This window comes from Miniopterus schreibersii (assembly GCF_964146895.1).
Source record: "Miniopterus schreibersii genome assembly, chromosome: 8".
Taxonomy (NCBI): Eukaryota; Metazoa; Chordata; class Mammalia; order Chiroptera; family Miniopteridae; genus Miniopterus; species Miniopterus schreibersii.
Window position 1 is genome coordinate 58699717 of NC_138109.1, and position 72089 is coordinate 58771805.

The following is a 72089-nucleotide window of genomic DNA, read 5'->3' on the forward strand; positions in this document are numbered from 1 at the left end:
AGAGTAAACAAAAAAATTGAAGCTTTTCCAAAGAGACCATTTCAGGTTATCTATTTCAAGTTCTCGCTCTTGCTCTCTCTCTAAACATTTATTGAATAGCTCACCCAGTTTATAGCCTCTTCCTCCTACAGTTTATTTTCTACACTCTCCCCAAAGTGATCGTAATAAAACACAAGTTTATTTCTCTCTCCCCACCATTTAATACCCTTTGTTAGCTCTCTATCACCTTCATTTTAGAATAACACACAATAAGGTTGATGATGAGGTCCTGTTTACTCCCTAGCTCAATTCTTACCAATCTTTCTCTATGTTTGCTGAAATAATACTAAACAACTTATAGCTCCCTGAACACATTTGTCTGTTTCAGTCCTCATAGAATGCCTAAGACAATGTCTCTTCCTTCCCCTATTTACCTGGTGAATTTCTATTAATTTTTCAAAACCCAGCTTGGAGTTCAATTTCTCCAGAAAAAGTTCCTCAACTCAGAGTTAACACCCTCCTCTGTGCACTTATTCCCATTTTACTCATTCATTTACTTGACAAATTCAATAACATCTGACACATATTTACTGACCTACTTAATACATGTCAAATGCTGTGCTAGGGAATCTTATCACTGTTGTCATCCTGGCTAATACTCCCAGGTGCCAGGCACTGTTCTAAACAATATACATTTATTTTATTTTTATTTTTTAAGCCTCAATCTAAGAGTGATATTTTTTCCATTGATTTTCAGAGAGAGTTGAAGGAAGGGGAGAAGGAGAGAGAGAGAGAGATGGGGGGATCTAACTTGCAACCCAGGTACGTGCCTGTGGCCAGGAATTGAACCCAAGACCCTCTGGTGCACAGGTCGACACTCTAAGCACTGAACCACACTGGCCAGGGCAATAATATACATTTATTAATTCACTGACCTGAGCAACAACTCTATAGAGTAGATACTCTTACTATCGCCCTTATATAAATGAAGCAACTAAATCCAGAGAGATTAAGTAGCTTGCCCATGGTCATCCTGGCAGTGGAGCTTTAAAGTGCATGTTCAATACAGACCTTATTCATATCATAATAGATAATAATTCTGATAAGGAAGATTGACATTAATAAAACACCCAGCTCTCTATCTACATCTTTGCTTAGATCATCTTACCTAGTCCCAAGGTTTTAAGTTTCATGTTTAAATTCATAACTGCCAAATTTGTATCTCCAGCCTAAACTCCATTACAGACCAATATATTCATCTGTTTATTTGACATTGTCACTTGTATATGTAATAGGCATCTTGGATTTAATTGTCAATGCTCTCCAGCCAGACCACTAGGAAAACAACTATAGTTGAACAAGTTGGTCTTGCTACTTGTCTCAGTAGGAATGCACACGATGGAGAACCATGGGGCACCTCAGTAAGAGGGTGTTAGAAATTTGGGTTTGTGTTAGATGATTTAGGGAAGGTTCAAGGAAGAGGGATTTTGCTCTGGATTAGAAGCTGTAGGGAGACAGGGGTAATCCTGTAATTTGTTCTGTTTTTTTTTTTTTTTTTTTTTTAATGTTTCTTAAGTGATTTTTTTAGAGAGAGAGGAAGGGAAAGGGAGAGAGAGAAACATCATTATGAGAGAGAAACATCCATCGGTTTGCCTTCCCCGCCAGGGACCCAACCTGAGACCTTTTGATGCACAAATGAGCCATACTGGCCAGGACTATAATTTTGTATTTTAATAAGTATTATCTAGAAGGACCGAGGCTAAAACTGTAGTTGATGAAACAGCAGCAGTCACGCCTATTAGCCAGGATTAGGGAAACGTTTGCTCATTTTGGGGGGCTTGGACAATATTTGTTTTGTCTATGTTCATGTATGATTACAGTGACCTGATTTCTGCCTTGATCTGTCATGGTCACAGAGTGGCCTTGCCTGAAGTTTATGTTCTGTGAAATCCCCCCCCTCCCCCCCCCAATGTACCAAGCTCGTGGCTGACTCTGCCCTTCCCCTGTCCCTGGTGATCTCTCCCTGCAGGCTCCCGTCCAGGAGCCTCCTCCCTCCTCACTGTCACAGCCCTCCTCTGGAGCACTAATCAGTATCTGAAAGAGTGTTGCTCACTCATTCGTTTATTTTCACCGTCTCACTGGAATTTAGTCTCGGACAGTATTTTTTTCTGTCCTGTTCACGCTGTAACCTCAGCGTCTAGAAACCCGCCTCAGAGCCAAAGGCTCGGTCAAGGCACTGACTGAATGCCACTGGGCTCATTTCTGCGAATATAACCATAAACAACCAGCAGTTGCCTTTGAGAGGTAGGACATTCAACAGAAAGAAGTAAAAGCAGGGGGTCAAATGAGTCTTCCATAGAGTGCCCAATGTCTCGTTTGACCACAGCGTGTCGGGATGTATTAAAACTGCAGCACCTGAGGCTTTTCTGTTCCTGAATTATCTTCTTTCCTGAAAATTGTGTAGGGTGATTAATTTTATGGCTCACTTGGTTTTTTATTAAAGGATGATTCCCGGGTTTTGTTTCTGTAACCGCTTTCGGCCAGCCAAGGCCTCCGCAATGTAACCCAACCCCTTTGCGCAAGCGCCCGGCTGCGAAATTCGCGGCGCCCAGGGCTTCATATTGCGCATGAGCAACCGGAGGCGCCGAGGCAGGAAGTACTGCGCAGGCGCGTTTGGCAGACTCGCTAGGTGGTGCGCTCTGGGAGGCGGCGACCCAGGCATCTGGGGAGCCACGGAAGTCGCGTTCCCTTAAACTGTGAGTTTCCGACCGTTTGTTCCATGACGCGGGATTGTGAGGGATTACAAGCGAGTTCTGGATCGTCACTTCGGTCTTGTCGCAGCGCAGTACCCCCGACCCGTCCTGGGGTCCGGCTGGCCTGCGGCGGGAAGTCGTGCGCCTGCGCACTAAGCATCCCGTTCCGTCTCGGGGCCGCGGGAGGACGGTCCTTCCCGGCTGAGCTCGCGGTCCGCTCTCCGGGAGGGATCCCATTCATTCCCCTTCCCTTCCTCCTTCCGGCGCTCGTGCCCCGTGTGGTGTCAGCTCGCCACCAGCTTGCATGGGGCCTTGGACGAACTTCCTGGCGCTACCTTTCAGTAGTCAAACGATTTCCCCCTCCTGTCCTCTTCCTCCTCCCGTCCTCTTCCTCCGGTGAAACCGCTCTACCCAGTAAGGCCTTCCCCCCACCCCGACCCCACCCCCACCCCCACCCCCACCCGCCCGAGGCCTGGTGCGGGGCGAGGGTGGTCCCGGGCCCGCGGCCTCAGCTTGCCCGCCACCCTACTAGAAACTTGCCTTTGGCTGGCCCCCTGCCGATTTTACTGAAAGGCGAAAGTGAAGCAAACGGAATCCTTAGAAATAGCCCACAGTTTTCTTCCTTTGGGGATTTTAACATATGGTTCATTTTTAAATGTTTGCCCCTTTGGGGCAGTGGTATTTTTTTAGTGCTTGGTTCAGCGAGTGATGTAAACTTGTCTTCTCCGGGATTCTAATTTTCACAGCTGCTTTGCTCCCCCTGTGGACATGATCCCTTAGCTGGCATTTTGCATCCCAGTTTTGTGATGGAGGCGCCTTTGGGGATTCAGGTGGATGAACCTATGGCTTTTTCTCCCCTGTGTGACCGGTTACAGGCGGATGGCTCGTTAAAAAAATATGAGCAGAATTTTAAACTACCAGGTATGTGTGTAATTTCAAAGATGTACAGGCAACAGTTTGTGTAATTTCAATTCTTTAAACACACAACTTCCTGAATCGTAAGGTGAGTTGTATGTATAAATAAAAACATTTTTACAGATCGGTAAAGCTTCCTAAGATCTAGATTTAGGACTGCAGTGCATATTAGAAGAAGGATTGTAGTCCAACGGTGTCATTTTGCACATGAGGTTGCATCTAAATATTAGTGATTGTCTAAGAACACAAAGCTTGTTCATACCCAAACTAGAAATTCTCTTCTCCTAGACCTATGTTCTTATTGTCTACACTCCATATTACATTAAGCTTGGATTTCAGAATTGACATAGAGGGATTTTCAGTTAAGTATTCAAAAGCAGTATTCAGTGACAACAAGAAATGAAATGTTTGTAGCAGTAATAAAGCACTATATCTCAGTGTATGTCATGAAACGTTATTTGACCCTAACCCAGACCTTGAAGTGAGGAGGAGTAACAATTCGTGATCTTATACAAATGTAGACCTCCATTCCAGCTCTAGTACAGTGCCTGGGCACAGTAGATACTCTATTAATTAATATTTGTTAAATAGAGGAGTTCCAGTTAACTATTTTTTCCCCTAAATAGTAGCTAAATTTTCTTTTCCATCTTTGTCTTAAGCATATTTAGTGCTTGTCCAAAAGATAGTTTTGACTATTCATCCATGACATATACACTACAAAGTAGACTTTAACCCCATCCTAGAAAAGTATGACATTACATGCTTTAAAAAAAAAAAAAAAGAGAGATTTTGAAATAGGGCTATTAAAAATATTTTTGTTTATTGATTTTGAGAGAAGAGAGAAAGAGAGAAACATCGATTTGTTGTTTCACTTATTTATGCATTCACTGGCTGCTGCTTGTATGTGCCCTGACCAGAGGTCGAACCCACAATCTGGGCGTTTGGGACGACGCTCTAACCAACTAAGCTACTCTGCCAGGGCTGACATCACATGCTTTTGATTTCTGACCCAAACTAAACTACCCTGTCAAAATCAGTACCTTTCCTAATGTCCCTATTTTTGGTGATAAACGCCACTATTACCCTATTTATTCTTAAAACTTTAGAGTTGTCTTCAACTTATGCTTTATATTTGCTTCCCATATCCAGTCTCCCAACTTTATCTTACTTTTTTTTAATGTGTGACATTACCTCTTCTTCCCATGCCCACTTCCAACACATTAATTCATTCCCTTATATTTTGCTTTTGGATTATGACAGTTTCTTACCTAAACTGCTTGCTTTTACTTTTTTCTATCCTCCAGTGTATCTTATACACTGCTAATAAAATAATCTTAAAATGCCACTTTTATCTAGTTCTATGGATGCTGTCCCTCTTTTTTTTCTTTTTCTTTTTTTTGTAATTACCTGTTTTTCATGGTCCAACTTTCCTTGATGTCATTGGACACATAATACAGTAATACAATCATTGTATTATTTTTCTTGTATTGTTTAGCACTCTGTGTATTTTGTCTCCTCAATTATACTATGAGCTCCTTGAAGGCAGTATCTCATACAGCTCCTAATATGTTGTACATCAGGCGGAATGTATAAATAAATGAATCTGACTTGATTCTAGCATTATGTTCAGGTGAAAGCTACTATTTTAATATTCTTCTGAAAATCTGGGAAATAAAGAGGGGAACAAATTTTATTCTAAATTTCTAAAGTTTTGTGGCTTTTCTGTAACAGAACATTGAACATTATAAACAGTACCTTTGATAATTTATAGGACATGTTGAAATGTTTTTCATATGGTTCTTTTTTATATGACCCTGAATAAAAGCTAAGGTTATTTCAAAAACATAACTTCAGTAAGGAGAGTAAAGCTGATGGGGTCCAGGCATATAACTGTCTCATGATCTAATGTGATTTACTTTCCCTTGATGGAATTACTTTTGAATGATGGGACATTCTTTGTATGTTTATATTCCCAGAACCTAACAGTGTCCAGAACATAGTAGATGCTTGGAAATATTGAATAAATGGTTTAATGCAAGGATATAAAGTAAAATACTTAGTGTAATGGGTCAATAGCATGGTCCTTTATTTGGGGATATTTATCAGCTTATTTTTCAATTATAGTTGACGTACAATATTATCTTCGGTTCATCGTATAACAGTGATTAGATGTTTATGTAACTTACGAAGTGAATATCCCGGTGAGTCTAGTACCCATCTAATACCTTAATTCTGTATGCTGTACTTTACATTCCCGTGACTATTTTCATAACTAGCAATTTGTACTTCTTAATCCCTTCGCCTTTTCACCCAACCTCCAATGCCCCTTCCATCTGGCAACCATCAATTTGTTCTCTGGAGATACATTAAAAAAACAAAAAACTAAATTGGGATCATAGCAAACTTATTTTTAATCTCCATTTTTTACTTAGCAATGTATCTTGAACATTTTGTGTGTAACTAAATATTCTACAGCTTGATTTAAGATGATTGCGTAATGTTTCACTGCATGGTATAATTTATTTAATTGCGTTTTCTTATTGAACCACTGGATTTTTTTTCTAATTAGAAAAATGCTGCAATGAATAAAGTACCTGGCATAGTATTGGGCCAATGTTTATTCTTTCTTTCTTTCAGCAAGCCTTAAAAAAAAAATTTATTTTCCAAATTTAGCAAGTGATAAAGATCTATTCAGTGAAAGAATGAACTATAACATATATATATAGGGTGGGGCAAAAGGAGGTATACAGTTGTGAGTACACAAAACACAGAATTTATTCTTGTATTATTATTTACTAATTATTGTATTATTTTCTATACGAACAACTGTAAACCTACTTTTGCCCCACCGTGTGTGCTTGTGTGTGTGTGTGTGTGTGTGTGTGTGTATGTATGTAATGTCTCCTTCATACTTTTGAACTGTACTGGAAGGCTTGCTTATATGGATGCTCTTAGCCTACAATTCTAAAATGGGTTATAGGTACCATCTTGGTTTGCCTGGGACAGATTTAGTTTATGCTGCTTGTTACAGTATTATTATCAGTTCCCGTCTTACTCTCAAGAGTGTCTCAGTTTGGTCTAAATTATATGATCTCCCTAGTTATAGAAAGTGTAAACCAGGCAGTACAGGAAGCCCCAGAATAAGCATGATAAAGATTCTTGGAGTGTCAATTTTTTCCATTTTAAGTAATTGAAAGCATTTCATTTATATGATGAATAATTATTAAATATCTGTTATGTGCAGGTACTTTTCTGGATACTAGGGATAAATTATGCATAAAACACAAAAATCAGTGCACTCAATCCAGTAGAAAGAGGTAGAAAATAAACAAAAGAAATAGAATGTTCAAAAGTGATTAGTGTTATGAAGAAAATATGGAAGGGAAGGGGAAATAGGAAGTATTGGGGAAAGAGATTGTGATTTTAATCAGTATGATAAGGCTTCAGTGGGGACATTTGAACTAAGACTTGAAGTTGGTGAAGGAGAGAGCTTTACAGTTATCTGGGGAAGAGCATTTCTGGCAGAGGAAGCAGCAAGCTGGAAGGCCCTCAGGTGGGAGTGTGCCTAGCATTTAGGAATAGTAAGGAGGTTATTGTGGCGAAGTGGGAGGGTGATTGGAAGTATGAGGAGGTAGTTCTTTGGGTTTTGTGTGGAGCAAGTATAGGCCAACAAGGGTGAAAGCAGGGAACATAGTTAAGGAGGCTATTGCTATATTAAAGCCAACTTGACTATATTGTGAGGCAGAAAAACCAGAAGCCTAGACCTTCATTATAAAATATGGATGTTTAAATAATTTTTTTAGCTTGTGCACTTTTCAGGATCTTCCCCCAATCCTCAAAGTATATATATAATAAGGTCCCTGCCTTTATTAGTATTTTCTAGCATGACATGAATGTTTTCTTCTGCTGTCTGCTCTCATCTCCTTCAGAATTTGAGGATTTTGCATTCACTTTGGTTGTTGGAAAGTTTTACCGTTATTGAAAAATGTCAAAGTTGTTCTGTAGTGACAGGAAACCTTAATATAAACATATTTAGCATTTTGTAAAGGTAGGTAAGTACATAGTGAGCAGTGGTATGGAAGTACATTAAGCTTACATAGTCATTTACATGGCTTGTGCATTACAGTGTTTTCTTATTACATCTGTTTTCTTTCTGGTGATTTCTAACTGCTGACCAACATTGCTACTACTAATTGCCAGCTCATGCTTATACAAGGGAAAATTCCAAAATGTGGAACTCATGGGAAACTGTAGACTATTATAGCTAGAAAGTAAAGTTCATCTAATCCAAACCCTTTGTTTCACAGGTTAAGTACTGAGCACTATGTGGTTTAATGACAGGAGTTAAATCCAGATCTTTAGATTCCAGACTTTCTTCTATATCAGCACTGCCCAATGGAACTTTCTGTGATAATGGAAATGTTTCTGTGTTGTCACATGCGGCTAGTGTGACTGAGGAAATTAATCTTTTAAATTAAATTAAACTAATTTAATAGCCACATGAAACTAATTAGTGGACAGTGGCAACTCTGTCATCCTACTACAAAGCTTTTGGTACTATTAATCATGTACACAATAACAAAACATGCACATAAGCACTTCAATACATTTAATAAAATGAATATTTCATCGTATCTAAACATTGAGTGTAAGATATACCATTTTATGCACTACTCAAATGCTGCCAGTTACACTATGATGCAATACTTTCTTATCACCTAGAATTTTTTCTTTTATACTTAGTGAAAGAGGTTTTTTAGATCTAATTAGACAAATAATTGTATATCTCTGGTATGTACTTAAAAAGGAAAATAAAGTTTTCAGATCTGTCTCTTGAGTCACTTTTTGTATACAGAGTTATTGATCCTCTATTTTCCCCCTCACCGTATTGTTCTCTATACATTACTGATACAGAATTTTTTTTGATGAATCCATTTTTTTAAAGCCATTGTTAAAATGGACCCTTAAGAGCCCAGTTATGTGGAGCTTGCCTACATTTGCTTTCACCACCACCTCTCCTGCTCCTCCCTACCACCCACCATTTGGCACTCAAGGGTTAAAGATGAGTGCTTCTCTATGGTTTCTTGGATTTTCTTGGAGTCACTGACACTTATTTTGTTAGTTTTGATGCTAGCTGACAATTTAAGTTGCATCCCAGTTTCAGAGTTAAAATGTCTTAGAATCAGAGAAATGTCCTATCTAATGTCCTATCAAATTGAAAGACACCCATATGGTGCCTTTCCTGTGACACCAGTTTAAAGCTGTTTTGGAACTGACACTCATTAGGAAAGATTCTAATGGACTGTGGCAACTATGACTGTTAAAAAACCCACTCCCCCTCCCCCCACCTTGGTTTGGTTTCTAGAGTCAAGTAGTGTAGTAGCTGACAGTGAGGTAGCTGCTACTGTCTTTGGTTTCACTCTTGCAACTTCTAAACTTTAGTTTGTTTGTTTTTTACAACTACCTTTGAATGGCCTTAATGATGGTAATAATTCATTCACTGAACAAAAGTGCCAGGCACTGTGCTAAGAGCTGAGTCTGCTGTAGTTCCCTACAGACAGGGAGCTTGTATTGATGGAACTTATATTCTAGTGGGAGGAGGGAGACAGTGAACAAATAATAAACAGGATAATTTTATAGTAGATAGGTATTTCGAAGACAATAAATAGGATGGTGTGAATAATGGGAGGGGTGCTAATTTAAATAGGATGATAGCGGAGACTGTGGCAGTTGAGCCAGTCAGGGAGTTGTAAGAGAAGAGGATTTCAAGCAGAGGGAATAGAATAAGAGCAGAAGCCCTAAAGACATAATAACAATTGCAACAATAAGAATTACCACTGTCATCATTTAGTATTTCCTGTGTGCCAGGCAGTGTGTTAAAAGCTTCTCTTACATTATGTATGTTATTTTACTTAATCCTCACAGTATCTCAGTGACATGGGTACTGTTACTGTCCCCTTTTTTATAGATGGGGAAACTAAGGCTCACAGAGATAAGCTGTGTGCTCAAGGAGGGTCATACCAGCTGGTAAATAGTGGGGCCAGGATTTTAACTTAGGCCTCCCATCTCCAAACTGGTATTCTTAATTACCGCCTCTTATATTGAACTGATGAAGCTTCTCCAGTCCACCCGTGAAGTAGATGGGAAGGTGATTTCCTTAAATGGGCTGATAGAGTGGGAAGAATACTGAACTAACCTCTTACTTATTCTCCAGCTCTTGATGTTCTTCCTCCCCCTCAAATTACCCACGTGTCAGCTTCCTCCTTAAAAACTGTGTGGCTTTCATTTGCATTCTCTGCCTTTCCCTTCACATTGAGTTTCATTATGTCCCCCATCCTGCTCTCCCGCACAATAATCTATGCCTTTTTCCTTCTCCATGTCTTTGCATACATAGTTCCTTCTTCCACTCTTTCTGCTTGATGAGTGCTTCAAAATACAGCTTAAACTTCCTGCCACCTTCAGAAGTATTCATTCCCCTCCTCCCTTCTACTTAGTAATATATACTCCTCTGTTGTTACAATTATCGTCTTTTATTAAGATTGAGCTTTTAACATCTGTCTCTTCTACTAGATTAAGCTCTTAGAGAACGGGCTGCACCAAATTTGTTCGTTTTTTAAAATAAGGCTGTTGCTGAGCATTTTTAAAAATACCGTGTTGAATGAGTCTAGAGACTTACCGGCAATACCTCTGTGAAATTGGGCATATGATTTAACTTCTCTGAATAGGGTTTCTTTATCTGAAAAATCAGGGTAATAATTCCTGTTCTGCCAATATCACAGTGCTTTTGTGAAGATCTGAAAAGATAATACATGTGAAATTGCTTTGACAGTGTCTTAAACTGTTACACACTATGTGGAGTATTATAACTTAAAAAGCAGCTGATGCTTGGCTAGGAATATTGGAATAAAATCTGATGACTCAAGTATGTAGTTCTCTTTTGTATCCAGTAGTTTATCTCATTTTGTATTATTATTTTAACCATGTATATTTTTGTAAAGAGCTTGTTTTTTTGTGTTTTTTTTTAAGTAGCAATTTATCTGCTGTCAAGAGTAGAGGATACCTTTGGTAATGGGACGATTTAAAAAATACATTTTTTAACATTCCCAAGAGCCTTAGTAGACTTTCTCTCTGAGAAAATACTGTGAATATACACAATACACAAAACTTTCCCCAGCCTGTAAGATTTTATATCTTTAGGGGGAGGAAATAATTTTCAAGAAGATTGCACTGTGTCCTTGTCATGCCATCTAGTGATCATAGCACAAAGTATTTTTTAAATTTAGCTTCTTCATTGTGTTGTACTGTAGGCAAAGCCAATGTGTCTGTTAGTATATAGTAATTCCAGAGTAGTAGAAATTCTGTGTGTGATTTTGGGACTTAACAGTTTCATCTGTTCAAGAGGTGTATGTGAGTTCAACCACTTGATAGGGTTTCAATTATTCTTACCATGATTTAAGGCTTGTTATACTTACGTATTTGCAACTTAATTAATGGTTTAGAATTTGAGTTTTTTAACTTAAGATAGTGTAAAATATACTCTTAGTAATTGTAACTATAAATTGTTTTTTCCTTGATAGGTGTTAAAAGAGATATTGAGAAGCTTTATGAAGCTGTACCACAGCTCCGTAATGTGTTTAAGATAAAGGACAAAATTGGAGAAGGTAATTTGGGGATATATTTACTATCTTTTTAAGGTTTTTTATTTCTCCTTCTATTTTCCTTGTTTAATCTTGATGTTCATTATTATTATTGAAAAATATACTCTTTTTAAAAATATTAAGACTATGTTTATATTACTATATTAGTAGTAGTAATATAATGGTAACAGCCTTTCTTTTTTCCCTGGAAAGAATGACAGAGTAAATATTTACAGTAAAATGAATATTCCTAGTTTAATCTTTATAAAACATTTATGCTATTAAAAGTATTGATATTTTAATAATATTAATGATAATTAATTACTAAGAATGCAAATTTAAGATGCAAATGGAGAGATTTGATAAAAGGAAGCCAAATCTTTATCCTCGTTCTCTACTGTAGTTAGGTAGAATTGTACATTGAGACATACGTGAAACCTAAGATGGCAAAGTGGAGAAAATACAGTGGCGCGGTATTCATAGGATGGTCAGTATTAACATAAATACCATTGAAAGACTGACCATTGCCCTGGCCAGTGTGGCCTGGTTGGTTGGAGCGTCAGCCTGCGCACCGAAGTGTTGAGAGCTCGATTTCCAGTCGGGGCACGAACCCAGGCTGTGGGTTTGACCCCCATTCGGGGCGTGTACAGGAGCCAGCCGACTGGTGTTTCTCACACATCAGTGTTCCCCTCTCTCTTTCTCTCTCCCTCTCCCTCCCTCTCTCTAGAATCAGTGAAAAACATCCTCAGGTGAAGATTAAATTAAAAAAAAGAAAGAAAGATGCCAATCATTTTGATTTAATGAAGGGCGAGTTGGCAGACAGGTGTGAAGGAAATGAGAAAATAAGAGATAGTGGAGTATGTAGAGAAATGCTTGATATTAAAAAAAACTTCTTATACTTCGTTGCTTTTCACAAGGAAAAATGTCGGAAGAGAAAAGCCGGTCAGTAGGGGCAGAGAAATTAGAAGATGAGATGAGTTGGGATGTAAGATCTTCACATCTTGTCCTTGTCTGTTTTGAACACTGGCTTAGTGTACAAAACTCTTTTCTGGAAAACCATGCTGTCCTTACAGATTAGACTGATAGCTTTCTACTAAATAAGTTTGGGAAATATAGTGTGTGTAGTTCCCTTTTGGTTATTCATGAAGAACACATTAAAGGCTCTGGAAAATTTTTTAGTAAAAAAAAAAATCTATTTGTTTTAACTCAGTGTTTCTCAAGTTTAACTGACCGATTTTTTCCCTCTCTAGTTTAATGCTAAATTTAAAAGCCGAGGTGTTTTTATATTTTTTTCTCCCCAAGACTTATCATTTCTACTTCTAACAGACCAGTGTCCAAGTCTTAATAAACTAATTTCAAATGACAATATTATAGAAAAATACTTACCAGAATGGGTCATGGCATTATGCTAAACCAGTCAAACAGATTTACTATAGAGCTTTGGTTAAATTAATATAGTATCCTCTAAAAAACTGAGGACAGTTAAAAATTTATTAAAAATTGAAAATAAGTTGTATTCACAGATGTATTTGCTCTTTGTGTTCATTGGGACTAAAATATTAATGATTATTATAATTTTATGGGTTCTCAACAGTTTTGTGATCTATTTTAGCATTGTTTTATTAACATTTTTAAAAACCAGATATTGAAAAATCTAATAAATTGTTTTACAGGCACTTTCAGCTCTGTTTATTTGGCCACAGCACAGTTACAAGTAGGAACGGAAGAGAAAATTGCTCTAAAACACTTAATTCCAACAAGTCATCCTATAAGAATTGCAGCTGAACTTCAATGCTTAACAGTGGCTGGGTAGGCAGTTTAAAGACATTTTAATTGAACTGGCTGTATAAATTTTTAAGATTTTTAAGTAGCTATCGAATGGGGATGGTGAGATTTTCCATTAATTAAACATATTCCTCAGTCAAGTGTTTGCAGTTTGCTAGTACTTTTCCTCTAACCTTGAAATGGTTAGTTAAATTTATACTAATTTTTGCAGTGGATTTCCCTTGAGGCTAAGCTTGACTTCAAGTTCTTTTACCACTTTTTTTCTCGTCTTCTTGCCAAATCATAAACCTTGGCATCCCTGGTCTAGATATTTTTTTAAATGTGCGGAACTTACATTTTGTATTTCCCCTCCTATAGACAGCCTCATCTCATATTTTATTTTGAGCAACAGAATCAACTGGCATGTCTCTCATTGGTCTGTCTTTGCTAAGTCATTCTTATCAACATATGGAAATGATCTAGTATCTCTTATCCTCCCTGTACTGCCATCTTACTTCTAGCTGCTCCATCATTTCTTTGCTTCCCTTCACAGTCATACTTCTCAAAAATTATCTACATGTGCTGTTTTCACTTCTACACCTTCTTTCACTACACATAAAGTGTGGCAGCTCTTCTCTATGCTAAACTGAAACTCCTTTAGGTGGAATCACCCATGACTTCATTTTGCCAGTCCCTGATGCTTTTCACATGAACTCTAGGCAGTGTTTAACATAATTGATTTGAACCTATCTTCTGATTTCTATACTGCCACGTACTTCTTTTTTTCTTCCTGCTTTGTTTGGCCTTTCATTTTTAATATCCATTGCCAGCTCTTCCTCTTCTACCTGCCGCTAAATGTTGGAGTTACTCAGTGCTTGATTCTGGGCTTTATTTCTCTAGACTGTTCCTAGACTCTAGGATCATGTTCACATGACTAAATACATAGTAATGATTCTGATAAGTATATATCTAGCCTCAGACCTCTTAACTGCAGATTTATATATATTCACCTGCCTATTTGTCATTTTCTACTTGGGTACCTAATAAACATCTCAGGTGTAATATGCCAAAAACTAAATTTTAATCCATCTTTGCCTACCAAAAACAAAAATCATATTGCCACAACTGGTTTTCATCTGCCCATCTCAGTGAATGGCACCACTTTCTCTATCCAGTTGCTTAAGCTGGAAACCTAGTACTCATCCTCGGTTTCTCCATTTTTGTTCTAAACCACATTCATCACCAAGTCTTGGCTATTTTACTTCCAAAATATATCTGAAAACTCATCCACGTCTTTCTATTTTCTCAACCAGCTCTTCAGTCCAAGCCTAGGTTACTGTAGTAGCCTGTTTTTCCTTCCCCCCCATAATCCCATGATTTCAAAACAGCCAGAGTGATTTTTAAAATATAAAAATAGGTATGTATATAATATAAATTGGATACTGTTACTTCAACCACTTAAAATCCTTCAGTGGTTTCCCAGGGTACATTGAAGAAGATCTATCCTTGTTTCATGCCTTGTTTCTTCCCACTTCCCTCACCATGCTCCAGTTTTTTTAGTTCCTCAAATTTGTCTCAAGAGCTTTCTTACCTCAGGACCACTACCCATACTGTTTCTTCATTCAGGAAGAACCCCCACAGTGCTGACTCCTCATCTCAGCAAGAGTGACACCACTCCACCTGGCCAGCGTGGCTCAGGGGTTGAGTGTCGACCCATGAACAAGGAGTTCAAGGTTCGATTCCCAGTCAGGGCACATGTCTGGGTTGCGGCTCCATCCCCAGCAGGGGGCATGCAGGAGGCAGCTGGTCAGTGACTCTCATCATTGATGTTTCTCTCCCGCTCTGAAATCAGTAAAACATATTTTAAAAAAAGAGTGGGCCTGGCTGGGCGTGGCTCAGTGGTTGAGCAGCGACCTAGGATCCAGGCGATCAGGGTTCTGTTCCCGGTCAGGGCACATGCCCGAGTTTCCGGCTGCAGCCGATCAGTGACTCTCTCAACATTGATGTTTCTATCTCTCTCTCTTCCTCTCTCTGAAATCAATAAAGCTATATTTAAAAATAAAATAAAATAATAAAATAAATAAAATAAAATAAAATAAAAAAATAAAATAATAAAATAAAGAGTGGGACCACTTCAAAGAGGTCTACCCTGAGTTAAATTAGATTCTTCTATTTTTTATTGTCACAGCACTTTTGATCTCTAAAAACTCTTATAAAATCTGTCGTTATTTGTTAACCTTGTTTATTATCTGATAGTAAACTCCATGGCAGAAGTGGTGTTAATTTTAATTCATCATTTCATCCCTGATGTCTAACATAGTGTCTAGCAAGTACGAGTGCCCACTAAATATTTATAGAATGAATGAACAAACTTATTTTTTTGCTTTACCCTTCTATTATAGAAGACAAGTGGATGAGATGGCCTCTCTAAGGCATGTTACATACATTCTTGTCCCTTGAATGAGATCATTTCTTTTCCCACACTTTAAATATCTCTCTCTACCACTTTTTCTTTCCCTGTATGTCAAAACTGCACACTAAAAAAGTATGTGATCTTGCTTCCCATCTAGATTCCACATGGTTTTTCTTCTTTTCTTTGCCAGATATTTCAGGCAAATTGTCTTGATATTCTAATTCCACCTATTTTCCCTCCTTAAATCCTGTTTTACCTCTTCCTTTCCACTTAAATTGCTCTCTGAAAAATTACCAGTTAATTCCTTGTTGCCAAACTAAAAGCCTTCACTCTGTTCTTATTCTCTCAGACCTCCATGCTGATCACTCCTTCTTTCAAAACTCCTCACTTTGGTGACATTTCTCTCTGGGCTTTCTGCCCCTTCCTCCTTATTTTGCCCTCCAACCTGAGACTTTCCCGAAGTTTAGTTTTTTCTGCTCTCTAATCATTTTCACTGCAGTACAAATCACTTCTTTGCAAATACTATCACTGACTTTTCACTTCAGATGTAGTCCTGTATCTAGGTATCTTTATCAACATGATGAGGTCTTGGTTTTGAAGCTTCTTTTCCTGATTTCTCTACGTATTTTATTGGTATCCATGTTGTTTAACTTACTTAGGCTCAAAGCCATGGAAATCAACTTTACCCTATTTTCCTTATCTTTTATGAGATGCAGTGTAGCATAGTGGTTAAGAGCATAGATCAGCAGCAGACTGGCTCCATGACATAGTTTAATGAGGACGTTCCTTAACCTCTCTGTGCCTTAACTTCCTTACCTGTAGAAAGGGGGAGGAAATATCACCGTTTTCAGAGGGTTGTGAACATTAAGTGAATTTGTTAATAGATGTGAAGTGTTTAGATCAGAGCTTGGCATATAGTGAATAAATATTGGCTATTTTTAAATTTATTTTTTTTAATTAACTTATTTTTAATTTTACTATTACCATCTTATCTGCTACTAATCTTGTTAATTCATTCTTACTCATCTTTTCTCATTCTGTCACTTCTCCAATTAAAGCTATAATTATCTCGTATTTGAATTATTATTCAAATAATAACTGTAACTTTATAACTGGTGCTATTTTTGTGTTTTTAAAAAACTTTATATTGTACAAGTCAGTTAAATGTGTATAGTGTCCTATATAATGATAGTTTTAAATTAGTCTTCTAGCATTATTTATGCATTGCTAAAATTGCATTTAAAAAAAATAGGCATAAAGTTGCAGTTTATTTGACCTTTCCTCTAAAGTTCACTGTGCATTTTTCCACTAGGGGGCAAGACAATGTCATGGGAGTTAAATACTGCTTTAGGAAAAATGATCATGTGGTTATTGCTATGCCATATCTGGAGCATGAGTCCTTTTTGGTAGGTTTTGATATTTCTTAAATTTTTATTAACTAAATATTTAATTTTTAAAAATTTATGACCTTATGTATAACTTTATTTTAGGATATCTTGAATTCTCTTTCCTTTCAAGAAGTACGGGAATATATGTTTAATCTTTTCAAAGCTTTGAAACGCATTCATCAGTTTGGTATTGTTCACCGTGATGTTAAGCCCAGCAATTTTTTATATAATAGGTGCCTGAAAAAGTAAGTATGGAAAGTTACCAGAAAATATTTACACTTGAATGAATTTGTGCTATGAGATCTATCTCCTAGACATAGAACAACCATGCACAGATTTTGCCTGTTTCAGATTTTCATTGTGATCAGGGAAGGGAAATACAGTGAAGAAGAAAAAATTACATTAATAAAGCAGTGTACATCATTAGATGTTCCATGGCTCTCAGCTCAAAAAAACTTAGAAAGGGTCTAGTCCTTTTTGACCTTACACATTTCTCTTTTATCTCTGGGCTTTATTTTTCTTTTCTAGTAAATGAAGGGATTGGACCACATGATAGCCAATTTCCTGCTTCAGCACTAAGTTTTGTGTTTGTTTATATTTTTATGCTGATTATATGTATATATAGAGGCATTGAAAACTTAAATATTGCTGTTCATTCAATGGATCATATTAAGTGTGATAATGAGACTAGAACTATAAATTCTTTCCTTGGGCCTTTCAACTGAGTTTTCTCTTTAATTTTCTGTAATTAAATCAGATTTTAAAACTCTGATTTTAATCTTTCTTTTAAACTTGTTTATTTAAAAATTACTTGCTATGTGACATCTCTGGCACCATCCGAGAAGAAAGGATTGTGTTATATCCTTCATTCCTTGTCAAGCCACTGGAAAAGGGGGATAAAGGGGTGTGTGTGTGTGAGAGTTATCTTTCCTTACTTTTCAGTCCTAGTTAGCTATTAAATCCTTGTCTGTAAAACTTATTTTTCTTTTTTTCAAGAATGTTATAAATTCTTAATTGGTCACCAAAAAAAATTACAGTTTCTGTATGAATATAGTTTGAGCACACTATGATGTTACTAAGCTTTAATTGTTACAGAGAACTAAAAACTTAACTTTGTTTCTTAGGTACGCCTTGGTAGACTTTGGTTTGGCCCAAGGAACCCATGATACGAAAATAGAACTTCTCAAATTTGTCCAGTCTGAAAATCAGCAGGAAAGTCGTTCACAAAATAAATCCCATGTAATGACCGGAAACAAGATTTCATTGAGCGGCCCAGCAGCACCTAGGGAGCTGGATCAGCAGCCCACCACAAAAACTTCTGTTAAAAGGCCCTACACACATACTCAAATTCAGATTAAAGAAGGAAAAGTTGGAAAGGTTCTACCTCTTTTATTTCTTAACTTGTTTAAAAATATGTGGTTTTTTTAAAAATTGATTTTAGAGAGGAGATGGGCAGGGTAGAGAGAGGAACTTCGATTGGCTGCCTCCTGCACACCCCTGTAGAACCCGCAACCATGGCAGGTGCCCTGACTGGGAATTGAACCAGCAACCTCTCAGTGCATGGGACGATGCTCAGTCAACTGAGCCACACTGGCCAGGGCTACCTCTTTTATTTCTTAAGTAATAACATGGTTTTAGAAATGTACTCCTTCATCCAACAGAGGGAAATATAATAGTAGGATAATACTTGTAATTTAAAATAATTTTTTGCATTTGTTACATATCCAATTGGTTAGATTTTTACTAAGATTTGTAATGGCTTGTTTTCCTATTTTAAAACTGAAGTTTACATGGTAGATTTATAATGTCGTTGCCATTACAATTACATTATATAACAAATAAAAAATAATAAGTTTTTCCTGCATGTTTTAAAATTCAGATTATTTTTTTTATAAGAAAGCTTAGTTACAGGGGGAAAATTCAGAAGTGTCTATCTCCATTTTAGCTGCACTGCCAAATGTAACATCCATGCAGGTGGTTTTGAATTTTTTTAGTTATATATATTTGTGTACTATGATAACATTGTACGGGTGTTAAGAGTTCTGTCTAGACTATTTTCTCCTTTCACAGAAGTGTTTTGGTGCCTGAGAATGACTTGGATGCAGCTGTTTTTATTTCATGTCACTTAACTCTTTCAAAACTATGGCAGAGTACAGCTGGCAGAAAGTGTTACAGATATGATCCTTATTTTCCTTGTTTTTGTTGGTATTGTAGGATGGATCTGTAGGCCTTTCTGTCCAGCGCTCTGTTTTTGGAGAAAGAAATTTCAATATACACAGCTCCATTTCACATGAGAGCCCTGCAGTGAAAGTAAGTAATGTAGCTTATTAGTGCAATCAGATAGTCATACACTGAAGATAATTTAGAGAATGGCTACATCAGCATTAATTATCAGGAAGTTTTTAAAAGTAGAGTTTTACTTTGGCAGAAGGTATTACTTGCTTTGTGTATCTAGTCAACACTTTTATTTTCTTCAGTTTTTTTCTGAACTTTCCTGGTGGAATTTTTCATTTGCTGACTGTTGCTCTTTCTCTAAAGCAACATGTGGATTATTAAGGCCTTTCCTTCACTGACTAGAATGTGAGCTCCCAACAGCTAACACATTTCTGACACAGTTGATAGCATAAAGATGTTTGTAAAATTGTCACAAATGTTAAATGGTTTTAAATTGACTTAAGATATTCTGTCACAGCTAGCTAGCATGAGCAACAAATTAAAACTCTGAGTTTAGCCAGTATAATGGTGCAGTTTACAGTTCTGAAATGGAGTTAGACACTGGAACATACCTTTTATATTTTTGTAACATATCAGGAGAAGTTCAGATAAAGTAGAAGTCAGATATTTACCAAACTAGTACTAATCAGTAAATTTTAATAAGTTTATTCAACAGAAAAACCTAAAAGACCTTAAATGTTTTAATAGACAACTATTTGTGTATAATCCAATAGCACATTCAGCAGTTTGAAAAGTTACCCATTTTACCCATTGAAGGCATCAAGTTAAATATCATGAAAATAGAAAATGCAACTTTTCTTTTACAGCTTATGAAGCAGTCAAAGACTGTGGATGTACTTTGCAGAAAGTTAGCAACAAAAAAGAAGGCTGTTTCTACAAAAGTTCCGAATAATAGTGGTGTGATGAAGAAAATTCCCAGTTCTTGCCCAGCCAGCCTGACCTGTGACTGTTATGCAACAGATAAAGTTTGCAGTATTTGCCTTTCAAGGTAACGTGTTCTGACAGTGCTGTAAAATCACCAACATGGTGCTAGACAGGATTAGAAATTGCATCGTTTTTGATTCAGTGAGTGAAAGAGAGCAGCGCAGATCTGTGAACTACATGGGCACTGATGGAGAACAGTACCTTGAAGAGCAAATGATAACGATTGTCATGTGTTTCCTTCCTTCATTCCTGCCGATGTAGAATAACCAGAAACAAATACAAGAGCTCTTCCCTCACTCCCATCCCCAGCTCTTTGTCGCGTAAATTTTCCTTTTCCTTTGGGACTCGGCTTTTTTGAGTCTTCCCTGATTAACTGAATAAATGAATTAAGTGTATGAGTGAATAAGTGTATTACTCCAAGCAGAAATAAATATTCATACCTCTGAATTCCTTATTGAATTCTATTTTTTCTATTGTAGCTCTTACCGTCTACCTCTTTTTACCCTAAAACCTTTCTGCAGTAAGGCCTGGGAACTAGTAGAGATGGTGAAGGATCCATGGCAGCAAAATTTAGGATTTTCATCACATTAAATTATCATTTGCTTTATAACTTTTATTTATATAGATGTCAGTGTAGAATATACTTTGAGCTAAATTAATAAATGTTATTTTTTGGTCTTAAATAACTAAACTTTAACATAACTAGAAAACTCTTATTTCATTATCATAAGGCGGCAGCAGGTTGCACCTAGGGCAGGTACACCGGGATTCAGAGCGCCAGAGGTCTTGACAAAGTGCCCCAATCAAACTACAGGTATGTTGCACTAAAAATACAGAACCTAATTAAAATCGGTTGCCCCAGGTATATTTTATTTTATGATCTTACGTATTTATGACTAATATTTGAGCTCTTCTGTTTTTAATTGAATTACATTAAGTGGTTATAGCAGTTCGTTATTCCCATTTTTAAAGATATGACTATAATATCAGTTCTCCACCTTTTGGCTAAGATCAAGTTTAGTATCTGTTTTTATCAGTTTAAAGATAATACAATTTTTAAAAATTTATTTTTGTTATTAACACTCACCCTAGGATATTTTTTCCATTGGTTTTTAGAGAGGGAGGGGGAGGGAGGGAGAGAGAGAGAAAGAAAAACAGATGTTAGAGAGACACATCAATTGGTTGCTTCCCGCATGAGCCCCAACCGGGACCAGGGATCGAAACTGCAACCCGGGCACATTCCCTTGATGAAGAATCGAACCTGTGACCGTTCAGTGTGCGGGCTGATGCTCTAACCCTGTGCCACAACTCCCCAGGGCAAGATAATACTTACGAAGGTTTCTAATCTTAGTGTGTTTTTTTTTGTTGTTTTTTTTTTTTAATATATCTTTATTGATTTCAGAGAGAGGAAAGGAGAGGGAGAGAGCGAGAGATAGAAACATCAATGATGAGTCATTGATCAAGCCCATAACTGGGGCATGTGCCCTGACCGGGAATCGAACCCTGATCCCCTGGATCCTAGGTCGACGCTTAGCTGCGAAGCCACGCACGCCTGGCTGGGCACTGTGTGTTTTTTTTTTAAAAACTAATTTTTTAATAGCTCACATTTTGCTTATTTATTTACAAGATAATTTTACCAGGAGTTTTGTTACCATCTTTGTGGGGAACTAAATTGTGTTTAGTAGCCTTTACTAACTTAGGACTTGCAGAATTTTATCTATTTGCCTGATATCTCGAAAGTTTTCTGTGATGCACATATGATTGTGTAGTTCATTAAAATTATATTTTATTGTGAAAACAATGAAATAGCATTAAAAAGATTTTTGACAAATAAGAAAGTTGTCATTGAACTGGAACCCAGAAACAGCTTATTGAACAGATGAATCCTACCATTTGCTTGGATTATGGACGTTAAAGAAAAGCGTCCATTCATTGTGTGTATTCTGTGCTTGCTAATGATATAAAAAAAGAATGAAACTATCTGCTTATGCTCTAGTCAGGACACACTCTCAAATAATTATAAAATAACCCAGTGAGTATGGTTATAAAACTTGATATAAGATATTTTAGGGATACCTGACTATCCTACCTGAAGGGATTTTGGAAGAAAGTTTATGAAGAGAGAACCCCTGAGGAGACATTGTAAATTGGGATGGGGGTTGGCCCTGAGGCATGAACAGAGGAACTCAACAAACAGCATGGTCTAGCCATACAGGAAACAAAAGTTTAGTGTAGTTAGAATGTAAGATGGAAGTTGAGGAATGGTGAGAAACCTGTGAAGAGGTAGACAAGGTCAGATCACACTTGTTAAATGGCTTGGACTGCATCCTTTAGGTGTTAGAAAGTTATGAAGGGAACGAGATGGTAATAATTTTTTTAGGTGGATTTTCTGTCATGTGTGCAGAAAGGATAGATTTTGGAGAGTGGGGGCCTGCCGTGGTCCAGGTGAGAGACTGAAAGCCTGAATGAGGGCATTAGTAATAGGAATGAAAAGAAAAGTGCAGGAGGGGAGAGGCAGAGCTTGGTGAACAAATGGATGTGGGATTTGGGTGTGGGAGGTGCGGGGAAAGGCATTCAGGATGTTTATCATTCCTAGCCCGGGAGACTTGGAATAGTGCTAGTAACCGAGTGACGAATAAAGAGGAAGCGGCTGATTTACAGGGGAAAATAAGGTTGGGGTGTTAATTGGTTTGAGATATTTTTAGGACATTCAGATAGAGATGTCCAACAGAATAAAAGTAAGTATTAAGCTCAGGAAGCCTGGTTTGGAAATTCAGTTGAATGTCATCGTTGTATAAATGGTAGTTGAAGCCATGAAATGGATGGGCCAGTAAGGGAAAGTAGAAGGGGGAAGAGGCTGGAGCTCTGGGGAACCTCAGTACTTAAGGCTTGGAGAAGACTCTGACGGAGCAGGCAGAGGTACCAAGGGAACCAAGAAAAGCAGATAGTGCTGCAGCCAAGGGAACAGAGAGCTAATTTGGTGATACTTGGAGGTCAACAATTAGGAGAGAAGATGTCCCTAAAAGATGTTTCTGAACATGAGGCTGAGCAGTTCTTAATTTTAACTGCCAGAATTCTGGAGAATCAAGTTTCTGTAGTGAAAGTTAGGGTTAGCACCTGGCTGAAGAAGAGCTACTACTGTTCAGTACTTTTCACTAAAATGAACCACTTTTACTACTATGGTGTATAATTTTTGAGGAGCATCTAGATTTCCCCCCACATAGCTATTTTTGGATTTCTTTTGGCCTTCTAAAATGTGCATTTACTTAGTGTTTTCTAATGATGAAATTCCTTTTAAATTTACCAAGAATGTTGCTAAAGAAAAACACACACATTATATTGTGCATTAAAGATATTAGATGAGAGATTCTCAATCTTGAAATTACATTAAAAGCATCTGGAGAGCTTTTAAAAAATATATTGATGCCTGAGCCCTATTCCAGAACAGTTAAATCAGAGTCTCAGAGGGATTGGGCCTGGGCATCAGAATTTTTAAAGCTCTCAAGATGATTTGAATGTATAGTAAAGGTTGAGAACTGATGTAGATGATAAAATTATAGATTTGGAAATTTTTTAAAAGTTTGTTTTCTGTTACAGCAATTGACATGTGGTCTGCAGGTGTCATATTTCTTTCTTTGCTCAGTGGACGATATCCATTTTATAAAGCAAGTGATGATTTAACTGCTTTGGCTCAAATTATGACAATTCGTGGATCCAGAGAAACTATCCAGGCTGCTAAAACTTTTGGTAAGCAGTTTTATATTATTGAACAAAACATATGCCTTTGATTTTCTTCTACAAATTACTTAATAAGTTATTATGAAATTCCCATTAAAAATAAACATTTTGTATTCATAAAGTTCTTGTTAGATAGAAAATTTCTCAGATGCTTAAAAATTATTGCATTGTGTAGGAAAATTTTTCATCTCTTCTAATATTTAATCTTATTAAGCACAAAGTGCTACACTTTTCCAATATTTAAAGTTTAACTCTATCAACTTAAATAAAACAATAAGGGAAATCTTAAGTCCCTGTAGTTGTGGTTTGACTTTATTACATAAATATTTTTAATAATATTTTTAAAATGTGTTTATTGTGCATTTATTAAGCAGGTGCTTTGGGACCTGCCTTAAATGATCTATACTAATGATCTATACTAATAAGTAAAAGTTAATTATAATAGTGTAATAAGGACAACAGAAAGGACAATAATAGAATGTGTGTTAGTTGTCAGGTGTCTTAAGGTTAGTGTAGCAGAGAAGAAAATGAACAGAACACCTTTACTGATGTATTATTGTAAGCACATATTGGACATGGGATATCATTCGTTAGCTACACAAAGTTCTTGTAGTTTCAGACTGGGAGATACAGTGTACATCACAGGGCACCTGAGAATTATCTCAGCCTTGCTCTAGGCAAACATTTGAACTCTGATGCCCACCTTGTGTTTACTCTCCACACACATTATGTTAATACTTTCCAAAGTGAATGGGTGTGATTAAGTCAGCATGTTACCATACAATATAAAACACCCCTTCGGGACAATTTCAGTCAACCCACTTCAAGAGTCAGTTGGCTGCCCTGTGCCCAGCCTGAGGATCAATGAGTCTTTTGTGTGTGTGTTTTTTGGGGGGGAGGGGGCATTTTTGGACATTCAAATTCATTCAGCTTTATTAAGGAAAATAATACTGAGTTCAGACATAGCCTAAATAAAGCATGACAAACCCACTGTGTGAACATTTGTCAAAATACACATGACACATTCAAGAAGTGTTCCTGTTCCTCTCCCTTGCACTCTCTCTGAAAAGCAATGGAAAAAATTTCCTCAGCTGAGGATTAAAATTATATATATATATATTGCTATGTAGCACTTGTCACAGTTTTGTTAGTATGCCTTCTATAGTTATATCAAATGTAGTCAAATCTTACTGTAACTTTTGAATACAGAACTCAAAACTTTAGCCTCCACAACTGTGTTATTCTTTATGATTCAAAGAAATGACTTGCCTAAGATTAGCAGTGAGAATCCTTCTAATTCTCTTGTGTGTAACCTGCCCCACTGTCCTCAGCCATTAGACTGGGCCCCATGATAGATTGTCATTTAAGTGCCTGTTGAGTTGTGTCGAATAAATTCAAAAGACAAAATATTTTTTATTGACTGGCTGTATCAGTTTAAATTGTTTTCCCTGATTAATAAGTCATCTCTTTGCATATATATATAAAAATAATTTAGGCATATTGTATAACTTGGGGAGGTGCTGTAACACACAGCATTATTTCATGACTTCAGAGTAGCCTATAAATTAAGGAATAAAACTATATGACTATTCTCCTCTGGCTATACTTTTCTAGAGAGAACAGGAATGGTAAAATAGAATTAAAAGTAAAACAGGCTCTGCCGGCATGGCTCAGCAGTTGAGCATCGGCCTAGGATCCAGGAGATCGAGGTTCGATTCCCGGTCAGGGCACATGCCCAGGTTGCGGGCTCAGTCCCCCGTAAGGGGCATGCAGGAGGCAGCCAGTCAATGATGACTCTTTCATCATTGGTGTTTTTCTATCTCTCTCCCTCTCCTTTCCTCTCTGAAATCAATAAAGATATATATATATATTTAAAAGTAAAAAAGGATTGGCATGTTGTATCCTCAACCAACTTAGTTTTTGGTAATTTGTTTCCTGTGTCTCCTCTCTGCCTGCCATGCCACCCCTCCTTTTTTCCCTACCTTAGTACACCAGTCCTGTAGTTAGAATGTGTAAAAATAATTTTGTATTATCTAGAGCTAGGTTAATTAATTGCTTTAACAATCCACATTGTTAACAAATACCACAGAAAGGAATCCATATGCTATGCTACTCATTTTTTTAGAGCCACATTTCTGTTTAATAAGGAAATATAAGGCCAAAAAAACCCACACCATTTTGTATTCATTCATTCAGAAACATTTATTGGGACTTTATGTATGCCAGCTATTATTGTTGGATCTCTGTTCTCATAGAGTTTAAATTCTAGAGGGGGAGGACAAAATAAATATACACTGTCATATAGATCAGTAGTATTGAGAAAGATAAAAGGGGAAAGGGAGTGAAGGGGGCTTGGCTATTTTGGATAGGTTGGTCGAAGACAGCATCTATAAGAAGGTAATATTTGAACAGTGACATGAGAGGCTGAATAATGCCTTTTGGTCCAATCCAACAGGCATTAGTTGAGAATCTGGTATATACCAAACATTGTCTAGGTTTGGGGGAATCAAAAATAAGTGAGATAGTCCTATTTTCAAAGAGCTCATAGTCTAGTAAGCGAGATAGACATATATTTATCAGTTACAACACAAGATAGCAAAGTAATAGGAAATTTTCACAGGATTCAACAGAAGTTTAGAATGATCAACTCTCTGAGTGTGTCAGGCCTCGCAGAGGTTACCCTGGGCACATGGGGGAGGGCAGGGCATCCTGGCCAAGATAGGAACCATGTAGTCAAAGTCATATAGAAGCTGCAGTTGATTAAAGATTACAGAAGGATATGATGAAGCTGGAGAAGTTAGCAGTCCTTACTAAGTCCTTAGTAAGTCACTGCTTACTACTTACTATCTCCCACTTTATGATTTGACCTTCAGCTCTGTAGTGCAAAACACATCTTAAAATAGCATGTGGTGTTCTGTCTCATACTGTGTGTAAATATATCCTCAAAGCAGTGGTTGGACTTGCATGTCTCTTGTGAGAGAAGCTTCTGGTTTATTCAAATAATATAAAATATATGTGATTTTTCTCTTTCAGGCAAGTCAATATTGTGTAGCAAAGAAGTCCCAGCACAAGACTTGAGAAAACTCTGTGAGAAGCTCAAAGGCATAGATGCTAACACTTCCAAATTAGCAAGTGATATACAAGGGCCTACTTCTCATGACCCAACTTTTCCAGAGAAGACTGACCATAAAGCTTCTTACCTCATACAGACACCTCAAGCACAGCACTCAGGGAATTCATTGTATAAAGGGAACAGAAATGGCTGTGGGGGCTGTTTTGATGCATACACTACCAACCTAGAAGGCTGGGACAACGTCCCTGATGAAGCTTACGACCTGCTTGATAGACTTCTGGATCTAAATCCAGCTTCAAGAATAACAGCAGAAGCAGCTTTGTTGCACCCTTTTTTTAAAGATATGAATTTGTGATTATTTAGTTCTTCATTTAATATTTCCTGTTGGGTATTGTGAGGTGGGATAAGAGAGTTCTTTGTAGAGCCATAAGTTCTTGGTTAGAGACCAGGACAGGATGAATAATTTATTTAAAAATTTTAGTATTTGCTCTCGGCAAATTATAAAATATGGATTAAGATTATTTAAGTTGCCTGGGTTAGTTTTTGTACTAACAGCATGATCTTTGACTTAGATCTACCCAAGGAGAATCAGCTTTTTAGTTTCCCTAATTACTTGTCATTGCCATGTACATAAAAAGGAGCAGTTTTAGCCTTGTACCTTGGGGTTCAGGGTACAAGTCTTAAAATTAATGGATGTGTTAGGGATTAAATGAGTCAAAAGACTTAATTGGTTTCTTCAGACTGTGAGCTGTGTGTACTTTTGGGAAACTCAACCTGGTGCTGGTGCTCTAACCGTTCTGTGGGTTAAGACACTTTCCTCTGCTAGAGGCATATAGTATACCTTTTGTGAACACTAAAACAATTAATGAGAAAATGTTTAGGTGGGATATCACTTAACATTGAATTTATCCATTTAAAAAAGTATTCTGTGAAAGTATTTATTGTGTGAATCGTCATTTTTTAAAAATAGTTTCTCTCTTGATTTTTTTGCCGCCTCTACCCCCACTTCACACATTCTCCTTGGAAATTATATGGTGCTTTCCAGAAAGGTTCTGGGCGCTTTGTTAAATATTGTATATGTTTACAGTTGGAAACTTAAAATAATGCATATGCTGGTTGATACAGGGAAGCCACAGGACCAAAGTGAATATTGATAGTCCATAATTCTTTTTCTCTCAAAGTGTGTGCTTTTTTTTAACACCATCTTAAGTATAATTAGGTGGCTGCTAAAAGGAAGAGTGAACACAGAATTGAGAATATTACCAGAGGTTGTTCATCTGCCTAGAGCCATCCAGATCTCTCTATTCTGTGTTCACTAAGTTGCTCCTGCTAAGAGAAGGTTGATTACTGAGTCTTGACTGGGGTGGGAAGAGAGAGAATGAAGTAGGCAAAGTAGAGAAGAACCAGAGAGAGGTTTATGTTCGACTATATAATGTACTATCAGTGGCAGCGTAAGGACTCTGGGAAGTGAGTTGGGATGTGGATTTGTCGAGAAGTTTCCCATTGCTAGAAGTCACAGTATAGAACCAGCTTAGGGACATACAACTTTCACTGTATTTTGAACATTGGAGTCAGTACGTCTACCTGCACTATTTGGTAAGTATAGTGTGTGTGTGTGTGTGTATACCATTACCATTGATCGCTCTGTTTTATGCTGTCATCTTTAAAAGAAAAAACTTGAATTTTTTTGAATTTGTATGTTTAATAAAGTTATCCTTTTATATATTTTATGTCAGTCTACTCATTTGAAAAATACCTTAAAAAAAAAAAATGAATGACCACTGGGAGTATTTTTCCTTTGAGATGGATGAATGCTCTCCAGCAAATAGTAGGTAGTAGATTAAAAAAAAACAAAACGTTCCCTGGCTTAAGTAATACTATATGAAAGAAGTAGATTTTTTTTTATTAGAAAAGTGCTCATTGACTTCCCTTATAGGATATTTTTCACAAATAGTAAAGTGTTTCAGTAACTAAAATGAAGTCTTAGCTAAAAAAAATTTATTAATGTGACTCAGTGAAGTGAACATATTCTCAGAAAATTAATAGGAAGAAAAATTTACCAGAAGTACAGGAAGGAGACATTCTCTAAGCAAGTTTAATATCCAGGGCTTTCAACTTTCCATTAATGTCAGTTTTAGCATAGAACTTGGCTCATGTGCAGGGGGAAGTTAGGGAGCTAGTGCTTTAAAAGATACCCAGTGCTACAAATTGGTTGTCAGGGAATTTCAGTCCCAGTAGAGAAGGTCGCTTCAGCTTGGGGTGCTATGTAGATAGAAGCTTCCATATGCATAGTCTTAAGGTTTTTCCAGCCCTTCGAACACCATTTTATAATGGCAGAGATCTCCCTAAAAGATTTTAATTAGGCAAAATAGCCATTTTTAGGGAAAGATTAAGAAGTAGTGCCATTTCCTGTTATGGAAGTTACCAGAATATTCAGCTATTTTTCACTTGCAGTTTTTTAGTAATCTTATTGCTCAAACTCTTGAGATAAAACGGTTAAGGGTGTTTTCATTTTAAAAGCCTTAGACATTTGCCCGGCCTGGCGTGGCTCAGCGGTTGAGCATTGGCCTAGGATCCAGGAGATCACGGTTCGATGCCCAGTCAGGGCACATGCCCGGGTTGTGGGCTCGATCCCCAGTTGGGCGCGTGCAGGAGGCAGCTGATCAATGACTCATCATCGATGTTTCTCTCTCTCGCCCTCTCCTTTCCTCTCTGAAATCAATAAAGATACTTTTTTTAAAAAAGTCTTAGACATTGAGAACTATTACTATAACGAGCTACAAATACTGGTTTTCAAAACGGGCTACAGCTCTCTAGCTTTCCCCCCCACTTACTATTATTTATTGGCTTCAGATATACAGCTGAATGGTTAGACAATCATACTTTACGTAGTGTTCCCCTCAATATTTCCAGTTCCCTATCTTGCATTTTTAATGAAATGTTTCCTTTTAAGGAAATGATTGTAGTTGTCTTAGTGACCTGAATAAAAATGTGGCTCAAGAATGGTTATTCCAAAGAATTAAACTTAGTTTATTTCGAAATCAGAACAAAAGTCATCAAGTGATGTTAATCTCTTACATTTCTGGCATCTGCATTTTGGGAATAAAATGCTGTTACAGATGTCAGAATTTTGATTGCATAAAGTCTTGAAACCCACAAAACTCGCAGGTTCATATCTTAGTAATTTCTGCTGTTTATGTAATTTCAGCCCTACTAGTCACCAAAAAGTTATTTATCATAAACTGTGGCCAAATTTGGCTGGTAATGCTGTCTGCCTGTGTCTGCAGATATATTGTTTCCGCCTACACTTGTGTGTGCTGTCCGTGGTCTAAAAAACACTACCACCAGGCAGAAACGTCATCTCTTCAGATTTTTTCCTATGTTCTTAGAACTGATGTTGCTGCATCCTAATTTTGTCAAACTGTGTTTGAACTGTTTGTCTTTCTTGAAAGGTGGTTATTATCACCCATGTACTAGATAAGTAATCAGAAGTAGTTAATCCTGTGTCAAATTACAGCAAGATTTTTCAACAGAGTAACCACAGAGGTCAGTGCTAAGGCAAGTATTTAGTAAATAATTACATTTTAGATATCTAAAGTGAAAAGGCATGATCTTAGGAAAGCAATTGGGCGAGAAAATTATAAAGATGAAGTTTAGAAAAGCGATTGCAAAATAGTTTGAACTCAGTTTGAAATACTAATTTTTTTCTCACTAGAACAAAGTGAACTAAAAGAATACATTGTCCTTGATGTCTGTTTTGAAAGCTTTAAAAATTTAACAAAATAATAGACGGAAAAGAATTCAAAAGGTATAAGCAAAAACTTATTTGGCAAGTGTGTACATAGCTTTCATACAGCGAGAAAGATGACTAGAAAACAGATGTCATTGGTTTAGAATTTCGATTTAAGCATGCACCATGCAGGAAATGTCCTTTTAAATCGAACACGATATGCTGTCCGAGCCCTGAAGCAGATTCCATCTTGTACTCCACCGAAGCAAATCTTTGAGGAGAGTAACAGATTTAGCACAAGAAAATTTAATGCCATCTTATGAAGGCAAATTGAGAATAAATAGCTTCTAGATTCATCTCTAGTTCTAGATTTAGAGGAGGCCAGTATTACTCACTCTAGTCAGGAACCAGAGGTGAGTCAGGGATGGGCTTTGACTGGGGGCTGGGGGGGGGGGAGTAGTAAAAAATAAAAAGCCATCTGGCCATTTCTTTCTAATCAGAATTTTTGCATATGTTCCTTATCTACATTCTATGGGTTTTTATGTGTTTATTTATGTTTTTACCTTTTGTGTAAATTCCTTCGGTAACTTCTCTGACGATTGTAGCATATGATCTACAAATGACTCCAACTAGGACAAGAGCAAGACAGTAAATCAGAAACAGATGTGTGGCTCTGTAGCCTCACGGCGCTTTTTTAGCTCTGCCCATAAGCAAAGGGAGCGGGAGGCTGGGGAATCCAGCCACTTCTGAGTTTTTCTAGACACTCATCTTAATGTTTTACCCAGTAGACGTTTATTTCTTCTGGCATGTTGCTGGTCTTCCTACACTCAAATGTTCTGATTGAAAACAAAACCAGTCCCTCTGTATTTGTGTGTACATAAGTAATCTTTAGACAAGTATGAGCTGTGCTCCTTTACACTTTTCCTTGAGGTTTCTGATCTGAATGCCTGGTATTCTGTGTGTCCTTTATGTCATTTTAAGTTCTTCTTTTAAAACTCCATAGATAAATGTCCATATCAAATGTGGTCTCCTCATAAAAAAGGAAACATCACTTTTTTTTTTTAGGAGAATAGTTTATTGATTTTTAGAGAGAGGAAGGGAGAGGGAGAGAGAGTGGAACATCTGTCAGCTACCTCCTGCACGCCTACCAGAGACTAAATCCGAAATCTGGGCTTGTGTCTTGATCTGGAATCGAACCAGCAACCTTTCTGCCCAACCAAATGAGCCACACGTGTGGGGCTCGTTAATCACTTTTATGTGTAAAAATAAACACTAGTGTCTTCCATCTCTGTTGTGTATTATAAGGAAGCCTCTTTCATGGTTGTTCCTATACAGTGTGACTAGACTAGTGCCTGGAGTTTATTGAGTGGGTGTTCAAAGAATATTCATTGATTGAATTCACTTAAGTCACATTTAATTAATTTACTTTCTTGGCAAGATATTAAGCCAAAAACTCTTAATAAGGGTGCCTATTTTCCTACGTCTGATACAATTTATTTGGTAGGGAGTGACACTAAATGTTAAGAAAAATGAAATGATTCATACCTTTTTACACAATCTCTTTCCTGTAGACAGTCTCCTTCCTCCCTCAACCCACCCCCCCATCCCTGCCCAATAAATACGTAATTTAAATGAAGGCAAGATTTTGATGCCAGGCTTTAGATTCAGAATAGCCCTAACGAGGTCTTTCTTTGGACTTTTAGTTGCCATTACCTACAATGCCTTTCCCTCCAATCTGTGTATCCCTGATCACTCCAGTCCAAATAATCATTTCCTTGATTTCCTATACCCAGATTATAAAATTCTAGAAGGTAGAGACTTTTATGCACAGACCTCACCCCCCAACCCCAACACACACACACATTTCCTATCTCCACATGAGAGACAAGTGCTTAGTTAAAACCAGTTTGACCACGAATCTGACACCAGAGGAAATTTCCAAACCTCATCAGAATAATCCCAGCCTAGGGACAGCCCCCTTTTAAACATCTACAGGATTATACGATTTTCCCTGGGTAGTCTTGTTTTAAGATTTCCCAGATCCCCACCTCCATCCCAGCCATATCAGTTCTAGTTTCTCTCCACTTCAGTTTGCTGGTTCTCCGTTCCCATTGCTTTGACTCTGGAGACAAAACAGCTGGTGAACATTTCGTCTGTAATAACCCTTAATATCCTTGTATAAGAGGCAAGTGAGCAAAAATTTCATAATTATTATAATCATGCTTTTAGCTCCTACTATGTGCTAAGCATCATAAAAATCAAATCCATTTGTTTTAAGGATTTATAAGTATGTTAAAATACTATGGGAAAGCATTATATACATACTCTATTATGCTTTGCTACTCGGATTCATTTTCATACATGCATTCATTTTCACCTATTCATCTTGGATTTTTCTGAGACAGCTTCAGTTCCACAAATGTCAGTCCTCATCAATGTGTTCTGAGAATTTCAACATTTCTGCACCCAAATTGTGTTTCTAAGAATGCCTCTCTTAACCAGAAGTAGTGTGAAATTGTTAGAAATGTGTTCCAGATTTTTAGCTTTGAGAATATGTCCATTTAGCATGTGGCACTTAAGGATCTCTCTGCTTTGGGAACCAGCTAATGTGTATATTATCGAGTAAAGTGGAGAGTCTTGCAATGTCTTTTGAGCTGCATGGAGCCGTAAGTATTTTCACTGAGGTTCTCACATTTAAAAATATAGAAGTAACAACTGAGGAACTAATGCCCTTTACCCTTTGTTGGTTACAAATAAATCCTGACTACAGGCAGCACAAAAGTCAGCTAAGTCTAGCTCTTCCCTTTACTGTGCATTTTGGTTTCTTCAGCTGTAAAATGAGGTTTGTATGCCTATCTCATTGTTTGGAGGAATAAGTGAGAGCATGCTCCCTAATTATAATGTAGACACAGTACATAATTATTTTTCTTCTTTCTTCCTCCAGTATCCCTTTATTTACCCCCTCCAGGGAGCATTGCCTGAGAATATTCTTACATATCTTCCTGAATCTTTTTTTTTTTTTTTTTAGCACATCACATTAGGGCTTTTAAACCACTGAGTGGAAAATTCCATAATCTAGGATGCCGTGATCCTGACATGAGCAACGCTGCTTCTACACAGGGTGCTGTTCTGTCTGTCCACCAGATGGCAGGGGTGCCTTTGGCATGTCCCGTCAGCCGTCTAGGCAAGTTTGGACGGCCGGTATCAGGAAGGCTACTAACACAGACAAGAAGGCACGCGAAACTCCTGGCCCTCACACAAGCCTCACAATTTTACCAGGCAGAGGGGGGCTGGTGCTCGCCTGCCACACCCTGGTCTTTTCCAGCCACAAGCCCGCGCCCTGCTCCGCCTCCCTGAGCCGTCGCCTATCCTGCCCCGCTGCCGAGGACGCTTTGTCACAGGCCGGGCCTCTGCCGCCCCGACTGTCCCCTCATCCTTCAGGGCTTGGTTCAGCCGTCGCTGCCTTCAGGACGGCTTCTTTGACCTCTCACTTTGAGCCCAGTGCACCACACCCCTTCTCCCTGACCCCTGTATCTTCAGTGTCTGGCACACCGTCGGGCCTTAAATATTTGTTTAAAATTAGCACACATGATAATATACCCAGCATGACTACGGTAAAGCAAATAATTTTGTTTCTTTTGTTGTTTTTGAGGAGCTCAGTGAAGCAAAGGAGGAACGGTAGCAGGGACTTAGACTCAGCTTGGTGTTGTTGTTGCTCCAACAGCATCTGTAGGCTCAGAGTTAGCTGACTCAGAGCTAGTGGGCTTGTGATAGCAGCCGCACTGAATACGTACGTTGTATGTTGGCCTGGATTTTTGAATGAATTAAGAATTAATGGCCAACTTTAACTGTAGGCGATTAAACATAGTTTTCAGAGCAAAAGTTTGGGAGGCCACAGCAGATTCGAAGAGACAGAGTAGATACTGGTTAGCAGTCACCTGATGACCAAACAGATACTGTGCATAAATATATGCAACAGGAGAACCAGGTGGATTTAGGCAGTTAGCTCTGAGAAACAAGCCTGAGGTGTAACATTCAGAAAAAGGAAAAGATGCACTTGAACATGAGAAGCACTTCTAAGGACATGCTCTGGGTCTTGAGCAGCACATGATGTTCATGTACACGTGTGTCAGAGGCCTCCCCTGTGAGGGTCCCAAGATAAAGGTAGAACCCAGCTTTAGCCAGAGTCAAGAAGGACCCAGGGCACTTCCATTTTTTTAAAGATCCCAACGTATTATTTGAAAAAGAATGACAAGATAACAAAAGTTTACAAAAATGATAATTCTTAAAAATTTCATCTAATGAATTAACACCTTTAGCATATATATAATTTATAATGTATAAGCCACATACCAAGTTAAGCCACATGAAATTGTCAGTATTCGTTCACTTTTTTTCACCTAGAAAAACAATTGTTTCGTAAAGCTCAGCCTAATACAACCTCACCTGGAAATAAATGTTAGAAGTCTAAATGAGGCCCTGCCCTTCCTTGTCATAACTATGAGGACTAACCTAACCTAAGTGCCCCTCTGCCCACTTCCGCTCCCCTAATACTGACTATGGCCTTAGGGTTGAGGGTGTCTCATCTGTGTGTGAGAGTTGTGAACTCTCAACCTCCAAACAAAAGCATTCCAAGCTCTCAGACCCAAGGGTGGAGGCTGGATACCTGGCTTAAAGAAAGCTACATTCTAGAGATAAAGCCTACGTAGGTATTAAGAGTGCAGAGGGAGATGTCTGCTGTATCTTTATAAGTCTCCAAGTACAAATACTGGAGGCTTCTCTGTTTCTAAGTTTCCAAGTCAAAGAAAATGCAGCAATGCCCGACTCATAGTGGGTCTACAGAAATATTGATTGACTGGTTCATTTTCCCCATCAACTGATCACTTCCTTGCTCTCTACTGCTAAGAGTGAGACTGATTCTGTTTTGCTTAGTTTCTCCCACTCCAATAGTGAAAACAATGCTAAGCAACTCCAGTCTTTCCCTTTCCCCTTGTCCCCCAACATATGAACCCTCCTAACCTCCCTGTTCCCTGCTTCCGTCCCTTCCTCTGGATCCCCTTTGCCCTGCTTTCTCCTGTAACCACTCACCCACTAAAAACAAGCCAAAAGGACTGGTAGTACATGAAGAAGGCATTGCACCCCCCACCCCTATATCAGATCCTAAACTTGTCTTCCCTGGCCCGGAATTATCACGAGGAGCACCTGGTGCTCTCAAAAAAACAGGGTTGTTTTGAGAATCCCAATGGGACCAAGATGTTTAAACTCTTCTCACTCTCACCACTACAATGTGAGATGGAGCCAAATCTGTTGCGACACCACAGCCTTGGGCCTGCAGCTCTTGAGTTAGGAAATGTTGCCGCAAACTCCCCTTGTACATCAGTGTTATCAGCAAAGGGCTCTGTCCTTAACCCTCTCACTGAGACTTCTAGAGGGCTCTCCTTCTATGCTCACAGATGTTCAGAAGTGCCTCCCCGAGGGAGCAGACCTCTGAAGTCTTCCCCGGCCTGCAGGCAGGACTCCGCTGACCATTCCCTTTGTCCTCCCCAGATGCCATGTTTACACAGTCCATCTAAGTGGGGGCTTGGCAGGGGCACATGAGCCCCCCGAACCCGACGCTTCCCTAAATGCACATTTATGGGGTGCAGATGTTTGACTTGGCAGCTGGGCTGCAGTAGGTGGAAATAAGAACACTGTGTTCCTCTCCACGTGGAGTCATGTGTGGCTTCTCTAGCAGATGATGAAGTGACAATAAGGAGGGAAATCTGGACTTTAGTTTTTTGTTTCCCTCAAGATATACATTTTAGGGAATCTCTCCATGCTGTAAGGCCTCATAGCACTCTTCCTCTTCTGGAGCATTTCTTCCTTTACCCTGTCTTGCACTGTCATGATTTACATGCCTCTCTTTTCCTGAGCAAGGTCGTATTGATTTTCACATCCAGCCTCATCCCCTGCCCTGCCCAGCATCTAGCATAGTATTTTGCACAGACTATGAGTTCAGTGACTCTTTGTTAAAATGTTAAAGTTGCTTTGGAGCTGTTTTCACCCAACCTTTCATTCCCCAATTTTATTTGGGGAACTTAGTATTTAAAATATTAGAAAGATGGCTACAGGAGACTCAAGCAGGGGTGTATGCCCAGATCTCAACAGCTTCTTTTTTCTGTGGGAAACTCTCTAATATGCAGGGTCACATCAGTGTTCTGCTATCCTGCCCCCTCTCAAACATACCCCACCAAAGCCGACTGATCCAGGGTTTACACTTAACCAGGCGGGGCTCTCGAATTTTCACTTCCAGGTATTTGCAATTTAAGGGAGTGAGCTTGAGCTGAGTCCTTGAGCTGAGGGAAGGTTCAACGACATATCACTGGAGTTATCCTTGTTCCCATTTCAGCTGGGGTCTGGTCCTTCAGTTCCTCCAACCAGGTGAGCTGCCTCACATCCTTCCAGAAAATCCTTTTTTGTGTTCACGTTGGTGAGGGCCAGTTTCTGCTGCATATATTCGAAGGACCTGAGCCAATACAAGGATTCAAAGGGCACAAGGAAAGCCTACTGGGCTTTGAGGCCTGACACTGCCTTCCACTTGCTGTGTGATATGCTACAAGTCACAAACCACTCTGAACCTTGCACGTTCACCTTGAAATCACCAGTGATTCAAGTCAGTGCTGGTAAGAGTACATTGAAGGATGGATATCACTGTAAGATGCAGAAATGGCAGAGGGAGTTCATTCTGAGAGTGAGGAATAGCATGAGCAAAGGCATGGGTACAGGAAATCAGGGGCCTGTTTGGGAAACAGATCTCCTCTGGAGCATGAGGTTCCTTGTGTTAAGGTATAGGTTTTATTATCACTTAGGTACGGCAAGGCCAACAGATTAGGAGAGGACTGCCACAGAAAAGATAGTTACACTCACAGACCCCAGGAGAAGGGGGCAGGCCCTGACCCAGGGGGCTGCATGGGGAAGCATCAGAGTTGGTCAGGAAACAGAAGGAGCTGGGAAAACGTGGGCAGGAGTCTTTTTTTGTGGTTTTAATGGGACAAAACAGACAAGACAGAGTCAGTAGGTTTAGAGTTGGCTAGTTTGAATAATTTCAGCTGGCTCAGGGGTATACGGGTTGCCCCTAATTGTCTGATCCCTGGCCCTGGGGTGTTTCAAGCAGGGGGAGAGTGGCCCTGTGTGTAAGAGCCCAATAGAGGAGGTAGGTGTGGGTGTGGGCTCTGGACTGGTTGGCTTGCCTTTGAGAGGAGCATTCAAGGGCCAGTTGCTTACAATCTCTAGGAATTGGCCGCCCTGGGAGGGGCAGTCCCTCCAGGGTCAGCAAGGCCCCAGATGTCAAAAAAAAACACAAAATACAGAAAATAAAAGACATGGTTGATATATTCTTGTAGGAGAGTAGCAGGACCTGAGAGAGGAAGTGGAAGCTGGGACTAGATCATGAGGGAGCACAGATATTAAGCTAAGGAGCTTCATTCTACAAATTCTTCTGCAGCACCCTGAAAGGTTTTAGCAGTCGAATGCTGTAAGAGCTGTATATTGGGAATATTACCCTGGTGTCTTTGGACAGGATGAGGTAAAATTTAAGGATCCGATCAACAAGACCTAGTGATTAACTAGATGTAGAGGTGAGGGACAGATGGGAATAAAAACTAGCTCTAATATTTCAAGCCATTGTGATTGAAGGATATTATTAATATTAATAGATATAGGCATCTGAGAAGGCATCTCCAGGAGGAAACTTAGGAGAAAAGTGGCAGGAATGACGAGATGGATCTCAGAGATGTCGAGAGGGAGCTGGCACCAGCACATTTACGTGACCGTGACCTAAGGTCAGTTCCCATGTGCTCTCCTTTCATGTGACTATATGGCATTGTGTGTGTCTCAGCTCCCCAACTATATCAGAAGAACCCTAAAGGACTTACTGTCTTTGCCTCTCCCCAGTACGTAGCACAGAGCCCTAATCTCTTGGTTCTAGTCCTTTGGGATGTTAACCAAGAGTATTTCTCAGAGGGCATGTCCACCAGGATTTGTCCACATAAAAAAATGAACCAATCAGGGCTCTCTCACTACCTAGCAGGGGTCTAAAGGTGTCACCAAATTACAGATAAGATACTTAATTCCAGTGAACTTTGGTTTCCTCGTCTGCAAGTGAAGGAGCTTTCTAAATGTTCTCTAAGGTCGCCCTGGTTCAGTTGGTTGGAGAGTCGTCTCATACACTGAAAGGTTTTGGGTTTGATTCCTGGTCAGGGCACAATATACCTAGGTTGTGGTTTCCATCCTTGGTTTGGGCAGGTATGGGAGGCAACAGGTATTTCTCTCTCATATCGATACCTCTCTCTCTTTCTCCCTTTCTCTTTCTCTAAAATCAATAAAAACATATCCTTGGGTGAAGATTTTTTTAAAAAGCATAAGCCTTTCAATAAAATATATTAAAAAAAAAAAAAAGTTCTCTAAGGCCTTTTCTGGTGCTAACATTCTGTAAATCATTTTTGAGAGCTTGTGATGCTAGAAAGGTATCTAATGGCCCTAGCCTGTTTTGCTCAGTGGTTAGAGCGTTGGCCCACAGACTGAAGCATCCCAAGTTTGGTTCCAGCCAAGGGCAAGTACCTCAGTTGCAGGCTAGATCCCTGGCCTGGTCGGGGGGTGTGAGGGAAGCAACCAATGGATGTGTCTCTCTCATATGGATTTTTCTCTCTCTCTCTACCTTCCCCTCTTTGAAAAGCAATGGAAAAAATATCTTCGGATGAAAATTTTTTTTAAAAAGGTACCTAATGGATCAGGGAAGTTGCTTGCTTTGGTGTTGTCAGTATCAACATAGGCAAGTCTCTTCCCTCTTGATCCCTACCAGACCTTGTTAGCCTGAGAAGCAGTCAATTTTAAAGGTATTAGTGTCTTCCTATTCTCCTCCCCATACTCTTAATCTTGGCCTCCCTTTATGCCTGGGTAAGGCCCTTTCCCCCCACCAAGTTGGCCCATCTGTTAGAGTGAGAAGCTTCCAACTTCTGCTTCAGACACAATAGGCAGATGTTCAGTCACTGAATCAAATCAGGGCGTCTTTGGAGTGCCTTAATTCTACTCTAAGTACATGGTGACAAAGGTACTATTGTTATCGTAATTAGCTGGTTGTTAATAATAGGAAGAAAGCAAAGGGAAGTCAGGCATTGTAAGCATTCTCACCTGGGAAGCTTCCCCAGGAAGCTACAGCTTCACACAGCCTTGTTCCCCCAAGGGGATTAACATCCTTCCCCATCAGGTACTGGACTGTTGAGGGGAAAGGGGGAGATGGACACACGCTCAGTAGAAGTCGGGTGGCTTTGGCGAGGTGCTTAGCTGTCAGCCTAGCCTGGGAAACAGTAGATTGGCTAGAGGGGTGGACCCCATCAGAAGTGCATGAAATCTAGGAAAGTTAGTACGTTAGTATGAAGAAGGTCCTGGTTAAAATCCCCAGGTAAAGAGTTCCCTCAAGCTTGCTCTCTCTTGCTCCGAGACCCTCACTCACCCATGCGCTCCAATGTTCTCTCTCCATAGCCATGTGACCTTAAGCAGCCACGTGGCCGAGGGCCAGGAGGACCCTACATGCAATGGACAGCAGCTGGGAGCAGAAGCTAAGCTGGCCAGCTGTGGGGCTGGATTGTACTTTAATATGGAGCAGAAATTGTGGGCAGGGCCACATGGTTGGACTTCTTCCATGGCAAGATGGATGGAGATGGGACCTTGGAGGGGAACCCCCTTAATTTTACATCATCAATAAAGCTTTTCACTAAACCCCATTCTCCCATGGGGGCCTCAGGAAATTCTTTTCCTTGGGAACCCCAAGAACTCCACTTCTGCTGATAACACCATGAGGAAGAAAACAGCTAGGAGAAAGAGCAGAAAGAGGAATTAACATTTATTAAGGGCCTTCCGTAGGGATCCCTTGGCTGGATTCCTCAGATCCCTTTATTAACCACTCCCATAGTGCCTTGAACTATTATAACATCGTCAGACTTATAACTGTATGTTCAGTGTCTCTCTTTCCATTAGTTTGTATGCCCTATCATGACAGGGATGTACCGTGTCTGTCTTGTTCAATTCTCTGTTTTGGTTCTTCATGGAGCACCAAGAAAGTGGTGGCTGCTGGGTAAATATCAAATGAACGAATGAATTCTACTAGTTCTGCAAAGTAAGAGTATTTCCATTTTACTGAAGAGGTTGAGGCTCAGAGTGACTTACCTACCTGTCTGTGGTCACGTGGTTCGAAAGTTTAGGAGTCAGATTATTGAAGGTGGGCTCTTTCTACTCCCACAGCATCTATGAAAACTGCCTCAGAAAGAGTGCCACAGCCATGTTCCCTGTCTGTTCTTTGAAACAGAAATAGACCACAGCTAACTTAAGCAAAACAGGATTTATTGGAATGATATCAGGGGTTTACAAAATATAAGAGTTGAGAAACTGGGGCAGAAGAGATGGTATGCGGAGCAGAGCTGAGATTCAGGCAGCAGGTGTAAATTGTTGAGGAAAAAAGGGGCCATGTACTAAACCTGACAGGCTCATAGGAGGCCTGCATGGTGGCCTTGCAAACGCAGAGACCGAATGTAACCACATGGGATGGTTTGAAATTAAAACTTTCTAGCTGAAAGCAGGTGATGGCAGGTAGTCAAGTCCTAGGCCCCTAGGCCCCTAAGCCCCTAGGCCCATATCTTCCCTGACAAAGGTCAATCTTTACCTTAATCGAGCCTGTCTATTGTCTTCTGGCATCTAAGATAACATAGCTTTGGAATGTCAGGGTAATTCCCCCTCTCCCCCAGCACAACCTGAGCAGAGACCACAAATCCCCTCATTGTTACTGTTATCTTGTTAATGTTGACTGTTAACTAAATCCACCCAAGTAAAAGAAGTATATGTCTGTTCTTTTGACTTTTATCCAATCCCAGAGATTTCCCTGCTTTGCTTCCTCCTGCCTCCCCCTAGTCTCCTCCTTTGACTGTAATTATAAAATAACCTGCAAAACTGCCATTCCCTGAAGCATTTTCTCAATCTGTTGAGATTTTGCTTCCTGGCAATTGCTGTCAGTTTGGCTCAAATAAACTCATAAAAATTCTTACAGGTTTGGATATTTCTTATGTTGACATCATAAAAATTCCCTACAGGTTTGGACATTTCTTATATCGACAGATAGATGAAAGTGTTCTAAAGCTGGATTATTATGATAATTGTGATGATTGTACAACTATATAAAGTTACTTAAATGATCAAATTGTACATATATGATGGGTGAATTTGACAGCATGTCAATTATATGTCAACAAAGCTGCTAAAACAAAGAACAGGGAGAGTCTTAGAGAGGTCCTTAGGGGTAGAGGGAGAGATTGTGTATAGTTGTCACTGGAAGAGAGAAAGTACTTATGGGAGACAGTTATAAATTTAAGTGCAGTGGAAAAACTCAAGGCTCTGGAATCAGGCTGCTGGGTCTGAATCTTGGTTCTAGCACTATCTGTATGAACTTGAGACAAATTACTTAACTGCTTTGAGCTTCTGTGAGGTTGGGCTAACAATAAATACCAAGGCAATTGTGAGCATTGTAGATAATGTATATCAAGGGCTTAGCCCAGAGCTTGACAAAATAGTAAGTACTTTCTAAGGGAGAATTCTGGACCAATTACTTCTATAGAAAATGCAGGGCTTTTTTGTAAATATAGAACTACGGGGTCTCTGGGTGTATTGTAACTGAACTGCAAACCTCTCACTGATCTGATTTAGCATTTTTATTAATCAAGACATCTGGGACCATGGACCAAAAGCTTTGGTTTCCAAAACTGGTTCTACCAGTCACACCATATGACTATGCTGGGGTTCCTTAAACCTCTCTGGGTTCCTAAGATATGCCCCACCTCCCAAAAGGGGTTGCTGGGATGTTCAGAAGTCAGAGCTCATGCCAACATTGAATGTGTCCTGTGTAGGTAATAATGGCACCAAACACAGACTGAGGATGGGGCCCAATGTGAGAGGAATATAATCTGGCCAAGGTCACTATGCCTGTGGGCTGGGATATGTAAACATCAGCCCAGCAGGAGGCCATGGAAATTTTCACAAACCAAAATTGGCATTTGGAGCTGAACTGGAAAGCTGTGAACACAGGATGTTGCTGAAAATGGTGCCGGTAGGGCTGCTACCTGAGGTTTTGGCAGGCTTCACCCCCTGCCAGTTGATTGCAGAAGGATGTTGGATCATCAGGAAATGGGGATTTGAAATGATCCCACAGGAAGGTGTGAAAAACAACAGAAGCAACAAACAAAGCCAGCCAGGCCAGGACTGATGGGGGGGGGGGGGGGGTGGACTGGACTGGGAGACAAGGGAATTCTCACTTTCTTCAACACTGCAGTAACTCCTAAGGGGGAGACCAGCTGGCATTCAAAGGTGGCTTTGTGATAGATTTCTCCACCCTCCTCTCACCTCCTCCATTAATACCTCCTGGAGGAGCAGAGGGAAACGTAACAGTTTAATGGGACAACTCATTTCTGCCTCAGGATGCTGGCAGTCCTCCACAGAACAACTTGTAGTGGACACTTGCTATATTTTTGGATGCCCAGCACATGCTCCTACTTTTTCCTGGTAAGATCACTTGGAATCTTGCAGGGAGGAGGGATTTCCTCTCCCAGTTATGTACAGTCTTGGTGGGGCTGCCAATATAGGTACACTGTCCTCTGGCCTGGTGAACTCTCCCTCCTGGACTCTGAGTTGAGCTGAGTGATGAATAAGAATGGGCAAAATAATGTTGGAAATGACCTGACTCCACGGCCCTCACTCAACCTTTATTTTGTTAACATAAGAAATGTCCAAACTTGTAAGAATTTTTATGAGTTTATTTGAGCCAAACTGACGACAATTACCGGGAAGCAAAATCTCAATGTAAGACTTAGATGCAAAAAGACAATAGACAGGCTCAGTTAAGGTAAAGATTGACCTTCGTCAGGGAAGATATTGGCCTAGGGGTTAGTATGTGGTCTTTTTTCCCTCCACAATGAGTTTATTTGAGCCCAACTGACAATTGCCAGGAAGCAAAATCTCAACAGATTGAAAAAATGCTTCAAAGAATGCAGTTTTACAGCTTATTTTATACATTAGAATAAAAGGAGGAGATATAAGGAGGGTTACATGAAATCCACTGGTGGTAGATTAAGGGGGCAGGAGAAAGCAAAATGGGGAAATCTCTGGGATTGGATAAAAAGGCAAAACAGAGAAACAGCCGTCTTTTACATTGGTGGGTACATGATAGTTAATAATCAACATCAACACCACATAGAGATGATGTTTGAGGAACAAGAGAAGAACAAGGGGTTCTGTGATCTCCTGCTCTGGTGCGCAGTTGTATCCTGAGAGTCTGGAAAAGGTTACTAGGAAATTTCAAAAGTATGTTATCTTAGATACAAAAAGATGATAGACAGGCCCTGGTCAGGTAGCTCAGTTGGTTAGAGCATCATCCCAATAGGCCAAGGTTTTGGGTTTGATCCCTGGTCAGGGCACATACAAGAATCAAACAATGAATGTATAAGTAAGTAGAAGAACAAATTGATGTTTCTTTCTCTCTCTCTCTCTCTCCCCTTCTCTTTCTGTCAAATCAATTAAAAAAAAACACCAAAAAAACATAGACAGACTCACTTAGGTAAAGATTGAGCTTTGTCAAGGAAGCTACAGGCCTAGGACATGACTACATGCCATGACCTGCTTTTAGTTAGGAATTTTTATGTTCAGACCACCCTATGTGGTTATTTTCACTCTGAGTTTGTATAAGGCCCATCATGCAGGCCTCCCTTGAGCTTGTCAGGTTTAGTATGTGACCCTTTTTTTGTCCACATATCCCACCAAAAAGTTCTCTCCTATTTGTGTGCAGGCAATCTCCATTTCCACCTCCACTCCTCTGATCTGCTTTCTGTCTCTATACTTTGCCTTTTCTAAAAATTTCATACAAACAAAATTATACAAAATGTTGTCTTCTGTGTCTCACTTTTCTACTTTGCATGTTTTTGAAGTTCATTCACATTGTTGCATGTATCAGTGGTTCATTCCTTTTTTTATTGCTGAGTAATAGTCCTTTGTATGGGTATCCCAGGTTTTGTTTATCTATATACCAGTTGAAGACCTTTGTATTATTTCCAGTTTGGGATGTAGGGGAGGAAAAATTATTTTACCTCTATTCTTCGGAGTTCTTAGTTGAGACTCCTGTAATAACAGACGAACAAGAGAAAAACAACCAAGTTTATTGACATATATACATGGAAGATAACCCAGGGGAAAATGTGTAACTCCCTGAGCGGGCCTAAGCCACTGGCTTAAATACCATTTTCAGCTATAGAAATAACACATTTTTGCCCAGCCGGGCGTGGCTCAGCGGTTGAGCGTTGACCTGGGATCCAGGCGATCAGAGTTCGATTACCCGTCAGGGCACATGCCCGGGTTGTGCGCTCGATCAATGACTCTCTCATCATTGATGTTTCTATCTCTCTCTCTCCCTCTCCTTTCCTCTCTCTGAAATCAATAAAGATATAGTTAAAAAAAAAAAAAGAAAGAACACATTTTTGTGTGTGTATTGTGGAGGGTGGTGGGGGGTGCGGTGGGGGAGTGGTGTGTGTGTGTACTTATAAGAGATTACCAGGAAAGCATGATAAATAAAGGTAAGGTTTATTAGACAGCTTTAAATCAATGCTTTGATAAGATTTTCTTGTGACCCCGGCCGGATGTGGCTCAGCGGTTGCACAACGACCTAGGATCCAGGAGATCGCAGTTTGATTCCCGGTCAGGGTACATGCCCGGGTTGCGGGCTCGATCTCCAGTTGGGGGCGTGCAGGAGGGAGCCGATCAATGACTCTCTCATCATTGATGTTTCTGTCTCTCCCTCCCTCTCCCTTACTATCTCTGAAATCAATAAAGATATATTTAAAAAAGAAAAAGATTCTCTTGTGATTTAGAGTCATCTTCCTCTTCCTGGTAAAGAAAGGGAGACACCCTCACAAATGGAGATTTCCTTTATAAATGTAAATTTCCCTTACAAAAGGCTAACTTCTACTCTGTTTTCAGAGCTTCACCTGTGTCTTCTGTTTCCCAAAGTAATCCATGTGTTCGGATAGTATATTCTGCTACCCTCCATGGCTATTACGAATAATGCAGTTGTGAACATTTGCATATGAGTGTTTATGTAGATATATGTCTTCATTTCTCTTGGGTAAATACTTAGGAGTGAAATGGATGGGTCACATGGAAATTTATATTTAATATTTTGAGAAACTACCAAACCATTATCCAAATTAGCTATACCACTTATATATTCCAAATGGCAATGTATGTGAGTTCAAATTTCTCCACATCCTTGCCAATACTTGATATTGTCAGTCTGTTATTATAGTCATTCTGGTTGGTGGGTAGTAAGTAGTTCATTGTAGTTTTAATTTGTATTTCTTTATGACTAATGATGTTGAGTATCTTTCATATGCTTATTGACCATGTGTATCTACTTTAGTGAAATGCTTATTAAAATATTTTGCTCATTGGCCCTGGCTGGGTAGCTCAGTTGGTTAGAGCAACGTCTCAACATACCAAGGTTGAAGGTTCAATCCCTGGTCAGGGCACATACAAGAATCAACTAATGAATGCATAAATAAGTGGAACAACAAACCAATGTCTCTCTCTCTCTCTCCCTTTCTCTTTCTAAAATCAATTTAAAAAATATTTTTGCTCATTAAAAACAATTTATTTATATCCTTATGAGTTATAAGAGTTCTTTACATATTTTGGATACAAGTCCTTTATCAGATATATAATTTGCAAATATTTTCTCCCAGTCTGTGGCTTGCCTTTTCATTTTTTCAATGATATCTTCTGAAAAGCAAAAGTTTTTCATTTTTATGAAGTCCAATTTATCAATGTTTTTCTTAGTCATGTTTTTGGTGACATACCTAAGAAATCTATGCCTAATTCATGTTCACAAAGCCTTTCTCCTATGTTTTCCTCTAAAAGTTTTATACTTTTAGCTCTTAAATTTAGGTAACTGATTTATTTTGAGTCAATGATGTGAGGGAAGGATGTTTTTTTTTTGGTTTTTTTTTTCGCATATGGATATCCAATTGTTCCAGCACCACTTATTGAAAAGATATTGAATTGCCTTTGCACCTTTGTCAAAAATCAATTGACCATACATGTAAAGGTTTATTACTGGAGTTTATTCTGTCCCATTGATCTACATGCATACCTTTAGGTCAATACACTGTCTTGGTTACTATAGCTTTATAATAAAGACTCCAATTTTGTTTTTCTTTTTCAAAATTATTTTTAATTTCTCTAAGCTCTTGCATTTTTATATAAATTTTAGGATTAGCTTGTCAAGTCCTACAAAACAACAAAAGAAGCCTGCTGAGATTTTGATACGGATTACATTAAAATGATAGATCAATTTGGGGACAATTTCTATTTTCACAATATTGAATTTTCGAATCCATGAACATGGAATTTCTCCATTTGTTTAGATCTTCTTTAATCTATCTCAGCAATGTTTTGAAGTTTCAGTATATAGGTCTTATACATTTTTTGTTAAAATTATTCCTAAGTATTTTTTTATGCTATTGTGAATGGAATTGTTTTCTTAATTTCATTTTTTGATTGTTTGTTAATAGTGTGTATCCTGCAGTAATTCTACTAAACTTGTTTATTGGGTCTAGTAGACTTTTGTAGATTCCCTAGGCTTTGCTACCTACAAGATCATGCTAGCTTCAACTAAGGACAGTTTTACTCCTACCTCTCCAATCCGTATGTCTTTAATGCCCTTTCCTTGCCCGGTTGTACTGGCTAGGACCTCCTGTATAATGTTGAATACAAGTGGTGTGAGCAAACATTCTTGCCTACTCCTGACCTGTTCTTTTGGCAGATCCTGGATGCTCTCTTTTCAGAAGGAGCCTGATGCATCTCCCAGAAAAGGAGAAGGCATTGCGGGTACCCAGGATCTCACAGTACAGCAACTTTCCAGCAGTGGTCTGATACTCTCTTGTGACCTCTCTTCTCCCCAACCCACACTCCCTGTCTCAAAACCCAGTTTCCTGCCTCCACAGCCAGTCCCGTGCCCAAAGCCTTTCTGCTTCTTTAGGGCATCCTTTCAGTATCGCCTCCTGCTTTCTTGACTCCAAGCTTAAAAGACTCAAAGCTCTTAAGAAACCTGTATTTCTCTCTCGAAGTTCCCTCTGGACAGTCTCATCCCCTCAGCACCAGAGTTTAAGAACCTTAGAGGAGTAGCACATACGTCTCTGCCCCCCTTCCATGGGGATTCATGAAGGGAACTGGAAACCAACGAAAGTGCTTGGGACTCTGACGAGCGTTCTCTCTAAACCCCCAAAGGAGCTGAGGACGAGTCTCAAGAGAAGACCCCGACAGCTGAGACCCTCCTAGGCGCTGTGGGTTCCTGCAGTGAGCTCCTCTCCACACTCCAGCTACCCGTGCTCTCTTCTGTCGCATGCTCTTCAGTGCACCTGCTAAGTCCCAAAGCGCCTGATGCCCCTGAGGCCCCTTAAACTCACCATGCTCACCTTAGGGTCCTTGGCTATGCCGCCTCCTCCCACCCGGAAGGCCTTCCGACTTGACTCTGCCCGTTCATAGCCTGCCCGTGCGTCAGCACCCAGCTCCAGTCCCCCCTCTTCCACAGACCTGCCTGATCGCTCTGGCCCTTAGAGATCTCTCCACGGCTGCACTCAGCTGCCCCCCAATTTAGCACACGATCGCAGCCGGTTTATACCATGGAATTAGTATGGATTTCCCCAGACCACTTGGATGTAAGAAACATTCCATTTCTTTGTTCTAAACCATTATCTCTGGCTTGGCTCCGCCCATCAACCCTGAAGAGAAGTCGAATGTGGGTCATGAACGGGGATGTCTCCACCTCTCTGAGGTTCGCGTGGCCGCTGCAGGAGCAAGTCTTCAGTGCACCCCAACTCTGCGAAGTTATCCACCCTCTGTGCTCTGAAGCCCACTAGGCTGTGCAAGCCAAATTCGGCCACCATGCTGAGCTCAGAGCAACCACCCGGTGAAGCCCTGTTGACCAGCGGACACGTGGGGCGCGCCGGTTCCCTCCTGCTGGCTGCGCCTTCCCTCGCGCAGAGCCGGCGCCCAGCCTGGACACTCCCGAGGGCCCGCCGTGCCCGCCCCGGATTGGCTAACAGCCTCACGTGATCACGGAAGTGGGCGGAGCCGGCGCTGTCCTTTTTAGCCCACTGGGGGCGCTGCCAAAGCGGTAGATCCCCAGGCCTGCGGGGCAGCCGGGCCCCTCCCCCAGCAGTCCCAGGCTCCCCAAGGCTGCCCCGGGGCATTGGGGAGCCCCATCCTTGACCCCGGAGCCCGACGCGGTCTCGCGGTTCGGTGCGCGCTCTTTCTGCCCGCAGAGTGCACGCCCCTCTCACGGCCTCGCCGGCGTTTCTGCAGCGCGCACGCAGGGGCCGCGGATGACAAGCGCTGCTGTTCTCCCGGCGATTCCAGCCCGCCTGGCGGGGGTCCCTCATTCTCCTTTGTCAACCAGGCAAAGACGCAGTTGTTCACCCAGCTTTGTCTTGACGCGAACGAGCGCTTTCCCTGCCCTCCCTCCCTCCCCCAGAAGCCCTGATTGTGCCGTTCCCTTGACCCTGCCCTGAAGTGCGTGGAAAACCGGCCTTTTGCCCTCCTTCGGCATCTGGCGCTCGGGGAGAGCTGGTAGGAAGGACGGGGAGGGGCGAAGGAGGTTGGACCGGTTTGCAATCGACAGCTCCTCGTTGGGTGCTATTTTACTGCTGGGCAAGAAGATTCACAGTAACACCTGTGGGAGGTCTCCAACAGCCCGGGCACAGCGCGTGGGGGCCCATCCTGGGGCTTCAGGGCAGGGTGTGGTCTGGGCGCTGTCCCGGGTCTCAGCAGCCCAGCTGCTACTGGGAGTGCCCTGTGGGTCCTCCACAAATTGAGGTATTTCTCTCCGATTTTGAAAATTCCATGGCTTTTAAGAGACGCCCCTCCTAGAGCTTGTTCCTTCCCCCCAGGACCTCCACCTTTCAGTCCCTCAATCAGCCACCTCCTCCAGTCACTTCCACTAATCCCTCTGGATTATCTCCTGCAAAACCAGTGTGAGATTCACTCCTACCTGACTCTCCCTTTTAATCCCGCGCAGTTCAGTTCCCTGCGTTTTCTTTTCAGCACCCAGGGGTTCTGTTTGACTTTTTCTTTTTTTTTTTGCATGTGTTTAGTTGAGGACTTTGAAAGGATCTGAAATCTTATCCCTTAATTTAAATTTCCCTAAAGCCAAAGGTTGCTTCTTCCCACCTCTTTTCCCTACTTCCACAGTGCCCCCTTCAGTTTCATGGCCCACAGTATACAGGCAGACCCCATTTTATTTGTGCTTCACTTTATTGTGCTTCACAGATGTTGCATTTTTTTAAAAATATATCTTTATTGATTTCAGAGAGAGGAAAGGAGAGGGGGAGAGAGGGACAGAAATATCAATGATGAGAGAGTCACTGATCGAGCCCACAACCCGGGCATGTGCCCTGACCGGGAATCGAACCCCGATCCCCTGGATCCTAGGTCGACGCTCAACCACTGAGCCATGCCCAGCCAGGCAATGTTGCATTTTTTATACGTTGAAGGCAAGACCCTCCACCAGCAAAAAGGTTACAACTCAATTTATTGCAATGTTCAGGAACTGAACCCATGATATCTTCAAGGTTGGCCTGTATTGACCAACTCCAACTAAACCTCACGTTTGCCTCACAACTAAACCCTTGGATGTGTGAAGGAAAAACTCAGGAGTGGCTCCTTGGACCCAGAAGAGCTGCTATCCCTCCCAATACCCCCAATCTTGAAACTCCCAGGTCCCCTGATGCCTCCTCCTCTGTGTAGACCAAGGTGTGTGTTCAGTGAGGTTAATGGGTTGATTTTCTGCTTGTACTCTCTTAACCCAAAGAAAAGGTTTGATGGAAAAGGCAAATCAAAATTCCTGAAGTGGAGCTATTCCAGAGCAAGACTTTCTGAGCCCTTGAGCACACCAGATAGGTGACTGAGGCCTCTGAGTCCGTAATTTAAACAAGCAACCAAGGTGACACTGAGATATAGTTATGTTTGAGAACCAATGGTAGATCTTTGCTACTGGAAGTGTGGTCCTCTCGGACAAATAGCAACAGTCTCACCTGAGAGTTTTTAAGCAATGCAGACTCTTAGGTCCCATCCAGACCTACTGAATCATAATCTGCATGTTAACAAGATCTCCAGGTGATTGGCGTGTACACTAAAGTATAAGGACTCATACTCTGTTGATTGCATTGGAGCACAAGCTTAAGCTCGGGCAACCTGGACTTGTGGTCACCCTACCTATCAGGAGATGGTGGGTGGGGGTGGAAGGGGTGGAAGGGAAGTTTGAGCAGCCACAGCTCTGGTTTAGTAATATGATCTTGAGAGTCTGTCTTTCTGCCCCCAGCTCTTGCAATACGCAACTATCTAAGAACCAGTTTGTTCTGCTAGTTAGTTGTGTTTGTTCTTATTATAATCAGTAATGGTTGCTAGAAAAGTGGCAGAATGTGTTTGTGGGAGCAAGGAGTATTAATAGCCTATGGGGCTGGTTTGAGAGGGAGACCCCAGTATCTGTCACAAGCCTTCATTCCATGCTCACTCATACATTCTCCATCTCCTGCAGAGGCCTTCCCTTTGGTAACCTTAGCTCTTATGAATGTCCTACATCCTGTTTCTGCTTTTTCTAGTTTTTAACATTTTGACTTTTTCCCCCCTGTTCCAGACCCCTAGCTTCTTCCTGGCCTCTGACTCCTCCATTAATGTTCAGCCTTCAACAGAGAATTCTTTTTATTTTTAATGTTTTTATTCATTTCAGAGAGAGGAAGGGAGAAGGAGAGATAAATAGAAACATCAATGATGAAAGAAAGTCATTGATTGACTGCCTCCTGCACGTCCTCTACTGGGGATCGAACCTGCAATCCAGGCAAATGCCCTGACCAGGAATCAAACCGCGATCTCCTGGATCCTAGGTCGATGCTCAACCTCTGAGCCACACCAGCCAGGCAACAGATAATTCTTTAGCACATTATGTGTACTCTGATAAGCACTGAGGATTCAAAGTGAATCCAAGGCAAAACTCCTACTTCGTTGCGCTTACAGCTTTGGTGGATGACCTCACTGTGAGTCAGGGACTGTGCTAAAGGCTTCACCTATCTAATCTAACTCTATTTTCCCAGTCATAACTCTGAGGTTTCTAGTTGAAGCTGGGCTCAAAGAGTCAAGTAGCTTCCCCAGGGTCACAGCTTATTAGTGACATTGGCAGGATTTAAGCCCAAGTCTGATTGCTTTAAAAATCCGCCTTAAACAGAACTATAAAAGACTCTTTTATTTATTCTTTTTAATCCCTAAATCTCCAGTGCTCAGGACGATGCCTGGGCTTGTGTCACATAATCAACATTTGTGGGAGGAAGAAAGAGTGTTCTTTTGAAACATTTCTTGGGCTCTACCCTTTCAACCATGAAGTCCCCTCAAGCCCAGCCCTGAGGTCCCTCAGCACCTCTGGGCATCCTGGTCTCCCCCATCCACAGACCCAGCCTGTGGTCTGGCTGCCTGCCCCTGATTTACCTCTACCCCTCAGGGGCAGGCAGCCAGACCAAGACTTCCCTCTATCTTTCCTGAGGATGGAGTTAGTGCAAGGTTTCTGCCTAATATTTCTAACCAAAGAAATATTATCCTGAAGCTTTATAATTTATATAGTAGATAATAAAAATGTTGAAGGAATTTTAAGTAGCACAACTGTGCTCCCCTGGCATTTTATAGGCTGCCACACTATGCCAGCTCCTCCGACAACGGCTGTGAGGTGAGGACCTGGGGTCCACCTTTCTTCTCAGCGACCTCATGCTGCTTCCTCAGCATGGATTATAAGATTTTTCCTTCTTCTATTTCTCTAAAGGGAGAAAGTACAATATAGACACAGAGAACAATTTAGGTTTCCTGAAATGCAGATGAGATTTTGATTGTATTGTCATTATATTGTGGCCTCTCTTTTTTCTGTGTACCTAGCGGGCCGTGAAGAAAGTACTGGAAGCTAAAGTAGATTGAAACTGTTTAGCCAACCTAAATTAGAATCTTTCCCTTGTTAGGCCTTTCACAAAGTGTTTTCAGGACTGGGAAATATAGGGCAGGGATTAGTACCATATTATAGACCAGGAAACTGAGATAGAGAGAGATGAGTGAGGAACCATATTAATGGTTATTATGCAGAAATGAGGCAGATGCAGAGGCTTTGACATGCTTTACTCTTTCCACTACACCACACAGACACCTGTATTGAACATTTCTATCCTCATTATTATAAGAAGATGCAAATAAAATATATCTATATCTATGTTTTTGTGTCGTATGTGGGGTTTTTTGTTTTGTTTTTTGCCACTCTAGAAGCATTACTGTTTTTCATGACATTCAGAATAAATGTTAAGGTTGGTAGGCTGTGGTTAAAACCTTAAATTTTAAAGTCAGGAAAAGCTGTCTGTACTTGGGCAAGTTAATTAACCTCAGTTTCCTGGCCTGTAGATTGAGATTACTAATCCCTCCCTTACTAGCATATGTCATGAGTAATTAAGTGAAAAGATGCATTTAAAGCACTTGGCAGAGTGCCTGGCACATGGTAAGCACTAAATAAATGTTAGTTGTAACTGTTACTGAAGCTACTATTATGTGAGCCCAGCTTGACCTCAGATGAGCCCACTCGTGGGGCTTCCAGAGGAGTCCTCCTTGTTTGGGGAATCAGCAAATGTAGGCCTGTAGGGCCCAGTTCCATGCAGTTTGTGTCTGTCAGTTTTTTTCTTGACAATTTCCTGACTGTAATTTGTAGTTCCAAGATTGCTACCACATCCCTTTAGTCTTTATACTCATTTCATACATGACTTTCAAAACCGAGTTTTTACTTGATTGTTTGAGGACAATGCTAGGTCATAGAACAGTCATGTTCTTATGATTTACTGATAACTCTGGTCTGAAATGCCCATGCCTCGGGGTCCAGAGCAGTTAGGTCAGGTAGAGGAGGCCCAGACCCCAGAATTCACATCCCTTTGAAGGAGAGATCTTGCTTTCTTCAACCTCTATGGAAAAAATTGGATGTTAGGAATCAAATGATCTGAAACATGTTGTAATAAAGGGGTTTAATGTATATGAGTTACATTAAATTCAAAACTATTTATATCTCTGGGACTTTGTCAAGTCTAAAGAAGGAATTCTCCAGGAAAAGACGTGCTCTAGTGTGTCATTTCATATAATTTTATTTCAAAAGAAGCAAGAAATTGATGCCAACTGACATTGGCTTTTCTCTTATGCAGAATGATAAATATGGCCCCTTCACAGTTCTCATTTGAGGCACATACCAGCTTGGCCATTCAGCATAGACATCCCTACATTTATCCCTATAGGCATACCCTGTTTTATTTTGTTTCAGTTAATTGTGCTTCACAGGTGTACTTTTTACAAATTGAAGGCAAAACTCTCCACCAGCAAAAAGATTACGACTTGCTTTATTACGATACTCACTTTATTATGGTGGTCTGGAACCAAACTTGCAATACCTCGAGGTATGCCTATATTAGTTAGAGAAAGCAAGGCCAGGTTATAACAAATAAGTTCTACACCACAGTCCTTCTGTGGCTCTCCTCCAAGTGGTGACTCAGGGATCCACATTCATTTCATCGTATATTGCTGCCATCTGGATTCATTGCAGAAGGGAAAATGAGAACCTGGACAATTGCAGAAGGAATTTTATGGCCAACTCTGAGAGTAACATACATCATTTGTTCCCTGTCCTTTTACGTAGAATACAGCCATGTGACCACAACTTAATATGGGTTCCCAAGGGTGTCTGGGAAATGTAGTTTCACTGTGAGCTTGGGAAAGAGATAAACAACATGAGATTTGGTGAACTCTGGGTTAGGTTTACTTCTTTGTGTGTAGCACAAAGTATGTTTGTTGGTTGGATGGAAGGAAGGATGGATGGATTTTAACTTAAGGTCTCACAGCTGGTAAAAGAGTGAACTAGAATGAAAATGTGTTGAATTGATTAGCTGATTAATAGAAAATCCCATATTAATTGACAGGATGCCCTAGAGTCATAGGAAGAAACCAAAACTACACTGTTCAAAAATAGACTAGATTGGGGATCCCTAGGAGATTCTTTTTGTTATTTTATATTGTTTCAACGTACAACCTTACTAGACACAGTCACTCCAGCACCCTCTGGCAATCACTCAGTAGTTGTTTCAAAGATTGGGAAATCATTCTGAAGGCAGCATGACCTGTAGATGTCATTGACTTTGGCTCCCCTCACCATCCCTCTCAGTATTGCCATAAGCCTGCTTTTAAGGCCCTGAAGTTGGCTGCCCTTGAAATGAAATGGGAAAACCTGAGTTTGTGGGCCAGTTTGGTCCGCAGCCCAGTTCTCCAGCCACAGAGTGAACAATCCTGCATTTGTGCCACCCTGAGCTTGCAGTGACCTTCTGGGCTAGGATGCCCGAGGGAGCACAAATTCTCTGAAATGACAGTAAAGGAAGAACCAACCCATTGCCCAATGACTGATGAATGGGCCCCTCTTTTCCCCTGAGACAGCCTCAGCAAGGCCTTATGTAGAGCTTAACTCTTTTCTAACTTGAGATCTATACCTAGAGTCTCATCTATCCCATCTCTTAGCTGAAAATTAATCAGCCTGAAACCAGATAATGATTAGTCCTCAGTGCTAGCTACAGTTCTTTACTTACTCGAGTGATTATTTGATTAACGTAATTCTTCACCTCTACCACAGGGGGTGAGATACATCTGCCAAATCATTTTATTCTCCAGTACTTAGCACAGTACATGGCAAAGAGCAGGTACTATGGAAACATTTATTAACTGCAGAATGACTATGGGCAAACCTTGTCTCAAAGCTTAGATTTTCTTTTTTTTCTTGATTTCAGAGAGAGGAAAGGAGAGGGAGAGAGAGAGATAGAAACATCAATGATGAGAGAGTCATTGATCGGCTGCAGCCCACAACCAGGGCATGTGCCCTGACCGGGAATCGAACCCTGATTGCCTGGATCCTAGGTCGACGCTTAACCACTGAGTCACGCCCGGCCGGGCAAAGCTTAGATTTTCATTTTGCTTTGTTTTAGTACCATCTTCCCCAAGAGTGGCTACTTTTTCCTTCTCATTATAAACACAAAATATATGTCAAGTGGCTTCTGCTGTTTGTTTTTGACTCAGTGAATATCAGAACCATCAAGACGGAAGCTTGGGGTCAGCCCCTTCACCGACTTCCAATTTTGGACAGGTGGGTAAAACTTCTGGTTTTCACTTGTTCGTGTATACACATATCCTGGATTCAATAACCAGTAGGACTGCTCCACAAACCCAGGGGACAAATACTGTCATATTTAGTTCTTTCACACAAAATGAGTGGCTTAAATCCCATGGCTTAACAGACTTTGAATTAGCAGAAAGTCCAGCATTTCTGTCTTGGGGTTGTCACCATCCCTGTGACTTGTCCAAAATCTCAAATGCTTACATAACCCAAAAAGAGTGGTCAGCCTGACTTCCAAAGCCCAGGGGAGAAGCACTGCTGCTCACTGCCACATCACTGTGAACGAGGCCCCGCCTGAGCCTTCAGATGCTGCTCCCATGGCTCACACAGGCTGCTGAAGGCCTGCGAGGGGCAAATGACCTTTGACCTTGTGCTCGGCTCAGCCTAGACTGTTCCCAGAATTGCAGCTCTTAGTGCTAATCTTCACTCCTTCATGCGACCTTTCCCCAAAGACCCAGTCACCCAAGAGGGCTGTATAAGATTTTATTAGGCTGTCTAGCCCTGCAGATCCCAAATTTCTGTATATTTTTTCTTTTCAGGGACCATGTCACTGTGGGTCTGGCAACTTTTTGTTCTCAACCCTTGAAACACCAAAGGTCCTCATTATGCCTCATTTTCAGCAAGTAAGACTACATATCACTTCTTAAGATTGGTCACTCCAATGGTCTCTAAAGAGCCCTATTGCCTTCAGGAGGAGGGAACTACTGCAATGACTCCAGACAATTCAAGCCCTTCCCAAACTTTCTGATAGAACCTGTTGATGTTCTTGGTGGAACAGAGAAGCAGGAGGAGGAGATGGAGAAGAAGAAGCGTGAGAACACTATCAAAGAAGCTAAAGCTCAGCAGATCATTCCACTACCCAGCTATTCACACATCAGCTGCATAGGCAAATTCCCTGCTTCTCTTGAACAGAAGGCAGGCTTTCTTCTCTAAATTGCACATATTCTAAAATTTAGAATACAAATTTATGATCAGGAAGAAAACTCAGAGGTCATCCTGTTGAGTTTTCTAGCTTCAAGGTGCTGAATCTTTGCTGGACATTGTAGTAAAATAATTGAAATTTTTATGCAAAATAATATTTCAGGTGATGGATGGGACAGGTTCCTGGGGTGGAGTAACAGTGTACTTGGGGAGGGGGGATGTCAATTTTTTTTCCTTAGGCTAAGAATCAGTTTTAGGGGTGGTGAACACACAATACAGTATATATATAATATAGTACAGAATTGTACACCTGAAACCTATATAACTTTCCCCCCTTACTTGAGGATATTGTTTCCATTGCTTTTCAGAGAGAGTGGAAGGGGGAGAGAGAGAGAGAAACATCAATGTGAGAGAGACACATCGATTGGTTGCCTCCCACACGTGCCCCCATCAAGGCCAGGGATTGAGCCTGCAACCAAAGCATCTGCCCTTGGTCAGAATGGAACTCGGGACCCTTCGGTCTGAGGGCTGATGCTGTAACCACTGAGCAAAACCGACTAGGGCTGAAACCTATATAATTCTATTAACCAATATCACCCCAATAAATTCAATTAAGAAAAAGAGTCAGTTTGATTTTGGTGGAGCAAGACAACTCCTCCACAGACACCATGGCATGTCTGGCCCTTGGGTCTGATTCATGGCTCCTTTTCAGGGCCTGTGGCATGTCCTCCAGGCACTGCTGCACTGTCCGCCTGTCACCTAATCATTGCTGTTAGCATCCGGCTGCAGGAGGGGAGGCACAAGCACTGACTCAGAGAGCCTGATTCAAAACACTGTGACTGACCATCAGTAGTCAATTTGAAAGAAAAACATCAAACAATGTGGAGGTGGGAGTAGCGTCACAAGTTGTTAATTCATGAGACAAAACTTGAAGACCAATAAAAATATCCCAAAACTGGCTGCCCTCTATGAGGCTGCTCTGAGAAGTGAAGAAATCAAGCATAGAAGCCTTTAGATGTCACAGACATGGGCCCCCCTAGTGCCTCCGACCCTAAGACATCAGAGCATGGAGGCCCCTGGGAGGGAGCGTGGCTCAGTTTCAGGGATTAAGAGCCTATAAGTAAAACCGACCTGCATTTCCCCCTGGAATGTGCCTCCCTGCTGAGTCATGCCTGTGAGTTATGTTTTTGGTTTTTTTTCTTGCATGGTTTGGTTCTATAACAATCATTTCAGAAGTTAAACAACTACTACCTGCTTCCTCTTTTAATCCTGCGCTTTGACAGACAGGCAAAGAGCAGGAGCCACCAGCCTCCCTGAGGATTTGCAATTAGAATCAGACTGTGCGGGAGCGGTGGTCAACCCCCTTCAGTTGGTTCAAGTGATTTGACTCCAGAGCAGAAACTGAGCATCCAGGGTGTGCAGACACTTACTAGGCACTGCTGGGGAAGACAGGGCAAGGAGGACACTGCCTCCCCCCAGGTGGGGTACATCCTACAGCAGGGGCCCCAGAAATGCAGACAAATAACCACACCACCGAACAGAGGAGGGAGTGATACATTTTGTCCTGGGTGAGTCAGGGAAATCTGTAGAGGTGATGTTGGATCTGGGTCTGGAAGGATGAACTGGCCTTGTGAGCAAGACGAGAAAGCGCCGATAAGCTGAGAGAGCATTAGCAAAGCCACAGCCACTTCAAAGTGCGTGGGGTCTAAAGGGCGCCAGGGTGTTGGCAGGTGGGGGCGAGGCAGGTGCTAGGACAGTGGTGTTAGAAAGGGGAGGGAGGTTCCAAGGTCCTGGATGGGGGTAGGGGGTCTTGGATTCTTGATCAGGACAAGCTCACCAGTACAGGCCCAAATCAGGTTGCCCTCCAACACAACTCCCAAGACGCCCGCCTCTCACAGGAGCTGGTTCAGGATGGAAGCTCCTTCCTGGAGACCTTGCCCCTGGTGCCAGAAATCCCCAGCATTCCACTTGCTCCTCGGAGGCCTCCTGGAAGTGCGAGTGCATGTTTACTAAAGTGGGTAACACATTAATGACCCGACCTCCCACTTGCATTTCTGGAACTCACAGATAGGCTCTGGAGCTAGGCTGCCTGGGTCACAGCCCAGCTCTGTCCCTTGCAGCTATGGAACCTGGGGCAAGATACTTAACCAGGGAGAACAAGTGTCAGTGAGGCACCCCAAGAGCAGAGGGTGGTAGAGTGCAGGGGACATCTCCCAGCTGCATGCCTTTGCCCTTGGGCCCCATGCACCCTCACCACCCACTTCCTAGCAGACTGCTCTACACAGCGTTTCCAGCAGAAATATAATGTGAGCCACATTTGTAATTTAAAATGTTTCAAGTAACTCAATTACAAAAGTAAAAGGAAACAGTGAAAGTTAATTTTAATAATATATTTATTTAACCAACTATATCCAAAAATATTATGTTAATTCATGTAAAAAATTATTAGTGAGATTTTTACATATTTTTGGTACTAAGTTTTTAAAACCCAGTGTGTATTTTACTCTTACAGCACACCTCAATTTGGACTAGCCACATTTTAAGTGACCACATGTGGCTTAGTGGTCACATGTGGCTAGGTCACATATTGGATAGCACAGCTTTAGAACAATGGTCCACACAACTGGACAGAAGTAATATCAATAGCTAATGTTTCTTGATTACCAGCTGAGACACCTGGGTCCAATGATTAAACCTAGGCCTGCTTCCTCCTCTGTAAGAGAATTAATGAAACCTGACATATATCACTGAACCTCAACTTAAGACATTATCTGAAGCCTACGTATAGTTTCCTCAGCCTAGAATGCCCTCTCTTCCCCATTTGGAAATCCTTATTCAATCATTAAGATCTTGTTCAAATGTCACCTCCTCTGTGAAGCCTGCCCACCTTGCCTCTTAGGTAGCATCCTGGTGCTCCTGGCTCTGGGTCAACCTAGCACATGTTCAGACCTCTCTAATGGTGCTTCCCATGTTGCTTTATGATTGTTTCCCTACCTGTCTTCTGGGTGAATCTGGCAGGGATTGCTGCATCCACTGATTCTAAGATGCAGATTTTCAACTCTTTAGCATCTCTGGAATCAGGATTTATTTATATTACAATAGGCAGTGTTTTTTCTTTTCTTGGTGAGACAAACACATTTAAAAAGAGTAATGACGTGATTGCAATATATGGCATAGATTTGATAAATTTTAGTATTTGCCTTTGTGTCCCCAGGCACTGGGCTCAGTAAATGCAATAAATGTGTCGAATGTACTGACAACACTAATAAAAGTTTACGGCCATTACCACACGTGTAAATTATTTGGCTGGCTGCCTCTCCTCCACTCTGGATGGTAAGCTCTCCAAGGGCAGAGACTGGGGGCTCTTTCATAGTAAGGGGACTCCGCATCTAGTAAGAGGCCAAAATGTGATACCTGGTTTTCGAGGAAAATGTGCCCTTGAGTCACATGCAAGGAAAGAAATCCCACCTTTCTCATTACAGCATAATTAGGCTTTAAAATTTCCTTCACCAAAATATCTGATTACTGCATCAGGAAGCAGAGCGATCCAGCTCGAGGGTCGGGGGAAATGTGCGCTTGTGGGACCAGGGGAGAGAGCATTTCCCCTCAAAGCTGCACGTTTCCTCAGAAACCCCAAAGGGCCCTAAACAGATTATCTTTCAAAGGACTCATTACAAGGCAAGAGCTTTAAAATTCCAAGTGTTTTAACAAAATCTTTTATATCTAGAAGCTCCACTGTCAAATCATGCTGTCTCTCCCCAATTCATAATATGATATGCAAATAGAGAAAAACATGCCCAAAACCCTCTTCTCTTTAGAGGGTTAAAAAATATGCTTTGTTGGAAAAAAAAGGTGGGGCTGGGGATAGGGAAGTAGGGACCTTTTGATGAGTGGTGATCCTCAAGCTCTACCCCATTAGGCCCAAGTATAAAATGTCTGGAATGTACATAGAGGTCCTATGGGCAAATATTGACTTTTAAGAATTCGAGGTTATTGCAAAGTTGTTGTTTAAAGGTACACCTGGATTTCTCTTTAATGAAAGGATTAGAGTTCCTATCAGATAACAAGAGAACTCAGTCTATCTGGGGGTTTTATCCAATTCAATACACACAACCACCATCCCCCCAACTCCCACCATTCTTCCTTGGGGGAAATCATGCCTGTTCTATCTTTGGCAAGCAGTGCAAACACTTGAATTGAACTAAGGGTGTGTGGTTTTACTTTTTTTTGCCTGAAAAGAAAACATGGCTTTACAAATGCAGTTAAAGTAAATTGCTCCCTGCCTTACCAAACTCTCAGGCTGGCTCGGGATGTAGAGTCTCAGGCCTGGGCCTGGCTGGATTCAGGCTGCGGGTGCTCCTGGGAGCACGGCCAAACCGAGCGCCTTTGACAGCTCCTGCATCCTGGATTTAAAAGGGAACCAATCACAAATTCTTTCTTTCTTTACTTCTTCTTCTTTTTTTAAGTATGAGTACTTTATTTCAATATGAATTATACTTTTATAAAGTTGTAAAAATATAACTCTACATTGAACAAAATCTATATATCCCACTCTTTTTTTTTTTTTTTTTTTAATTGATTCCAGAGAGAGGAAGGGAAAGGGAGAGAGAGAAACATCGATGGGCTGCCTCCCTCATGTGCCCCAAATGGGGGCCAAACAGCAACCTAGGTATGTGCCCTGACCGAGAATCCAACCAGCAACCTTTCAGTCTATGGGATGACGCCCCAACCAAGTGAGCCACACCAGCCAGGGCATGTCTCCCTCTTTTTAGAAAATACATTTGGGAACACTGTATCGACCCCACCACCTTGCTCCTTACGCCTTCTGGCGGTCAGTCTTGCCTCGGTGGAAGCCAACGTTGGTGGGAAATGACGGACATTTCCACCCAGGTCAACAGGAATACTGACTTGGCTGCAAAAGCAACAACCCTGGATGCAGATCTTCACTTTTACTGACTTCGTGCTCCTATCTCACAGGAATGGCCTTGAGAAGAGAATCACGGAGCGACTACAGGAATCCACAAAGCTGTACATGGGAGGCTGGAAGTAAGCTTCCCTGAGCACACGGGGGTAGTGGCTGATACACACCGTGGGGACCTACCAGGCAGTAGAGGTAAAATGCCTCCAGCCATGGAAACTGGCAGGGACATCAATCCGGCAAGAGACCTGGGCAGGTGAGTAAGTACAGCAAGCACACGCTTTAACATAACTGAAACTTCTGAGGGGCCTCCCCGCTGTGAACATTCCTATAAAATTCAACTCAGATGGAGGGTTCCACAGTTACCTTCAGTGTCATGACACTGAACAAGACAATAGCACATTCCCTAAAAATCTAAGCATTTATATAGTGTCAACTGTCCAATATCAAGAGGGCATAGATTTATGGCTAAACTATTTCTCACATTCACTCTTTGCTTAAAACCTTTCTCCAATGTGAACTCTCTGATGATTAACAGAGGACAGGGCTAGTGGTAAAAGATTCCCCACATTTATGGCACACAAAGCACTATCTTCCGGTCCTGAACAAGCGCTGGTTGTGGCCAGTGGTGTAATGATTTTTAATTCTTTGAAAAGTCACCCCACACTTAGAGATTGCATTTGGTCTGTCCCTGGTGTGAGTGGCCTTAGCTGGAGATGGCCTGAGATAATCAGAAGGTTTTTCCCAATCTTCCTGCAGGTAAAAAGCTTCTGTGACGCACAGAAATTGCAGCTCTTTGCAAGTGAGAACCTGTCCATATGGCTTATGACCGGTTTCTCTCCCGTGTGCTGTTCCTGGTGCTGGTGCAAATTTGCAATGAAATAAAATCGTTTTGCACATGCCCTACACCTCGACAGCTTCTGGCTGAGTTGTGTTCCCTGCTGCTCAACCATGTCCCTTAAGACTGGCCCACAACTCTCACAGGGGTGGGTCTTCTGGAAAGACAAAGCCGTCTTGGGATGCTTTGCCTGTGACACTCTGACAGACACTGTTCAGTGGGAGTCGCCACATCCTCTGCTCCACAGCAGTAACCATGCGAGGATATAAGTGCAAAGTTCTCCAGCTTCACATCGAGGCATAGGTATCTCTGAGCCTCATCAAGGAGGCACCATTCCTCCGGGGAGAAGTACATGGCTACGTCCTCAAAGGTCACACCAACCTGAGCCGGGCCCCTCAGAGGGCCTCCACCACCAGACTCCATGGGTGGAGTGAAGCCAGAGAGGACTCCCCCCTCCGGCATCCCAGCGTGGCAGTCCCTGTCTCAGGCCCTGGCACGGGTCCCAGGGGGTCTCGACCCAAACCCAGCACTCCAGAGCCTCTGACCAGATGAGCCAGTCTTGACAGAAGCCAATCACAAATTCCCTAGCTGCTTATTTTTCCTTTTCTTCCTCTGCTCAAGTTCAGTTTAAATGAAATTACTCTGGCTAATGAACCTAAAGAGATCATCAAGTAGATGGGTCGCCTCGTCCTTCCTGTGAATATTCCCACCCTCTCCTTTCCCCTCCCGTATCCATGTGTGCCTTAGAAAGCTTCTTTCTGGAGATTCCTGCTGTCTGACCGAAGCCCTCCCACGGCTGCTGGTGGGTTAGGCAGCTTAGAGCCACATTAATACGATGCTATTCAGCACATGCCATTTCACACACTTGGCTCTGCTAAGGCTTTATGGTCCCCATTCAGGAGGCAGGCACCCACAGGCCCATGGAAAAGAGAGACACTGACTTCCAGCAACGTGGGGCCTATAGCAGGGGTACGAACAGGGTCCTTCACAGGAGGAAGGAGGAGCTCACAACTGTCTGCATAGTAGCTACGCGTCCAGTGCTTGCTGTGTGCAGGCATCGTCCATCCATTACTTCCCTGCGTCTTTACTTAAGGGCCAGTGGCCAATTTTGACTCCGGAGGAAGGTCGACTCACCATACCTGGTACGCTCTCTTGACAAGCGGTCTCGACCAATCTCTTTCCCCTTAGTTCAGCTGAAACAAAGCCGAGATTTTTTTTTCTTCTCCCCACAGATAACCTTACTGGAACTAAGGAGGAAACCAAGGAGGGACAGTACAAAACACAGACGCAGATGAGTTTACAGAGTCCCCGATTTCTTATCTGGCAGAGCTTCCTGGGGAATCGGCTTCCTTTCCCCCTCCCACACCCTCCGCGCAGAGGCCCCGATCGTTTGTGTATAGTAAGATAAACACATTTCCAAACGTTGGGCCCCTCTCTTGGAGGGGGCCATGCCTTTCCTTTCATCCTGCTCCACCCTCTCCTCCAAGGGCCGACACTAATTAAGGAGAACATGATCGACATTAATCCAATGCATCTTAAAAAAAAAAAAAATCTAGTAATGCTATGAACCCAAACTGAGGAACATACAACAAAATAACAGACGTGTAATCATCAAACATATTGAGGTCATGGAAGTTAAGGAAAGAGAGAACTGTTCCAAAATGAGAAACTAAAGAGTTGAGACACCAACATGCAGTGTGTGATTCCAGACTGGATCCTTTCTCTTTAAAGGATGTTATCGGGGAAGGTTGAATGGAGTCCAAGGGTTGGATGATAGGATTAGACAAGTGTTACTTTCCTGATTTTGGTAGTTGTATTGTTGTTATGTGGGTAAATGTCTTTGTTTATAGGAAAAACATAGTAAAGTATTCACTGGTGATGGGACATACCATGTCAGCAACTTACTCTCAAGTGGTGCAGGGAAAAAAAATGTTCTTTGTACTTTACTTGCAACTTTGCTTTAAGTTTGAGATTGTTAAAAAGATTTATTTGAACTACTATGTATCCAGCAATCTTACTTTTAGGAATCCATTCCAAAGCTATATAGTTGAAAAGAGAGAGAGAGAACCAGACTGTTACTATTTTTGTCAACAAAGATGAAACAGCTCAAATACCCAACATTAAGGGACTGGTTGTGTAAACTAAACAAGTCTAAAAAAGGAATAAAAACTATCTCTATATACTATTATGGAGTGATCTCCAAGATACAGTAAGAAAAAAATTAGAGAAAATTGTGCACATATATACATATATATCTGTAAAAAGAATATATGCATCTGTGTATGCATAATATTTTAAAAACAACAGAAAGATAAATCATGAAATTTAGAAATAAATGATTGCCTATAAGATATAAGAGGAAATAGGGTAAAGGAGATATGAAATAGAAACTAGACTACTTTAAATATATTTTGTTTTATAGATTTGACCTTGGAACCATGTATTTTATAAAATTACTTTAAAAAAAAGTTAATCCTGGAAGATAAAATGAAACAAATGATCCTAAATGCGAATGCAGTTTGCATAACCACTCAGAGTGGAACTACTCCATGGGACTTGAAAATTTCAGCATGACTGCAAGTCCCTAGGGGGATATACCCTGGGGATAATAAGAACTAAAACAAAAACAAAACCCACTTAAATTCTTTTCGGGAATCCTGTTGTTGGTGGAAGTGTTGGTAGCTTTTCTGAGATGCATGTGTGCTGTATGACTAAACAAATTCATAATTTTGTTATAATGTATCATTTTCAGTGTCTTTGAAAGCCATGATTCTCATCTTCGGGAGAAAGAAAACATAGAATTAAAGATGTTAAGCAAAATCCCTATAATCCTAAATTTGAATTGGAAGTATTAGTATGAACTCATGATGTATTTATCTTAAGAAATAAACATATTTCTTGGCTCTGTTTAATAAAAAGGCCTAGAAACAATGAGTAACCAGTTAGCAGAGCACTCCCTGCTACCAGAGTGAGCTCCAGAAACACCCTTTCCCACTAAAAGAAACAAGGCTCTTTGGAGAAACAGCTGATTCCATATTTAGAGCAGGAAATGCACAAGATGTGCCTGGAACATCTTGTCATACCAGATAAAAAAAAAGTTATCAAAGACTACGAGGATTGCATCAAAGGACTAGAGAGCCAGCTTTAAGATGTTCCCACTGGCCAAAGACGGACCGTTTGAAAACCAATGATGGTCGCAACTGCAATAGATCAAAATACATCAAATATGTTTAAATTCACGTGTTCCTATTGATTCTAAAAGATAATAATTGGTCACACTTAGAGGAATATGGTGAATCATTTTTTAATTTTTTCTTTATCCTGACTCTCCTACACGAACGATTACATTGGTTAACCAAGCAGAAGTTTCTCTTCTCTTTATAGAAATGGTACAGCTAATAAATGAAGAAGTAATGGTAGAATAAGACTATCACCATCACCATTTCACAACTCTTGAGTGAGCTAATGGATCTGGAAATTAATCATCAATAGCTGCTAGTATCATAAAAAGAGCGACCAGATGTTACATGTTTCCTGATGGAAGAATACAACATCTATGAAGCAGTCCTACCAAAAAAAAAAAAAAAAAAATCAGACCTCAAGCTGATCAAACCCAAGATCCAACTGCCAATTTACAGGAAAACCAGAGGATGAAGAAATACGTAGAATGAGACCACTGGGGGTTCTAAAAGTCTAGACTGCTAGAAACTCGACATAGCTAACAGCTCAGCTTTTGCAAAGGAGAGAGAGAGATGGAAAGAGGGTGAGAGAATATGGGAGGTAGAGGGGGAAACTATAGATGAAAAGAAACATCATTAACCATAGCAATCATTCATAACGTGTGGACCTTATTCAGATTCTGAGTCAAATAAAGAAACTTTAAAAATTATGATATTTATGAGATGATTTAAAATTGAACACTGGCTAGATATTTGATGACATTAAAGACTTATTGCTGTTTTTTTAAGATGTGATAATGGTATTGTAGCTATGTTGTTTTTCTTTTATTTAAAGAGTCCTGTTTTAGAGGTTCATACAGAACTGTTTATGGAAGAAATTCAATGATGTCTGGAATTTGCTTCAAAATAATGCAGATGGGATGGAGGAGTCGAATGGGGCTGTATATACGACAATACAGGGTGGGGTAAAATAGGTTTACAGTTGTTCATATGGAAAATGATACAATAAATAATAATACAAGAATAAACTCTGTTTTGCATACTCGCAACTGTAAACCTACTTTTGCCCCACCCTGTATTTGCCATGAGTTCATAAGTGTTAAAACTGAGTGATAGGTACCTTTTTATGTGCCTAACATCTTCCTGTATATTCTGTTTTTGTACATACTTGGAACTTTTCATAATAAAAAGTTAGAAAATAACACCTACCATGTACCAGGGACTAGGCCGGCATTGACGCACCTAAGCTATAAATTGACGTGACAGAAAAACAGTCAGAACTTTTCCTTCACGACTTGCACATGTGGGAAGAGAGAAAAATTTGGTGGCAACGCCCTTAGCTCTCCCCTCATTTGATGAGATGAATATGCAGCTTCCTTTGCCAAATTGGAAATTGAGAGCAGAATGCGACCCTGTCTAAACAGCTCCTCCGAGGAGCTTGCTGAAGGCCGGAACCATTACTCAGGGCCCAGCTGCACAGCATTCTCACCCACCCAGAAACACATGCGGAGACGTGCGGATCCGAATAGGCCCACATGTGGGTTTCAACAAAGAGCAACCAGACAAAAGCCCCACAGATGCATCTGACCTCTCCCTTGGCCTCTGGGCCTTCCATGGAAATGTGAACTTTCCTTTGACACTCATATGACACCCTCTGGCTGTTAACAACAGTCTTATAGAGAGTGGGCAGTGCCCTTTGGCTGCTTCAGGGGCAGGGGGCCCAGTGATGGCATTCATACCACAATCTCCTCTTCTTTCTAGACCCCACCCTTTTTTCAGTTTAGCTGCATGATCCTTGAGGTTAGAAACATAAATTCAGCTGGACAGTCAGAGTGGTGACTTTTATCGTACATGCCTGGGATATTTTCCCAAGGAATCTGAGAGAAATGGCTTCATCGGAGAGAGACATGCAGTGCCGCAGAAATGCACAGCGGAGGAGTGGGCCTGACCACAGTTCTCCCTGGGCTTGCACCAGGCCTGCATTTGGCTTGCAGTGAGAGAGTATTCCTGTGGGATCCACATGGCTATCTATTAATTCAAGCACTTACTGAGCCTGAGCATTAGACACTCAGGAAGACATAAAGAAGAAAAAGGCAGTCTTTGCATGAAAAGCTGTCAGACAACTTCAGTGTAGGTCAGGGTGTGATCAGACCATAACTAGGAGTTCAGAGGGGAAAGAGACAATTTCCAACTACATTGTGAAGTCACAAGGGCTGACGTCGACCTTAAAAGATGGATAAAAGTTCCAATTTCAATAGTCAAGAGACTGAGGGGAGGGCGCAAGGAGGACAGAGCAGAATTCCTGGTGGAGGAGATGTCTTGAACTAAGTCATGCAAATAGAATTTTATAAAATCTGCAAGAAAAATGAGTAAAACCATTGGCGATGGGGCACCGCCATAGATGCAAGGAGTGCTGCAGAAGGTCAGGAACCAACATGGCCTGTTTTATGTCCTTGTTGCTATTCACTAGTCTTGCAGAATGCCGATGATTTCCTCTGCAAAGAAAGATAAAAAGCAGAGGGGTCAAAGTATATTGCTGGATAATACATGCAACAGATCAGCCAGTCCTGAAAGCAGAATTTGAGAATTGGGTCACAACGAGGTGGGGCTCAGCTCCACTTATCCAAACCAAAGAGGCTGTTTGCTAACCTCTTGAATCCAGCTCTTTCCAGTCTCACGTTGGAACAAATGGCTTACCAACTTCTTGGTACACAATGGAAGATGCACATGGTTTGGTTTCTAGGAACGTCAGCACTATTAACATTTTGGACTGGATAATTCTGTCCTGCACATTGTAGGATCCTTAGAAGCATCCCAGGCCTCTACCCACTAGATGCCAGAAGCACTCATTCTCCCAGTGTGACAACCAACACTGTCTCCAGACATTTCCAAATGTACTTTGCGAGGAGAGGCATGGAGTTGCCCCAGTTGAGAACCACTATACTATACGAAGAAACGAAAATCATATTTAAAAGCTTACATTTACTGGGTGTTTATTATTCAGGGTTTTCATGCATTAGTCTATTTAATCCTCACAATACCCTGATGAGGTATACATACGAGTATTATTCACACTTGATAGATGAAGACATAGGGAGCAAGAAACGTTCATCAACTTACCCAAACTCACACTCCTTATGAGTAGCAGATTCAGGATCTGACCCAGGCACTCCAGCACCCACCTCTTACCACCAACTATATCATACTATCCCCTGGAGTCCTCAGACCTTTCTCACTGGGGAAACTAAGTGGTGTGGGCACCAGCAATACAGAAGTCCCTTCCAACAGCTCCACTGTAATTGGTGGGAAGCAGACTCAGCAGGCCCCTGGGATGCCAGACACATTGCCTGGGACAGTTCTGGGAGCCCTCCTCACTGCCACATGTCTTTACTCTCCTCCCTGTCACTCCCTGAGGACCAAGTGGTTGCCTGTATCTCACATTGACAACATACTTTCTGGAACAGTTGCTACCCCTATTAGTGCCCCATGATCATACCCCTTTGCTTATCACCATGTTGACCCTTTCTTTCTTTCTTTTAAAATTTTTATTAAATTTATTGGGGTGACATTGGTTAATAAAATGATATTGGTGTCAAGCGTACGATCCTATTATACATCATCTGTATATCGCATTGTGTGTTCACCGCCCAAAGTCAAGTCTCTTTCCATCACCATTTATCCCCCCTTCACCCTCTTCTACCTCCCCCTACCCTTTTCCCTCTGGAATCACCATACTATTGTCTGTGTCCACGAGTTTCCTATTTTTTATTTATTTTTTGCTTAATCCCTTCACCTTTTTCACCCAGCTCCCCACCCCCCTTCCCAACAGCTGTCAGCCTGTTCTCTGTATCTATGAGTCTGTTTCTATTTTGTTTATTAGTTTATTTTACGCATTAGATTCCACGTATAAGTGAAATCATATGGTATTTGTTTTTCTCTGACTGGCTTATTTCACTCAGCCTCACACTCTCCAGGTCCACCCATGTTGTGGCAAAAGGTAAAATTTCCTTCTTTTTAATGGCTGCGTAGTATTCCATGGTGTACATGTACCACTGATTTTTTATCCACTCATCTACTGCTGGGCACTGGGGCTGCTTCCAAATCTTGGCTATTGTCAATAATGCTGCAATGAACACAGGGAACATACCATACACTCTTTCAAATTAGTGTTTTGAATTTTTTTGGGTTTATTCCCAGAAGTGGAATCACTGGGTCATAAGGCAGTTCCATTTTTAATTTTTTAGGAAGCTCCATACTGTTTTCCACAATGGCTGCACCATGTTGACCTTTTTTTTGATGGAGTACTAGTCATCTCTTGGCTTCAGCATGGAGGAGGAAGGAATTTACCAAGAAAGGCTAAAAAGTGTCCTTGAAGGCACAGGACAAGAAGGTTGGCTCCAGAGTCTCCTGTGACCGCTATGCTTGTCCTCCAACATCAGTTTCCTCTCCCTTAGTAACTACCCTGATGGCCATTCAGGTATCCACTTCACCCCCACGCAGCCTTGATTTTTGGCAATATGTGGGTAAATGTTCTAAAAACATTCACAGACACATCTGAGTTCACATCCTGGTTCCACCATGTACTAGATGTGTGGCCTTGCCCAAATTAATTTCCTGTTTGAACCTCAATTGTTTCATCTATGTAATAGCATAAAGAAAAACCTACCATATAGAATTGTCATATAGATTAGAAATAATATATTCTGTAAAATCCCTGGTACACAAAAAGTGTTTTTGAGTGCTGTTATTTTTATTACCAGTCATTAATCCCTTCACAGGGATTGGTTTGCCAGATTGCTTCTTAATGTGATTTACAGTCAGCTGAGAGCAACGGAATGCAGAGAGGAATATTCTGATGGTTGAGGGGGCTGGAAAGAGACACAGGGCACAGTGCCAGGGGGCAGCCTGGCCTTAAGGGTGGCAGGTATCAAAACTTTAGGTGGTGACCATTTTGCAATACATACAAATATTTAATCATTATGTTGTACACCTGAAACAAATATAATTTTACAGGCAATTATATCTCATTAAGAAAGAAAAAAAAAGAAACTTTAGAGGAACTAAAAGGGTGCCTGGAAGTGTCCTGCTTTGACATTACTGGCAACAAGGTGCTATGATCATAAAGTGGCCACCAACTGCTGGAGAAACGCTTCAGGGCAGGGTAGTAATTTTAGTGTCCCCCTAGGTCAGATTGTGGATAGTCCACTGACAGAACATCCTGGAACCCTCCTCCTGTATGCACAGCACCCACAAGCTCAGCTATCTGAGATGCCCAACTATTTCTTATTTTAACCCTAGTGCATCAATTTGGCTCCCAATGAATGAACTTCAGTGGGTTAGTCTTTACTGGGTTATGAGCCAAGACCAAACCAAAATGGTCTTGGAGTTAAACCTCTCATTGCTTTATGCCAATTTCGGAAATACTGATTTACTTATTTCCTACTAGTCTGTATCCATCAGAAACCAGATGATATAACTCATTCCTGGGTATTTCCTTCTTAAAGCCCCAAATCATGCAAATTGCCCAAATCATGCAAATACCAATATGTACCACTTAGTGGGAACCTAATGTATAGATTTGAAAATCTCATGTTTCCCTTGCAAGGTTCTTATCTCCATGATGCCTCTGAGGAAGAAACAGAAGCACAGAGAGATTAGGTCACTTGCCCAAGTCCTCCCACCTACTAAGTGTCTAGACACGGATTCAAAGCTGGAACCGTCTAACTTCTGTTCTATGATTCTAAGCTACTGCTCTCTCCTGTTACCCCTTTGGTGTGTGTGTGTACACGGGACTGAGGTGGGGATTCCTCCGGGCCCAGAACAGCCGGCAGAATCCTCTTTTACTTCACAGACTGGTCATGGAGCTAATTAATGATTGAAGGAGCGAAATCAAGAGTAGGAGATGGGAATGCACTTGGAAAGGAGAGCCACAGGGTGGAAGGAAGAAAAGGAAGAAGGGCGGGAGGGAGAGAGAGGGGAAGAAAAAGAGGGAAGGAGGGGGAAGGAAGGCAGGGAGGAAAGGAAGGAAGGAAACCGCTTTCTCCTGCTTCCTTAATTGCGATTCAGAGGGTTATTTCCAGCTGGCTTGTCAGCAAAGGGGGTGGGGACCGTGAGGGCCGGTGGAGCTCATCAGTATCACTCGCAGAACATGTGCTTTCGGAGGAGGGGTGTTGACAGCTCCATTTCCACCTCAGAGGAGGGGCACACATGAGGGGCGCTTGCTAAGGACTGTGTTTCAGACTCAGCCGAGAAGCTGCTGCCCCGCTGGGGGCGTCACTCCAAAGTGCTGCGGAGAAAACGGGACCAAGATGTTGTCTCAGACACTCCCAGGAGGCTACCAGAGATAAACCC

The 72089-nt window shown here is 41.0% G+C and overlaps 1 protein-coding gene across 2 annotated transcripts; it reads left to right on the plus strand.

Annotated features, from left to right (window-relative positions):
* The first annotated feature begins 2625 nt into the window (after positions 1 to 2625).
* Positions 2626 to 28542, plus strand: CDC7 (cell division cycle 7). 2 transcript variants are annotated; one of them, XM_081145806.1, is made up of 12 exons: positions 2626 to 2735; positions 3479 to 3653; positions 11225 to 11308; positions 12958 to 13093; positions 16774 to 16867; positions 16952 to 17094; positions 17974 to 18226; positions 19064 to 19159; positions 19891 to 20072; positions 20740 to 20822; positions 23606 to 23755; positions 26780 to 28542. In XM_081145806.1, exons 2-12 carry the CDS (start codon positions 3539 to 3541, stop codon positions 27172 to 27174), a joined length of 1731 nt encoding a protein of 576 aa, XP_081001932.1. In that variant the 5' UTR covers positions 2626 to 2735; positions 3479 to 3538; the 3' UTR covers positions 27175 to 28542. The 2 variants fall into 2 exon arrangements, with proteins under 2 accessions (XP_081001932.1, XP_081001933.1); XM_081145807.1 differs by lacking the exon at positions 19064 to 19159.
* Positions 28543 to 72089: the final 43547 nt, after the last annotated feature.

What these genes read in the sequence shown, in the direction of transcription:
- CDC7 (XM_081145806.1), top strand. Translation starts at nt 3,539, where the DNA reads ATGGAGGCGCCTTTGGGGATTCAGGTGGATGAACCTATGGCTTTTTCT. An exon ending in TGGAGCATGAGTCCTTTTTG is followed by an intron (nt 16,868 to 16,951) that starts GTAGGTTTTGAT and finishes ACTTTATTTTAG; the next exon opens with GATATCTTGAATTCTCTTTC. An exon ending in TGCAGTATTTGCCTTTCAAG is followed by an intron (nt 20,073 to 20,739) that starts GTAACGTGTTCT and finishes CATTATCATAAG; the next exon opens with GCGGCAGCAGGTTGCACCTA.